Raw genomic sequence first — 72,089 nt, forward strand, 5'->3', positions numbered from 1 at the left:
AGAATGGAACTCGTTATGATACCACTCTGTAACACGCTCCTCCCACATTTACCCAAGTTCACCGGTCTATCGGGGTAAACATGTGACGAAGGGTTACTATGATATGATTTAACCTCCTATATCACCCTAAGGAAGTGAAATCGACAAAACCAATACCTTATTAACCTCCCTCAGGTGCTATAGGACCCCCAAGGGATAAACCACCCTTCTAGGTGCCCAAACCCTGTGTTAAACCTCTATTTTTGTGTCTTATACCCCCAAATGGTGGCACAACATTGGTGGAATTTGAATGTAACCCTCAAGTCACATTCACAAGCATGCAAGGGAGTGATTGCAATATTTTTCACTCAATTCTATGCCTACAACAATGAGATCTGAGGCACTTTTTTAGGGCTAGTCTCCACACCACTGTCAAGAACTTAATGAAACTCTTAGGAATGATAAATGACACAGGGACAAGGAATTCTATACAAAAATTAGACAAGAACCTCACCTAAAAAGGCCTAGCCATGAGGGTCGTAGCGTCAAACACATCATGAACATGTAATGTACAAGTCATAAATGAACATTTGAACATAGGGAGTTCATACTTATCTGAGAATCATCAAGAAGTTTGATGCCCTCTCATAATAGTTTCATTATCATCTATTAAGTCATTCATTCATTAACATTTCATTTACTAAGCAAAAAATGATGAGAGCCATAACTCAAGTTTGTCATAAACCATGTTTATAACCAGCATATAACTAGATATATATCAATGATAGAACAACCATTAAAGCTACATAATAACAAGTACATTTACTTATAAAATATAAGAGGAAAATATCTCTTATTAAAATATGAAAAATAGAACCAAGTCAGGGACTTCCATGTACCACCCGACCATAGATTCGGTTGAACCAAATATTTCTTTCAGCCAATCACCCCCGCACCATATTCCAAGCATGAATGTGGGATCTCATGGAATAAAACAAGAAAACCAAACCAGGTATTCCATAGGCCAAACCACCTCAACCCTCAATCAGTGATCGCAGCTCACGATCGAACATCACTAACCATCACTGGATCGATCTCTATCCAAGTTGTCCAAGGCTCCAAAGCGTTTTTTCTAATATGGCTTCCAAGACTAGTATCTCAACCTGGAGTTGTCGTTGGGATCCAAAGAATCTGTCCAACCAAGGCTTCTAGGACTATTAACTCAACCACCAAGGACTCTAGAGAATTTTTCCAACTAAAGCTTCGAGGACTAGTAACTCAACCCAAGCTGCTATAGGGCTTCCAGAGTGTTTGTCCAACCAAGGCTCCAGGAACTAATAACCCAACCCACAACGATAAGGAACATGAGCACCAACTAGAAACAAATGGTAAAACCCACAACACCATGGCTATGAAGGAAATTTCAAGGCTAGAAAAAACCACTATCAATCCAGGCAACCATGCCAATGATAGATCATAACCAAATAACCACATGCATATGCCATGCATGCCAAAAATAATAAGGAAAATCACACACGCAACTCGATACCTGCAAGCAAAAACCACTATAGTTGTTGATCCTGATGTTCCCTTGCACTTTCCTTCTCTTCCTTTGCCTTCTTTATCCAAACCTAAAGTATGCCATAATGCTCCAAGTGTGCTCCAAGAAAACTCTAAGTGTGCAAGAGTATGATGGAGAAAGAATAGAATGTGAAAGAGCTCTAAGCTAAAACTAAAAAAAGGTCTCACACATTGAAAAAAAAGCCATGAATTGATCCTCATAAGCCTTTTTATCATTGAGGCCTCTAATTTCTTCATTTTGATTTATTTTCCCTTTAATTTCCCTCTCATGCAAATTAATTACCTTTCACCTTCCTTTTTTCCTATTTTCCTTTATTTTCATAAATAATTGCCAACTAATGCCTCTTTGCCTTCGCCAATTCCTTTTCCAATTTCCATAGCCATTAATAAACCAAATTAACAACCCCACTAGGATGTTTTTCTCGCCATTCAACTTGAAATACATGTCCCATGACCTTGGTCTTATATTTTTTTTACATGGAAATTCAACCAGGGCTGTTACAAAATCCTCCCCCTTGGGGGAACATCGTCCTTGGTGTTCAATGAAACTTATAAACCAACAAGCCACTGAAAGAAAAACATACTTCCCATGGAGCCTTATAACACAACTCGTTGAGTAATTTATAATGACATTCTACTAAAAAAAATGACAACGCATCACTTACTAGAGCTTTATAACACAACTCATTATGGTAATTACAATAACAACCACATATATACTCATGCACATTTTCTTCAACCAACAAATAATCATATTGTCTATCGAGCTTTCTAAATCTAGCTCAATACATTATTTACAATAATAAACACATATAAACATATACATATTTTCCCAACCAACAAATAAAAGGGTACAATGCCTACATCAACAACAAGGGAATCCAAAGGCTTACACCTCCACCTTCAAAAGCAGTACCAGAATTCACCTAGGAAGTCCAGAATCCACTGTCAAAGTCAAATCTCCATCCAATGTCTGATGCTACAATCGTTGTGCCACTTGTTCTTTTAGAGAACAGTTATTGGCTCATTGCTCTAGAGAAAACTCCGAATGTGCTTCTGATTCCATTTGGAAATGCTAATGACCAAAACAAATGTATTCCACAGCCTTCCCTTCTCTGCTACACAATCACTCAGGAAATACGATCTGTTAGGCCCCTATACTACTAGTGTAACCCCTTATTGTTATTAGTATAACCCACTTATTATATTGATGTACCCATGTAGTGCCCATATTGTTACTATTGTGCCCCATAGAAGTCCACTATTGTCATTATTGTGCCCTTACATTATTATTGTTATGTCGGCTCTGATTATGTTATAACCCCTTAGACTCCTATATATAGAAAAGAGGTCTTTCCATTTGTATCATCCAAGAATTGTTCATTTATGTAATGTAAAGGAGGTTGCCCCCTCGAAGAGGCTGAATTCTAAGGCGTTGATCTATCTTTTCTATCTTTTCTTGAGCTGGTTTTATAACATTTGGTATCAGAGCTTTAGATTCTAGGGTTTCGCTGCTCCAAACAGGTCATCGTAGCATTTTCGCTATAACGTTTTTTATGTGACGTATCAGAAGTTGCAAAAAAAACCCATTTGAGAAGAAATCGCGCTGAACCTTGGGTCCAAATTTCAAAGCTTTTCGCGCGATATTTTCGGAGATATGATCTGAGGAAGTTGGTCTTTTTGCAGACTCCTGAATTACACTTAAAACAGGTGACCTGGGGAAAATCGGCATAACTTTCTTTCTGAGCATCGGATTGAAATTTCGTAAGAAGGTACAGAAAGAGGATAGACTGTAGTTTTCTTTTATATATTTTTCAGAGTCAAAGGTTGAAACAGTGACACGTGGAACTTCATACAAGTTCGCTCTACTGAACTAGTCTATAATCAGGTCACTGCGGGAGATTGTGCATAACTCTTTCTTGGAGAATCCAATTTGGATCAGAATAGTGGCATTGGAAAGAGGACACAGAGGGCTACTATAGTTCAAAATTTCATAACTTGAAGATCTGAAAGTACAAAGTTACAGTCGTTTCAAGGTCGAGCTCCTAAAATCAAGAAAAAGCAAGATGAGGAAGTTTGATGGCAAGGATCCGATAAATTGGATACTTCAGATGGAGCAATATTTTGATCTACATGGTGTACAACTATTACAAAATGTATCTATTGCATCTTCATATTTAGAAACAGATCAATTTTTATGGTATGAAGGGCTTTGTTCTCGTAAAAAACTTGTTACGTGGTCAATTTTCACGGAGGAAATGATAGCACATTATGAGGATACAAAGAGCAACACCTTCTTTAGAGCAACACCACAACAATTGGAAAGAGTAAAAGGGCTTTGTGACATAACAGAAAGAAAAATTATGGAAACCAGGAAGCATACCCCTCACAACTATAAAGATGGAAGTGTTGTTTCTCCCAGCCTTCCACAACCTACAAGGGTTACACCACAACAATTGGAAGAAAAAAGAGAAAAAGGGCTTTGTTACAATTGTGATAGCAAATGCACTAAAGGTCATAGGTGTGCTGAGAAGAAATTATTTTACATAGAATATGAAGAGGAGGAAGAAAAGGATCAAGAAACATCAAAAGAAGAGGATATACGCCAGGACACCACCCCAGAGAAAGAAGAAATGAATCCAACCATATCTTGTAAAGGACTGGAAGAAATTACCACTCCTCAAAAGATAGAAGGACATATCAAGAAGAAAAAGGTTCAAGAAGAGAAAGATCGCATCGAGCATCAACAGCAAGTTCTCCAACTTTTAAAGGATAACACCACTTCGGTGCAAAATCAAACGAAACAACAGGTAGATCAACATCGTAGTGAAAAATGTTTTGATGTAGGTGATTGGGTATTTTTACTGCTACATCTCAAGCAATCTATTTATGAGAAGGAAATGTTGGCAATACTACATGCACTTAAAAAATGGCGACCTTACAGAATGGGAAGACTCTTCAAGGATGAGGATGTGGAAGCATTGTTTTGTGCTATTTATATTATCCAACCAAATTGGATAAACAAAGCAAGGGATGAATGGAAGAAGGATGAAGAAGTATGGCCACTTATTCAAAAGTTGAAAAAGATCCCAATTCAAGCAATATTGCCAGAAATTGAAGAGGAAGGAAAAATCCTATTGGAACCTGGAGCAGTCACAGAAACAAAAACCCGACAACTACGAAATCAATCAATTTCAGAGTATCTCATCAAGTGGAAGAACTTACCTGCTGAATATTCCACATGGGAGGACAAGAATTTTATACAGAAGCATCAAGAACTACTCAAACGTTGAGGACAACGCTTTTTGAAGGAGAGGGGCATGTTAGGCCCCTATACTACTAGTGTAACCCCTTATTGTTATTAGTATAACCCACTTATTATATTGATGTACCCATGTAGTGCCCATATTGTTACTATTGTGCCCCATAGAAGCCTACTATTATCATTATTGTGCCCTTACATTATTATTGTTATGTCGGCTCTGATTATGTTATAACCCCTTAGACTCCTATATATAGAAAGGAGGTCTTTTCATTTGTATCATCCAAGAATTGTTCATTTATGTAATGTAAAGGAGGTTTCCCCCTCGAAGAGGCTGAATTCTAAGGCATTGATCTATCTTTTCTATCTTTTCTTGAGCTGGTTTTATAACACGATCACCCCCTTCCATGCATTCACAAACCTTCCAAGTTCCGCAAGCATCCCCCTCTCTGCTACATAGTCTCTTGGGCGACCGCTCCCTTGGCAAGGTTTCCTCGCATCAGAAGGTCCAAAAACCAAGGCATATCCCTTCCTCAAAACCATCATACCGATCATATCATGCTCATGGAAATCAATGGACTCTATTGGGTCCCAGTGTCCCACAATGGCCCTGCTCTTGAATTCTTTACCAACATACTGCTACCTGTTCCAATTCCTTTCACTATGGATGCTAATTCTTGCAGTCAATTTCAACCACCCAACTCGGGCATTTTCTATGCTTTCCCATACCAATCACATAATTTCCATTAGATTCAAAATGAATTGAAATAAATTCAAATCATACCTCATTGGTGGCTCATCAATAAGGTACACTTGCAATCCTGTATATTTCCTATCACAACAAGTCAAACTAGTGGTTTGATCATATAAGCATGTATAAATATATCACATCCTATTAGCTCAAAATGAAACCATCATAAATCAGAATCATATATCACATGCAACCATCATAAATCAAAGGCATAGATCACATGCATAATAAAACTAAAATAAAACATTAATACTTATCCTTCAATCAGTCCTTTGATTCTGTCTTTTTCTTTTCCATACACACATCAGATCAGTTTCCACACCCAGAAAGCACCCAGTGCCTTCTCTTCTCTTCAATCATGTATACATACACATAGTGTACACCCCACACATACAACTACACAAGACATAAAACACCACAAAATACATGCACCTATACCCATTGTACCCCACAACGCAATATATACACCTACACCCGGTGTACAGCACAATACATATACGTATACAAAGTACAACATACCGACTACACAATACACTTAACACAATACCACATGTGCAGAACACAACATGTATGATGTGTACACAATACCACATCTACACAATGCCACTTGTACAACCTATACACAAAACCACATGTACACAACACCACTTGCACAATGTATACACAACACCACATGCACAACGTGTACAAGACAACACCTGCACAACGTGTACACAACACCGCAAGTACAATACACCATTACATGCACAACATGTACACAACACCATCTGCAATCAATAGCCCATGTACAACATTTACACAACACCACATGTACAATCAAGAACATAACCCCATGTGATCATAACACCACATGTACAACATGCCCATAACACCACATGTACATAGCATCACATATACAAAATTTACATACCACCATATGTACACAACACTACATATCCAACATGCACACAACACCATATGTATACAACACAACATATACCATGTGTACACAACACCACCTATACAAAACACCACATATACCACATGTACATTGCCCCATATGTACATAGCACTGCTAAACAACATGTACAACATATATACAACAATAGTACTACACAACTAGAGACCACACTAACTCTACTAAGCAACCTTGCTTCTAGTGTCTTTCCACTATTCATGCTGGTCCCAACATGCCACAAACCGCACTTCTTTCACTCCACTAATGCATTCCTCAGCATTACCTATTCATAACATAAACCTAGCCATAGTATAAACACATAATATTAATTCATATCAACATGATACTAACCTCATATTTTTGTCAGGGCTACTCTTCCCACTTGATTCTTCATGAAACCAGGAACCTCTTCGTGCCATTCACCTACATAAGAAATCATTCCTCCACAAGAATAATCCTTGAAAACCATGTCAAACAATAACATACATACATACATATATAAATATAAACATCAGCATAAAACAATCATGATCCCCGACACCCTGTCAAACAATGAGATACATATATACATATATACATATAAACATCAACATAAAACAATCATGATCCTTGACACCATGTTAGACAATGACATGCATACATATATCAACATCAACATAAACATAATTGTAACATAATTACTAGATATCATGAAGTCAAGGTTAAGAGAGCTCCCTTTATCTATGCACAACATTGAGAACAACAATTCTAAACATAGGAAATGCATATGATGCCTCAAATCACTTACTTTTCCTTTCTTGTTACATTTCTTATGACCATCCTTCCACTGTCCATTTACGCCAACGGACCTAACAAATCCAACTACATATCATACCCTTTCCTTCTACTGACCTTTACTCATGCACCAAGCTTCATCCAGGTCTTATATTACCTGTTGGATTTCATTCAGCTCTCCCCAAGCTCCATTAACTTACTCTTTCCCAAACCAATTCCCAAGACCCTCAAAACATAAAAGGTAATAACAAGAAGGAAAAAAAGAAGAAAACCATGAAAAACCAATAGCAATATGACACCACAAACAAAGTGGCATCATCATGCACTAGGCATAAACAAAAATACAAATCAAGCACAACCAAATAGAAAAATACCGAAAGCATAAAACTCCCAACAAACACCATGACTCAATCCTCATGGGTTCCCAATGCCTCCTAGGGAAAGCTCAACCCGATCCTTCTTCAAGATTTCATGGCAGTCTCTTTTCCATGCAATTTAACTACATCATACTGCCATAAAAATGTAACTATCAATGCATAAATAAACATAACAATATACCTGTTAAATTACATTGTTGTGTCAAGCACGTTGCCTTGTAACTAAACTCATATGCATATCATTTCTTAAGGGACTCCCATTCCTTGACGAGTCCAACCATAACTGAAAACCAATTGTTATACTTGTCAAGTACATGTTCATGAATATATTACATATCCACATAGTGTTAGATAAAATCAAGGTTAAGAAATCATCTTGTATTCAAGCAAAGTGCCCATTCATTTGGAATTGTGGTTTCCAAGCATGGCCAAAGGAATTCTCACTCGATTCCTTTCTTTTAACTTTTACACTATTGCAATTGAGTCTTACTATCTATTGTCACATCACCCAACTATTAGTTATATAAACAAATCAACTATTACCTTGTCAAGCTAATGCCAAGCATGTTTCCCCACAACTATTCACACATGTAAATTACACGTTCCAAATATCAAGACATCATTTCTATTAATTTGAAATCAACCTTTACCAATACTAAGAACCATGTCATAATCAACTCACAATCATTAATCATAATACTACAACTAGCACCCACTAGATTTCAAGTACATGTCAAATTTCTCGGCACATATCATGTTGGTATAACCATCTTAAAACAAGATCATTTCTTAAATCAATCTTATAGACACACACACTCACATCATGCAATTAATCAAAAATTCATACAATCTATAATCATACCATGTTAGATAAACCAAATAGATGACATAACCAAACTCATACCAAAATGTATCTCAAGGGAGGCTATCACATTTTCACAAGTCAGTCCAGATTAGTACGACACAATATCATAAATATATCGACTCATACCTGAATATCATAACCATAACCATCATGCATATGAATGCAATGCATATGACAACAAGTTAAGTACCATGTATGAATATCTGATGAAGGTGCATATTACCACACTTATTCACTAGCATATATCATGCATGTAACCACAACAACAATATAATGACAAACATGTATATAACCCTAATTCATATAAAAATCATTAAATAACATACTTTCATGCACAACATACAAATGTGTATGACGATTTTATCTTACCTTGAGGTCTAGTTCTGGAACCTTGCTCTAATAATATTCTTCTCCTACTCTATTTCAGCCAACACATTAGCATCATGATGACACAAACTGCAACAATGACTATCATAATGCATGCATAAAAATCACATAAACAAATATCATGTATGCATGACAAACACATTATGCCCATCCAGTCCAAGTGTTGAACCATGCTCTAATACCACTCTGTGGCATCAAATATCACCGAAAGAGAATGGAAACCAGCAAGAGAACAAAACCCACTCTTATACCACCCTCCTCCCACATTTACCCAAGTTCATTGGTCTACCAAGGTAAACATGTGATGAAGGGTTACTATGATATGATTCAACCTCCTAGATCACCTTAAGGAAGTGGAATTGACAAAACCAAAACCTTACTAACCTCCCTTAGGTGCTACAAGACCCACAAGGGCTAAACCACCCTTCCAGTTGGTGAGACCCTGAGTTAAACCTATATTTTTATGTCCTAGACCCCTAAAAACTGGCACAACATTGCTAGAATTCTACTATAACCCTCTAGTTGCATGCACAAGCTTGCAAGGGAGCGACTATAGTCTTTTTCACTTAGTTCTATTCCCACAACAGGGAGATTTGAGGCATTTTTTCAGGAATAGTATCGAGACCACTTCCCAGAACTTAATAAAACTCTCAGGAATGATAAATTACACTATGACAAGGCCTTGCATACAAAACTTAGACAAGAAACTGACCTAACAAGGCCTAGCCATGACAATCATTCCATTAAACACATCATGAACATGTAATGTACAGGTCATAAATACACATATGAACATAGGGAGATCTTACTTATCTTAGAATTGTCAATAAGGTTTGATTCCCTCTCATAATATCAACATTATCATCTATTAGGTCATTCATTCATTAACATTTCATTTACTAACCAAAACATGATGAGATCCATAACTCAAGTATGTCACAAACCATGTTTATAACCAACATATAACGATAGAAATATCAATGATATAACAACCATTAAAGCCACATATTAACAAGTACATTTACTCATAAAATATAAGAGGCAAAGAGCTCTTATTAACATATGAAAAATCCAATCAAGTCAGGGACTTCCATGTACCACCCAACCATAGATTGGGATGAACCTAATATTTCTTTTAGCCAATCAACCCTGCACCATATTCCAAGCATGAATGTGGGATCTCATGGAATAAACCAAGAAAACCAAACTAGGGCTTCCATAGGCCATGTTAACCTTGTTGGCAAATGGCCCGAATATGGATCCATATATGCTCTTGAAGTTTTCAAAATATTCTTAAGGATCATTCAAAGTCAAAACCATTGCATGCCAAGAGCCCTTGGAAGGGCAGAAAAACACTATTGGGAGGTTAAAACACATTAAAACAGTAAAAAAAACCAAATATTGGAGGCTTGAACTGAGCAATGCACAACAGTTGTTAGATCTGGTTGATCAACGGCCTAGATCTAAGCGGAAAATCACAATCGGTGCTGCAGAGAGGATGACTTAAGGATGGGCGCAAGACACCCTCGGTCAACGAACTCCGGTGATCAGATCGGCGGGTTGCAATCGGCTGAGGCATGCCGACAGAATAAGCAAGGACCGAGTGGATATGTGATTGCGATCAACGATGAAACGTGGACTGTCGATCAAGCGACACAAATTTATGGCCCACATCACATCGCAAGATTGCTATCGGAAGTACAAGAAGAGCGCTAAGTAAGGGCCTTGGGCATGAGTGATAAGCAATTGCGATCAGATCACATCGCTATATCGCAGCGGAGCAGCACCAAGGGGTGGGGCCTTTACACCTTCATATGTGTGATGTGATGATGCGGACCCAATGTTATTCTAAATATTATTTTATAATATTTGAGGTCCGTAGAAAGTCCAGTTTCAATGCATTCTTGTGTATTTTCATTATATAATGAAATACAAAGGGAGCCTTGGGCAGAGACGATGCGATAAGTCCCGGACCCGAAAGTGTTCGGGAATGAAATATATTTTTTTTTATGTCTGTAAGGAAGCCGTTTTTTAATGCATTTTCAATGTATTTCGTTATTTAACAAAATACAAAGGGAACATGGGAGCAGCACCGATGCAACATTACGGACCCGAAAGGGTTTATTAAGGCGGTTGAACACCATTTCAAGTCCGATAAAGCGGGATTTTCACATTTTAATGTATTTTCCAATATAAAGGGAAAATCACAAAACCGGCAGGATTTCGGGAGAGCCAAAGGCGATAAGTGGTTTAGGCCAAGCTCCGCTCGATGCCATACAGCGGCTGCCACATGTCCAGGATGAGGAGAGAGAAAACCACCCTCATCAGGCGGTTAACTCCAATACAAAAGAGCTGCCCGAAATGGATCACAACCGTTGGATCTAGAACTCCCAGATCAATGGTGGAGATGTGATATCACTACAAAGGCAGACCCAATAGGAAGATAGGCCATGATTAAGGACTTTTGAAGTCCAGAAGAACAGAGCTTGGTGGGATTTTTACAGTGTTGTTGTATTTTCTGTATTAAACAGAAAACAATCATTATAAACGTTTAAAAGATAATAGAGGCTCGAAGACCCATTCTATAACATAACAGAGGCCGGAATAACTGCTGAGGGACAGAGGCTAAGAAGCAGTCATGGAGCAGCATAGTGCAACACAGCACGCACAGCACATCCAAACAAATAGAATGGTCATGGAGCAGATAGCGCAGCTTGCCCAAAACAAAAAAAAACATCATGGGGCATCGACAACGCTCAGCCCAAAAACAACAGAATCGATTATGGGGCATCTTTGGCACGAGAGAGCTCCCTGCTAGCACAGTAAACCACCTGAATGCAGTTACTCTTCTATCAGAAGAAGGAACCTCCGAAGCCCATGCTTTCCTAATCAGGGCATCAGTCAGTTAACAAGACAGATAGGATAGATTAAGACTACGAGCCTTTGAGAGCTCAGGAGCATTGTAAAAGGCCTATAAAAGGCTGAAAACTAAATGTAACAAAGGTTCAACTTTTTGAGATTGTGGAGACTCTACTCCTCTAGCTTCTCATCTTCATTCCAGAAATATAAGATTCTTTTGTTGTTACATGTTCAATTCCCATTTTCTCTGTTGTTCTATGCTTGCACTTGAATAGTTTATTCATGCTTTCTGTTGTGTCTAATGCCAGATAACTGTCATCTTATCTCTGCATTGATATATTAGATTTGCAAGCTTCATTTACTTCCTGTAGCTAGCCATTCATATGTGTTTATGTATGCATCTGCTGGTACAGTCAGTATTCTCCATCTATCCATTGAATTTATAAACTATTGAGCATTAGTGGTCTAAAGCCTTGTATTGTTGAGGGTGTTCATGCATGTCTTGAGTGAGAATAGAGCTGAAATGGTTATCTAACTTGATCCAAACCATCATCCATTCCAATAGTTTCGAGAATAATATTGAAGATTATATGTTACCAAGCATCTCCGAGCTGCAACCTAGGAGAGTTTCCAGGAGTGATAACATAATTGGCGTTGTTGCCGGAGAGAGGAAACTGAAGCTCAGCTTCCCTGGGAAACGACACAGATCCAGCTTTGATGATAGACAAATTCTGGGCACTTTTTTGGTTGTAATCATCTATTTGGTGACTCTATTGAAGGACGGAGCTCTTAGTGACTCCACTTCATAGTTCTGGCTCACTTTGTGAGGCATACTCGGAGAAATCCTCAGAAATCACAAGCTGACCCAGTATCTGACCCTGAAAAAATCATCAAAGAAAGAAAGGTATTGCAGAAAGGAGCATCAGGTTCAAGTAAACCTAAAAAATCTTCTATATCTCTTCAAGAAAATCCTGAAATAGAACAAATACATGTTGAGAGCATAGCATCTAATACTAGTAGTGAAGAAAAACTCTAAGAGATTCATAAAGCTCCTTATTCTTTAGGTTCTCCTTTTGTTGTAAGCCCAAAGGAAACCTCACCTCCTATCCATCATACTCCTTTAGTCTTGTCAGTCACTCCTTAGCCCTCTATCATTCAGACTGCCAGTACCCTTATAGCCACCATAGCTATGGCAGGTCCACAAGTACCCACCAAAATGGAAAGAATCATAGCTGCTACGTATGGACCTCTAATACTGCCCACTCCTTTGAATGCCATGCCTATTGGAGAATATCAAAAATATAGGCCTAAGTTCACTAGGACTGAAGGTGTCACAGCTGAGGAACATCTTGAGTCATTCTATAGCTATCCTGATAACCTGGACATCAGTGAAGATGATGTCTGGATGAGAGTCTTTGTCCAAAGCGTAGATGGAGAGGCTAGAAAATGGTTCAGAGAACTGACCCCAAGATCTATAGCAGATATTGAAGCTTTAGATGATGCATTCCTAAAGCATTGGGGGGATAAGAAGGATCTCTTCTACTACCACACTAAGTTTGGGAACTTAAAGAGGGAAAATGGTGAATTTCTATCTGATTTTAATAAGAGGTTTAACCGCATGTATAGCAAGATACCAGATGAAGTAAAACCCACCACTACCTCTGCTAAACTCACCTATGCCAGTGCTTTTGATTCTGAATTTTGCCTACTGTTGAGGGAGAGGCGATGTGCTACTTTGGTTGATATGCAGGATGCAGCCTTGGAAGTAGAATCAGACATCACAGATGCGGAGAAGCTCAAGGGAAATGTTGATAGAAGAAGATAGAGGGGCGAGTCCTCATCATCTTCAGATACCAAGATAGATAAAATGACCAAAATGATAAAGTCATTAGCCTATGAAATCTCCAAATTAAAGGTTGAGCGGAACCCTGGGAAAGGAAGAGTTCCTAATACCTTTGCTCCTAGAAATCCAAATCCAAATCCATATAGAAGAACTAATGAGCAGTTGCAGATTTTGCAAAGAAGAAAAGATGCCAATGAAGACCAAAGGGTGAAGACCCCTTTCCAAAATGTAGTCATGGAAGAAGAGCAGTTTGAAGAAGATGATGAGATCCATTGTCTGGAAGACAAAGGAAATGCCTCCTTTTTGACCTCAGCTGCCTATGAAAAGTCATTATTTAATGACCAGATTAACCAAGAATGGGATGGTGAAGCTATTCTAAAAACTAAAGATCAGCAAAGATATAATCTGAGGTCAGAGATGAATGATGCCAAGGAAACCCCTATTCAAAGAGTTGTTGTCCCTGCAATATAGCAAGCTAATAAGCAAAAGCAACCAGCAGTTGATCATATCATCCTCAAAGCTCCAACTCATGAGGTAAGAGGTCTTGACAAGTCTCCTTCTCCTTTCAATTTTCAATCAGAAATTCAGAAGCTAAGAATACCTATGCCTCTGATTGAACTAGTGAAGAATGAGTCCTTCAAAAGATCCATCCTCGAGGCCCTTGAGCCTAAAGCCATCCAAGCCTCCACTGACTATGTAAATCTGCAAGATGACAATCCAGCTGTTATTCTCAGTCTAATGATTGAAAATTGTGAAGACGGCTCCCCATAATTCTATGTCTCTCTGACTATTCATGATAAAATCCTTCACAACTGCCTTCTGGACACTAGAGCCAACCATAATCTAATGCCTAAGGCTGTCATGGATGAGTTGGGTCTTGACATTACCAAGCCTTATCATGACCTGTTTTCTTTTGACTCTAGAAAAGTGAAATGTCTGGCATTAATCAAGGACCTAGCCATCACTTTGTCTCAGTTGCCCATGAAAATCATGATGATGGATATTGTGGTAGTAGATGTATCCCCCAAGTTTGGCATGTTACTTTCTAGAGGTTGGATCAAGAGATTAGGTGGATCATTACAAAATGATCTGTCCTATGCTACTGTCCCAGTTTTCGGAGGTGAGAGCAAGAGATTATACAGAGAAGCTCAGTTGGCTTATATCATCAGCAATGAAAGGAATCCCACTAATCATCCCATCTATGCTGTTGACACTGATTTTGGAGCATGTATTCTTCATATTGAAGAATCCCAGTTGGCCTCCACGCAGCTTAAAAAACCAGTTTGCCAAATCGCTGAGGAAGAAGGCCCACAGATTTGGGACATGTTCTTTGATGGGGCTTGCTCTAAGGAAGCTGCAGGGGCAGGTGTAGTCCTTGTGTCCCCCACACAGGAATACATTCATTTATCTTTCAAATTAACCTTTCAGGTCACAAACAATATAGCAGAGTATGAAGCTTTGATTTTAGGCTTAAGCACTGCTAAAGAAATGGACATCAAAGGCATGAAAGTGTTTGGAGATACCGACCTCATCATTCAGCAGGTCAATAAAGCTTTCCAAGAAAAGCATCTAAGGCTGAAAGCATTACAGAGATGAGGTATGGAGGCTCAAGGATTCTTTTAATAATTTTAGCATTTCTTAAATTCCGAGAATGAAGAACCAACTTGTCGACTCCCTTGCTGTGTCTGCTAGCACGTTTATTCCTCCTTTGCCTCCTAAATTGACGTATGAAGTTTAGGTTAAATATAGACCGTCTCTACCTGACAATGTCAAATACTGGAAATTTTTTGAAGACGATGATGAAATTAACAAGTTTTTATAAGTCGTTGAGGAATTTTCTGAAGCGCACATTGACCAAGAAAATGAAACCATGGAATAATGCGTCCAATCCAAGCTAAAAAACGAGATCGACCAAGGAAGCATTGTCTAGCTGCCTAGTAAACATATACCAAAGGGATTGGTGCCTCTAGAGACATTTTTCGATTATAACGATGTACTTTATAAGCCTGCCAAAACAGAAAATGAGTCTGTTGTTCGTAGACACAATATAGGGAGCCCAACCCATCCGAAATACATAAATCTGACCGCTCATTTGTCTTCTACCCAAAATTCCAAGTATTGCACCCTCATGAAGCAATTCGCTAACATTTTTGCCTGGGAATACAGTGATCTTAAAACCTATGACACAAACATCATTTAGCATAAGATTCCACTGGAAAAGAACACCATCCCTTTTAAACAGAAATTAAGACCTATCAGCCCTCTCTTATTACCTTTGATTGAGAAAGAAATCAAGAAGCTGTTGGACGCCAAAATGATAGTTCCCCTAAGGTATTCAAAGTGGATAGATAACCTTGTGGTAGTAAGAAAGGAAAATGGAGAAATCAGGCTTTGTGTTGACTTCAGAAATCTGAACAAGTGCTCTAGAAAAGATAACTACCCCTGCCTAAGATGGAACACTTGTTGTAAAGAGTTTCAGGGGCCAGAGTCATGTCTTTCTTAGATGGATTTTTAGGTTACAATCAGGTTACTGTACATCGATAAGATCAGGAAAAGATCGCCTTCACTACTCCTTGGGGCACTTTCATGTACTCCAAGATGCCTTTCAGACTGATGAATGCTGGGGCTACTTTTCAAAGGGCCATGGACATAGCCTTTGTGGGAGAGAAGGACAAGTTTTTCCTTATTTATCTTGATGACATAATAGTCTTCTCCAGTAGTCACAAAGACCATTTGCAGCATTTGAGGAAGGTCTTCCTAAAGTGTAGACAATTTTGAATTTCGGTGAACCCAAAGAAGTCACTGTTTACTCTAGAAGAAGGCAAACTTCTAGGACATATTGTTTCTATTGAAGGTGTGAAGATTGATCCAGCGAGGGTTCAAGAAATTCAGACATTGTCCATCCCAAGGTCAAAAAGGGACATTCAATCCTTCCTGGGTAAGATTAACTTTGTAAGGAGGTTCATTCCAAACTTTGCAGATCTAGTAAATCACATCACTTCCATGCTAAAGAAAGGATCAAAAATAAAATGGACAGATGCTTCAAGAAGCTCTTTTGAAGCCATCAAGCAAGCTTTCATGGAAGCTCCCACTCTAATCAGCCTAGATTACACTAAGGAGTTTTGTATCTTCTCTTTTGCCTCTTATGATACACTTGTAGTAGTTCTGTTGTAGAAAAATGATGAAGGCATAGAGCACCCCATGGCCTTTTTCAGCAAAACTCTAAGGGATGTTGAACTAAGGTATGACCTTATTGAAAAACAAGCTTATGCTCTCATAAAATCTTTAAAGGCATTTAGAATTTATATTCTGCATTCCAAAGTGGTTGCATATGTACCTTCAGCCTCAGTAAAAGATGTCTTAACTCAGCCAGATATTGATGGAAAGAGAGCTAAATGGATTGCAAAATTCATAGAGTTTAACATGGAGGTGAAGCCCACTAAACTTGTCAAGGGCCAGGGCTTGGCTAAACTTATTGCTGAAGAAAATTACAACTTGTTAAACATAAATTGCATGGGTCTAAATTCAGATGATGAGCAGACAGAGGGAGCAGTAGAAGAGCAAAACCAGAATTAGTCTCTGGCTGAAAATCTAGCCACCTGTGAATGGTATTCCAGCATAGTTCATTTTTGCAGAAGCTAGAAGTCCCTCCAGGCTTAGCTCAAGTCAAGCCCGGGCCATTAAACTCAGATCAACCAAATTCTACATTAATAAAAATCTGCTTTATTGGAAAGACCCATCAAGAATCCTCTTTAGTTGTCTAGATAAAGCACAATCTGTGGAAGTCATAAACCAGTTCCATTCTAACATCTATGGAGGGAATCATTATTGGAAAACCACAACCCACAAAATCCTGAGGGATGGGTATTATTGGCATACTATGTTCTCTAATGTGTTTTCTTTTGTGAAATCTTGTGACAAGTGTCAAAGGTTTGTAGGAAGACAGCAGCTAAAATCTCTACCCTTGAAGCCAGTACATGTCAATGGTCCCTTCCAGCAGTGGGGCTTGGACTTTATAGGTGAGATCAACCCACATTCCAGTGGCCAACACAAATGGATCTTGGTAGCCACTGATTATTTCACCAAGTGGGTTGAGGCTATACCCACTAAGAATGCCAATCATCAAGTTGTCATAAAGTTCTTGAATGAGAATATTTTCACTATATTTGGTTGCCCAACCAAACTAGTCACTGATAATGCAACAGCTTTCAAGGAAAAATAATTGGTGGACATGACTGAATCCGTCGGCATTCGATTGGTGAATTCTACCTCCTATTATCCTCAAGGCAATGGCCTGGCAGAATCATCTAACAAGAGTCTGATAAGGGTAATCAAAAAATTGTTAGAGGACAAAAAAAAGAGCTGGGATTCCAAGTTGAAGTTTGTGCTATGGGCTGACAGAGTTACCATCAAAAAGTCCATAGGGAATTCTCCATTTAAGCTAGTTTATGGAGCTGATGTTGTTTTCCCTATCCAGCTGATTCTCCCTGTGGCTAAATTCTTGCAAGAAGAACAAGATGAAGAGAATGACATGGTAAGAAGAATGAATAACCTAGTTGAACTACAATAGATCATAGAGCAACTGGTTGAGAAGTCAGAGGCTCTTCAGAAGAAAATCAAAGAAACCTTTGATAGGAAGGCAAAAGTGGACAATTTCCAAGTTGGTGACTGGGTCCTTAAATGGGATGCATTTAAATAAAAGAAAGGTAATCATGGCAAGTTTGACTCCTTATGGACAGGTCTGTTTGTCATCTCTCAAATTCAACAGAACAATACATTTATTCTGCACAGCCTAGAAGGAGGAGATACTTTTGGTAGCCCAGTAAATGGGCGGTTCTTGAAACATTATTTCATTTAAGGCTTTAAAGCCTTGTTATTGTAAATATGTTTTTTCCAGTTTTTATTTTCATTACAAAATAGACTCCATGCCCAATGGAACACTAGGAGGAAGATTTGATTTTGTTTTTTCAGGAAAGGCATTGTTCTGTGATTCTTGAAACCTCATAGGGAGGATTTCATCCCCAGAAGGAGCTAGTGTTAACCTTGTTGGAAAATGGCCCAAAAATGGATCCATATATGCTCTTGAAGTCTTCAAAATCTTCTTAAGGATCATTCAAATTCAAAACCATCGCATGCCAAGAGCCCTTGGAAGGGCAGAAAAACACTATCGGGAGGTTAAAACACATTAAAACAGTCAAAAAACCAAGTATCGGAGGCTTGAACTGAGCAATGCACAGCAGCCGTTAGATCTGGCCGATCAACGGCCCAGATCTAAGAGGAAAATATCAATCGGCGCTACAGAGAGGACGACTTAAGGATGGGCGCAAGACACCCCCCATCAGCAATCTTCGATGATCGGATCGGTATGTCGCAATCGGCTGAGGCAGGCCAGCGAAGTAAGCAGGGATCGAGTGGATATGCAATTGCGATCAACGATGCAACGTGGACCATCGATCAAGAAATGCAGATCGACAGCCCACATCACGTCACAAGATCGCTATCGGAAGTACAAGGAGCACGCTAAGTAAGGGCCCTGGGCATGAGCGATAAGCGATTGCAATCAGATCGCATCGCTATATCGTAGCAGAGCAGCACCAAGGGGCGGAGCCTTTACACCTTCATATGTGCGATGCGATGATGTAGACCTGATGGTATTCTAAATATTATTTGATAATATTTGAGGTCCACAGAAAGTCTAGTTTCAATGCATTTTTGTGTATTTTCGTTATATAATGAAATACAAAGGGAGCCTTGGGCAGTGACGATGCGATAGGTCCCGAACCTGAAAGGGTTTGGGAATGAAATATATAATATTTCAGGTCCGTAAGGAAGTCGATTTTTAATGCATTTTCAATGTATTTCATTATTTAATGAAATACAAAGGGAACATGGGAGCAGCGCCGATGTGACATTACGGACCTGAAAGGGTTTATTAAGGTGGTTGAACACCATTTCAAGTCCGATAAAGCGGGATTTTCACATTTTAATGTATTTTCCAATATAAAGGGAAAATCACAAAACCAACAAGATTTCAGGAGAGCCAAAGGTGATAAGTGGTTTAGGCCGAGCTCCGCCCGATGCCATACAACGGTTGCCACATGTCTAGGATGAGGAGAGAGAAAACCACCCTCATCGGGCGGTTAACTCCAGTACAAAAGAGCCGCCCGAAATGGATCACAACTGTTGGATCTAGAACTCCCAGATCAACGGTGGAGATGTGATATCACTACAAAGGCGGACCCAATAGGAAGATAGGCCATGATTAAGGACTTTTGAAGTCTGGAAGAACAGAGCTTGGTGGGATTTTTACAGTGTTGCTATGTTTTCTGTATTAAACAGAAAACAGTCATTATAAATGTTTAAAAGATAACAGAGGCCCGAAGACCCATTCTATCACATAACAGAGGCCGGGAATAACTGCTAGGGGACAGAGGCCAAGAAGTGGTCATGGAGCAGCACAGTGCAACACAGCACACACAACACATCCAAACAAATAGAATGGTCATGGAGCAGACAGCGCAGCTTGCCCAAAACAAACAGAAACATCATGGGGCATCGACAGCGCTCAGCCCAAAAACAACAGAATTGATTATGGGGCATCTCTGGCACGAGAGAGCTCCCTGCCAGCACAGCAAACCACCTGAATGCGGTTACTCTTCTGTCAGAAGAAGGAACCTCCGAAGCCCATGCTTGCCTAGTCAGGGCATCAGTCAGTTAACAAGACAGATAGGATAGATTAAGACTCTGAGCCTTTGAGAGCTCAGGAGCATTGTAAAAGGCCTATAAAAGGCTGAAAACTAAATGTAACAAGGGTTCAACTTTTGGAGACTATGGAGACTCTACTCCTCTAGCTTCTCATCTTCATTCCAACAATATAAGCTTCTTTTGTTGTTACATGTTCAATTCCCATTTTCTCTGTTGTTCTATGCTTGCACTTGAATAGTTTATTCATGCTTTCTGCTGTGTCTAATGCCAGATAACTATCATCTTATCTCTACATTGATATATTAGATTTGCAAGCTTCATTTATTTCCTATAGCTAGCCATTCATACGTGTTTATGTATGCATCCGTTGGTACTGTTAGTATTCTCCATCTATCCATTGAATTTATAAACTATTGAGCATTAGTGGTCTAAAGCCTTGTATTGTTGAGGGTGTTCATGCATGTCTTGAGTGAGAATAGAGCTGAAATGGTTATCTGACTTGATCCAAACCATCATCCATTCTAATAGTTCCGAGAACAATATTGAACATGTAACAGCAAAAGAAGATTATATTGGATAGTCAAAGATTTTAACAAAATTTTAGAGAACGTCTTGACAAAGGTATGTAATGTGCAGCGGAATGACTGGGATGTGTGCATACGTGTTGTACTATGGGCCTATAGGACAACCTATAAGAAACTGACAAGACAAACACCATTTAGATTGGTCTATTGCGAAAAGGTGATGCCTATGAAGTACATTATACCTAGTCTGTGCATAGAAACTTCGACAAATATGGTGGATCGTGAGGCCTTGGAGGAGCGGCTCGGAAACTAATGGAGTTAGAGGAGGATCGATTTCTAGCAGGGGTCCACCAACAAGTACAGAAGGAACACAAAAAAGTATGTCATGATCGCCATATCAAGCTTCTCACTTTCAAGATAAATGATCTGGTGTTGTTATATGATAGCAAGTTCACCAAATTTCTGGGTAAATTTCAGATGCATTAGTTAGGACCGTATATTGTCAAGGAAATTATAGAGGGTGGCACAATTCAGCTCGCAAAGCTAAATGGTGAACCTTTTCCGGGAAAAGTGAATGGGAGTTGGCTGAAGCTGTATATAGGGGATCCTACCCCTATGCAATGACTATATGACTGCAGGACATTCTTAGTGCTCTAGGTAGTTGCGAGGGAGCGCGAGACTATAAAATACACTGCCTAACTGGGAGGACAAGGCAGTAAGCAGGTTGTGTGAAGATTGAAGAGGGTGCACCCGATGAAGCTATGCTCCAGACACTGCGCCATGGAGGAGGGTGTCATGCAACCTAGGAAAGAAATAGATGTTGGAGTCACTATAGATGATTGGACTGCAAAAATCCTATTAGGAGGAGCAAGTAAGCGGAAATTGAGGCGAAAATATTTGAAAATTTATCGCCAAAGGTGTGGTGCAAGCGAGCCTAACTCAAGCGAGTGTGAGTATTCCAGAAGTAGAACAGACAACCTATCTAAGGATCATTCCTTTACCAGAAGGATCCTTGTGCACAGATAACCAGGAAGACCACATCACATTAGAAAAGATGAAGGATATTGGGATCAATGTGGTTGCGCTTCCGCTCCAGGCCCTCCACGCTTTGCATAAGGGGGTCTCAGATGAGTTGCAAATCAAGGAGCAATGTGCCCTTGTGGTCCTCAGTGAATGTAAAGTAAACAATGTGCAGATGTATGAGGAGAAGACATGGGTGCTAAAGGAAAAAGAGGAAATGCAAGCGCGAAGCACAAACCTTGAATCAGTAATTGAACAAGCCTGTCAAACTGTTCCATAATTGCATATCCCAGATGATGCACAGGCCGAAATGAAAGTCCGAAAATTAGAAACTACGGTGTGTGACACCAAAGATGAGGTTGGGTGAGTCACCTTTGAGTTCCAAATGAATATAACTGAACTCCAACTCAAGCTTCAACCAACTACACCATGAGAAGTTCATGAACAAAGAGGTGCAACTATAAAAGAGTCCATGGGTCAACTATATGTCATAGTTCAGGGTTGCGACCAATTATTCAATCAGGCAATGGGCCTATGGGATATATTGAAGGAGGACCCTAAGCTGCAAAAATTGAACATAGATATTAGGGAAGCGCAACAACAATATGATGAAATCAATACGACGACGCAGATGTTGGCACCAGTCCAGTGATTCGCGCGCTTGCAGGAAGGCAAGGTGATTCAGAAGAAGATCCAGGAATTGCAGAAAAAGAAGTTCTTGCTAAGCGACTGCCTTTAGCATTGGACAAAGAAATCCAACCAACTGTCGTAGAATATTCATGAAAAGTTTAAGGCCATGCAGCTGACCCAACGGACTACCCAACTTGTAGTAGAGGGGCCAACCACAGAGAAATTGGTCTAGGAAGTACAACAAGCAGGAGAACAGAGTACCATGGAGCTTCAAACATTGACTAAGGTATTCAGTGAACTCTGCCAGAAAGTGGAACAACCAACTGAGTGACTCAAGGGCGAGTCACGATCTCTATGTTGGGGCCCTGTTGGGATGGGGTCCCCAGGGGTAGAATTGAGTTAAATTAGTCATTTTTTGTAAAGAATTTTGTGAAGAATGTAAAGTCTCCGCAAAATGTGGATGTGAAGTGCACAGATAGAGAGGAGTAAAAGGGGTCTTAACCCCTTGTTTTGGTCAGTTTTGAAGACTCACCCATGAGCCAGGGGCCATGGTATTGTATTAGAAAAGCTATAAATAGTTGCTTCCTAACAAGTCTTAGAAATAACTTGGGATAGATAAGATAGAAAGATGAATGGATGAATGGTGTTGTAAGGTTTTGATAGATAGGAAGGTATGTTCTTGTCAGTAGCAAAGGAAAGGCTCTGCATCTGAGTGCGCGGAGGCCTAGAGAGTCCACAGTTGAGTGCGCGGACCCTTGCAGCTAAGTGCGTAGGGTAGTTGAAGTCTGTAATGAATTGATTCTGATTAATAAAGATTGATTTTGGGTTGGAAATACTTGCATCTGTGATTTATCTGTTTGTCCATTTATCTCGCTCTGAATATTGTTTCTGTGAATTAATGTGTCTTACCTACGCGAATTGAGTTAATTGAATATGTTTATGCTTAATAAGATGATTGAATGATGTACGTGAAGTTATAGATATAAACTGGGGATAAGAAATATAGCTCTGTGTGACGGTAGGCCTAGATCCCAGAAACCATAGAAGACTTGTCTATGTGCGTGAAAGTAGCAGATCTATGCTCTCAGGACCTGAATAAGGAAATTGATTGGCTTCACAAAGGATTGAAGGTACTTAGGGTTAAGTTCATGGTTTAAGCTTTGTCAGAAGGTTAGATTGTGCTGAAGCGGATCTATGGCTTTGGAAAACATCACACTAGTCTCTAGATGTAGAAACTTGGTTCTAGCATCACCCAATACTGCTTCAGCTGGGACTGCAACCCGCGCTACGCAAGTTGTTTCCAAAAGGACCAACAGTGTAGGGTTTTGTTGGTTAGCACAACTAACTATGAACCTGGGTCAGGACCCCCTAAGCCAACACCAAATGAACACCCCCACCAGGATTTTTTTCCCACCATTCAACTTGGAATACATGTCCCATGACCTTGGAATTATATTTTTTTTTACATGGAAATTCAACCAGGGCTGTTATAGAACCCTCCCCCTTGGGGAAACCCCATCCTCAGTGTTCAATGACACTAATAAACTAGCAAGCCACTGAAAAAAAAATATACTACCCATGGAGCTTTATAACATAGCCCGTTCCAATATTTACAATGACATTCTACTGAAAAAATGACAACATACCACTTACTGGAGCTTTATAAAGCAACTCATTATTGTGTTTACAATAACAACTACATATATACTCATGCAAATTTTCTTCAACCAACAAATAATCATGCTGTCTATGGAGCTTTATAAATCTAGCTCGATAAAATATTTATAATAATATACACATATACAATATGCACATTTTATCAACCAAAAAATAAAATGATATGATGTCTACATCAACCATAGGGAATCCAGAGGCTCACATCTCCACCCTAAAAAGTAGTACTAGGATTGGCCTCCTTCCGAGGAATTCCAGAATCCATTTCCAAAGTCAAATATGCATCCAATTTCCAGTGCTAAAATCCTTGAGCCATTTATTCTTTCAATGAATAGTTACTGGTTCATTGTTCAAGGGAACACACCCAATGTGCTTCTAATTCCATATGGAAATGCTAATGTCCAAAAAAATTGTATTCCTCGACATTCCCTTCTCTTCTACACAATCCCTCAGGAAATCCGGTCACCTATTTCCATGCAGTCACACATCTTGCATGTTCCATGGTCATCCCCTTCTCTGCTACATAGTCCCTCAGGTGATCCCTTCCTTGGAAAGTTTTACTCGCATTGGAAGGTCCAAAAACCAAGGAATACCCCTGCCTTACAACCATCATATTGGTCATAACATGTTCATGGAAATCAATGGACACTATTAGGTAATAGTGTCCCACAATGGACCTACTCTTGGATGCTTTACCAACATACTACTGCCTATTCCGATCCCTTTCAATGCTGCTGCTAATTATTACACTCAGTTTCAACCACCCAACTCGAGCATTTTCCATGATTTCCTGTACCAAGCACATAATTTCCATTAGATTCAAAAATAATTGAAATAAATTCAAATCATACCTCATTAGTGGCATGTCAATAAGGTGCACTTGCAACCCTATTTACTTCTTGTCAGAACAAGTCAAACTAGTTATTTGATCATATCATCATGCATAAATATATCACATCTGGTTAGCTCAAAAACCAGTCATCATAAATCAGGATCATAGATCACATGTAACCATCATAAATCAAAGTCATAGATGACATGCATAATAAAACTAAAATAAAATACTTATACTTATCCTTTAATCTATCCTTTTCTTTAATACTGATACACAACACTACATGTACAATCAAGCACACAACACTATAGAAACATAGCACCACATGTAAACCATGCACACAACACCATATGTTCATAACACCGCATATACAACATGTACATAGAACCATATGTGCACAACACCGCATATCCAACATGCACATAACGCCATTTGTACACAACACCACATATACCACGTGTACACCACACCATATGTACAGAGCACCGTTATACAACATGAACAACATATATACAACAATAGCACTGCACATCTAGAGACTACACTGATCTACAAAGAAACCTTGCTTTTAGTGTCTTTCCAATATTCATGTTGGTCCCAACATGCCACATATCGCACTACTTTCACTCTGCTAATGTATCCCTCAGCATTACCTATCCATAATATAAACATAGACATAGTATAAACACATAATATAAATTCATATCAAAATGATACTAACCTCATATTTCTATCAGGGATACTCTTCCCACTTGATTCCCCATGAAGCGAGGAACCTCTTCATGCCATTCACCCGCATAAGAAATCATTCCTCCACAAGAATGATCCTTGAAAACCCTGTCAGACAATAACATACATACATACATACATATACACATATAGACATCAACATAAAACAATCATGATCCCTCACACCTTGTCAGTAAATGACATGCATACATACATGTATACATATATAGACATCAACATAATCATAATCACAACATAATTACCAGATATCATAAGATCAAGGTTAAGATAACTCCCTTTATCCATGCATAGAATGTACAACATCGAAGACAAAAGTTCCCAACATAGGCAAGGCATATTATGCCTCAAATCCACTTTCTTTACCTTTTCAGTTTTCGGTTACCTTTGTCATGACTATCATGCCATAGTCCATTTACAGCATCAGACCCAAACAATCCAACTATTTGGCATACCCTTGCCTTCAACTGCCCTTTCCTCATGCACCACTCTTCATCTAGGTCTTACATTACTTATTGTATTTCATTCATCTCTCCCTGAGCTCCATTAACTTCCTCTTTCACAAACCAATTGCCAAGGCCCTCAAAACATAAAAGGCAAGAAAAAGAAGGAAAACAAGAAGAAAACCATGAAAAACCATGAGAAATATGACACCACAAAAAAAGTGGCATGGTCATGCACTAGAGATAAACAAAACTACAAAATGAGTGCAAACAAATCACAAAAGACCGAAAGCATAAGACTACTAACAAACACCATGACTCAATCCCCGTGGGTCCCATATGCCTCCAAGGGAAATCTCAACCTGAGCCTTCTTCAATATTTCATTACGGTCTCTTTTCCATGCAATTCCCCTACATCATACTGCCATAAACACACAAATATTAGTGAATAAATAAACATAACAATATATCGTTGTATAACCTTTTTGTGTCAAGAACACTACCTTGTAACTGAACTCATACGTATATCATTTCTCAAGGGAATCCAATTCCTTGACGAGTCCAGCCATAACCGAAAACCAGTTGTTATACCTGTCAAGTACATGTTCATGAATATAGTATATATCCACATAGTGTCCAATAAAATCAAGTTTAAGAAGACTTTTTGTATTAATGCAAAGCACCCATTCATTTGGAATTGGGGTTTCCAAACATTGCCAAAGGAATTCTCACCCAATTCCTTTCTTTTAATATTTTCCTTGCTACAATCGAGTCTTACTACGTATTATCACATCACCCAACTGTTATTTATATAAACAAATCAACTATTACACTGTCACGCTAATTCAAAGCATGTTTCGCTACAACTGTTCACACATGTGAGTCACACGTTCCAAAGATCAAGACATCATGTCTATTAATTTGAAATCAACCTTTACCAAGACTAACAACCATGTCATAATCAACTCACAATCATTAATCATAATACTACAACTAGCACCCACTAGAATTCAAGTACATTTCAACTGTCTCAGCACATATCATGTTAGTATAACCATCTTAAAAGAATATCATTCCTTCATGCAATCTTATAGACACACATACTCATATCATGAAATTAATCAAGCATTCAAACAATATATAAAACTACAATGTTAGATAAACCAAATATATGACATAACCAAAATCATACCTCAATGTATCTCAGGGGAGGCTATCACATTTGCACAAGTCAATCCATATTAGTACGAAAGAATATCACAAATATATCAACTCATACCTTAATATCATAACCATAACCATAATGCATATGACCGCAATGCATATAAAAAGAAGTTAGCCACCATGCATGATTATCCGATGAACGTGCATGTGACCATAATGACTCACTAGCATCTATCATGCATGTAACCACACCAAGAATAGAATGACAAACATGTATATAACCCTAATTCATATAAAAATCATTAACCAACATACATGCATGCCCAACATACAAACTTGTTTGACGATCTACTCTTACCCTAAGGTCTAGTGTTGCAACCTCAGTCTAATAATCTTGTTCTCCTCCTCTGTCTCAACCAACACATTAGCATCATGATGACACAAACTGCAATAATGATTATCATAATGAATGCATAACCATAACATAGAAAACTATCATGTTGTGTGTGGAGCATGATTGTTCAGAGGTCTTTGTTTCAGTCGGATGTATACCCTAGGAAGTTTGTACACCCCTCCACGCGGGGGGGACTTCTCCCGTCCCCCCCCAGCTGGGGGGTCCGGGGGCTAGCGGTCCCCTGGCTGGGGCTCGGGGGCAGCACCCCCGAAGCTAAAAACAAATGTAAAATTGCCTTGTAAAAGTATAGTAATTTCTAGTCAATCTGGGCCGTTCATTAGGCGGATGATCTGACGGTAGAACTTATGTTTAGTTTAGGGTTTTTTGCCCTAGAAGGTAACCCCTCTCTTTGTATGAGGCATTGTATTTGAGGCTGTGTAATAGATGTGTATTTCATTATCAAGAAACAAAGAGGTGAGACTGTGAGAGAAAACAGAGGATATTACAGTGGATCTGTTGTAGGTTTTCTCTCTTCATTTTGCTGGATAATAGAAAGGAAGGACTAGTTGTTCGGGGTGGACGTAGCCCAAACTGGGTGAACCACGTATATCTGTGTTTCTCTTGTTTTATGTGTTTTCTGTGTTTATATCTCTGCAATATTTTATGCGTTCCATTGCTCCGTAATATATATTTTTCTAACAACTGGTATCAGAGCCGAAGGTCTATTTGGCTGATAAACTCGCAGGAAACAAGGGTTCCTCGTTCGTGTGCGAACAATGGCAGAAGATGGTAAGTTTAGGGCCGAGAAATTTAACGGCCAAAACTTCTCACTGTGGAAGATTCAGATGGAATATTATCTGTATCAAAAAGATCTATACCTACCATTGGGCGGAAAAGCAAAGATGCCAACGGGTATGAAAGATGAAGAATGGAACCTTCTCGATAGAAAGGCACTCGGAACAATACGGTTGTGCCTTGCAGCGTCGGTCGCCTTCAACATTTTGAAGGAAACAACGACAGAGGGTTTGATTAAGGCATTGGAGAAACTATATGAAAAACCCTCGGCCTCAAACAAGGTATTTCTTATGAAACGGTTATTTAATATGAAGATGTCGGAAGGTGGATCTGTTGCAGATCATTTAAATGATTTTAATACTGTTACAAGTCAGTTATGTTTTGTAGGAGTAAACTTTGATGATGAAGTTAGAGCTCTGTTATTCTTGTGCTCATTACCAGAAAGTTGGAATGGAGAAGTAATGGCCATTAGTAACTCTGTGTCTGGATCTAGTACTTTAAAGTTTGATGATGTTGTCAGTGCTATCTTTAGCGAGGAAATGCGACGGAAAAGCTCCGGTGAGACATCAGGAAATGCTTTGAGTGCAGAGTCTAGGGGAAGAAAAATGGAAAGAGGAAAGAGCTCATGATATCACAGTAAATCAAGGAAAGGCAGATCCAAGTCCAGATCGGGGATAGTGTGCTGGAAATGCGGAAAGAAAGGACACCTAAAGAAAGACTGTAGATCTCGGAAGGGAAAAGAAGGAGATTCACAGCAAGAAACAATCATGAAGCAAATGTGACAGGTGAGGTGTTACACGATGCTTTGATTCTTTCTTTCGAAAATATTACTGATTCGTGGGTGGTAGATTCAGGGGCCTCATTCCATGCCACACCTGATAAGAAATACTTTCATGACTATGTTCAAGGAGATTTTGGACAAGTTCGCTTGGGTGATGATAAACCCTATAAAATTGTTGGAATGGGTAAGGTTCTTGTAAAATAGCAGAATGGAAACCAATGGCTTCTAAAGGAGGTAAGGCATGTTCCATATCTAAAGAAAAATCTGATTTCAACAGGGCAATTAGGCGGTGAAGGTTGTGTGACAACTTTCACAGATAAATCTTGGAAGGTCACGAAAGGAGCCCTGGTAATAGCAAAAGGCGAAAAGGTTGGTACATTGTATTTATGCAATGGTATTTCTAACTTTGTTAATGCTTTAACTTCCAAAGGAGCAGATGCAGCATTATGGCATCATAGGCTCGGACACATGAGTGAAAAGGGGATGAAGATTCTTCACTCAAGGAATTTGTTGCCGGGTTTGAAGAATGTTGATTTGGACTTCTGTGAGAATTGCATCTATGGAAAACAAAAGAGATTCAGATTTCTCAGAGTTAGGAAAGAAAAGAAGAATGAAAAATTAGAGCTTGTGCATACAGATGTATGGGGACCTGCTCAGGTATCATCTCTCGGTGGCTCTCGTTATTATGTTATTTTTATTGATGACACAACTAGAAAAACTTGGATTTATTGTATTAAGAATAAATCTGATGTATTTGATACTTCCAAGAAATGGAAAGCTTTGGTTGAGATTGAGACAGGAAAGAAATTGAAGTGTCTTAGATCAGACAATGGAAGTAAATATTGCAGCAAAGAGTTTGATAGGTACTATTCAGAGCATGGAATTCGCAGAGAAAAGACAGTTCCAAGAACACCACAAGAAAATGGTGTGTCAGAAAGGATGAACAGAACAATCATGGAGCGTGCAAGGTGCATGAGATTGCATGCGGGATTGCCTTTACAGTTTTGAGCAGATGCTGTAGATACTGTTGTTTATCTAATAAACAGAGGGCCTTCAATTTCCTTGGATGGTGATGTTCCGGAGGAAGCATGGATAGGTAAAAAGGTAAACTACTCTTTTTTAAAGCCTTTTGGTTGTGAGGCCTTTGTCCATATTGATAAAGAAAATAGAACAAAGCTTGAGGCAAAGTCAAAGATATGTACCTTTATTGGATATGGTGTTAATGATTTTGGTTATCGCTTATATGATTATGAAAATCACAAAATCATTAGGAGCAGAGATGTAATATTCAATGAAAAGGTCTTGTATAAGAATCAGTTGCAGGAAAAGAAACAGGAAAAAGAAAACAAGGAATATGCAGTTCTTGATGAAATCACTGAAAAAGTAAAGGTGCCTAAAAATAATAATAATTAACAACCACAATAGCAGCAACCACCACAACAACAATAGGCACCCCAAACAGCTGAAAGTGGTGTTATAAGATCTACCAGGATAAGTAGACCCCCTGAACGATACTCTCCTTCATTATATTATTTATTGTTGACTGATTCCGGTGAACCTGAATGTTCTGAAGAAGCAATGCAGGTTGAAAGCAGGAAGAAGTGGGAGGTAGCCATGGAAGAAGAGATGGGCTCCTTAATGCATAACCAGACTTGGGACTTAGTCAGGTTGCCTGCAGGTAAAACTACATTGCAAAATAAATGGGTTTACAGGCTGAAGGAAGAAGATGAAGGAAAACCGAGGTACAAAGCTAGACTTGTGGTGAAGGGGTTTGCACAGAAGAAAGGTATTGATTTTGATGAAATATTTCTCCTGTTGTTAAAATGACTTCAATCAAAACTATTTTAAGTCTAGTGGCAGTTGAAGATTTTCATCTTGAGCAGTTAGATGTAAAGACAACCTTTCTCCATGGGGATTTGGAGGAAGAGATATATATGCAGCAGCCACAAGGATATGAAGTGAAAGGGAAGGAGAAACTAGTGTGCAGGTTGAAGAAGAGCTTGTATGGCTTAAAACAGGCTCCAAGGCAGTGGTATCTAAAATTTGACAAGTTTATGTCTGAACAAGGTTATACTAGATATCACTCTGATCATTGTGTTTATCTGAAAAAGCAAAATGATGGAAGCTATATTATATTGTTATTGTATGTAGATGACATGCTTGTTGCAGGATCTAACATGCAGGAAATAAATGTGCTCAAAAGAAAATTGGCAAATTCATTTGCAATGAAGGATTTGGGATATGCAAAACAAATCCTTGGTATGAGAATAACTAGAGACAGGAAAAATCGCAAATTAACATTGTCTCAGAATGAGTACATACAAAAGGTGTTGAAAAGATTTAACATGCACAATGCAAAACCAGTTAGTACACCTTTTGCTAGCCATTTCAAACTTAGTAAGGAAATGTGCCCAAAGACCCAAGAAGACATGGATTATATGTCTAAAGTTCCATATGCATCAACAGTTGGAAGCTTAATGTATGCAATGGTCTGCACAAGGCCTGATATTGCACATGCAGTGGGAGTTGTAATCAAGTACATGAACAATCCAGGAAAGGAACATTGGATGGCAGTGAAATGGATTCTCAGATATTTGAAAGGTACCACAAATCAAGCATTATGCTTTAGTGGTTCAAACATTTCCCTACAGGGATATGTTGATGTAGATATGGTAGGTGACAGAGATAACAGGAGGAGCACTACAGGATATGTATTTACTATTGGTGGAATAGCTGTCAGTTGGGTTTCAAAAATCCAAAGTGTTGTTGCACTTTCAACAACAGAAGCAGAGTATGTTGCTACTACAGAGACTAGTAAAGAAATGATTTGGTTACAAAGGTTTATGGGTGAATTGGGTAAGGAGCATGATATGGGAACGTTATCTAGTGATAGCCAAAGTGCCATTCATCTTGCAAAGAACTCAGCATTTCATTCCAGGACTAAACACATACAACTCAAGTACCATTTCATACGATCAGTGTTGGAAGATGGAGAGTTGAAGCTGGAAAAGATACACACTAGCTAGAATCATGTAGATATGCTAACAAAAGTTGTAACCAGGGAGAAACTGAGAACATGCTCAGTTTCAATTGGTGTTCAAGGATGACGATGAAGATGAGAAATAGCCAGGTCTAAAGAGGAGTCATTGTCCAACAAATGAAGCAGCGGTGGAGTTTCTACAATCATTATCCAAGTGGGATATTGTTGTGTGTGGAGCATGATTGTTCAGAGGTCTTTGTTTCAGCCGGATGTATACCCCAGGAAGTTTGTACACCCCTCCACGTGGGGGGGTGCGGGGGGGACTTTCCCCCCTGCAGGGGTCTGGGGGGGCTGATCCCCCCCAGCTGGGGGATCCGGGGGCCAGCAGTCCCCCGCCGAGGGCTCGGGGGCAGTGCCCCCGAAGCTAAAAACAAATGTAAAACTGCCTTGTAAAAGTATAGTAATTTCTAGTCAATCTGGGCCATTCATTAGGCAGATGATCTGACGGTAGAACTTATGTTTAGTTTAGGGTTTTTTTCCCTAGAAGACAACCCCTCTCTTTGTATGAGGGCATTGTATTTGAGGCTCTGTAATAGATGTGTATTTCGTGAGCGAGAAATAGAGAGGTGAGACTGTGAGAGAAAACAGAGGATATTACAGCGGATCTGTTGCAGGTTGTGTCTCTTCATTTTGTTGGATAATAGAAAGGAAGGACTGGCTGTTCAGGGTGGACGTAGCCCAAACTAGGTGAACCACGTATATCTGTGTCTCTCTTGTTTTATGCTTTTTTTGTGTTTATATCTCTGCAATATTTTATGTGTTCCATTGCTCTGTAATATATAATTTTCTAACATATCATGCATGCATGACAAACAAATTCCGCCCTTCTAGTCCAAGTGTTGAATCATGCTCTGATACCACTCTATGGTATCAAATATCACCCGAAGAGAATGGAAATCGACAAGAGAATGGAACCCGCTTTGATACCACTCTGTAACCCCCTCCTCCCATATTTACCCAAGTTCATTGGTCTATTAGGGTAATAATGTGATAGATATTTACTATGATATGTTTCGACCTCCTAGATCACCTTAAGGAAGTGGAATCGACAAAACCAAAAAATCATTGACCTCCCTCAAGTGCTACAAGACCCCTAAGGGATAAACCACACTTCCAGGTGCCCAAACCCTTAGTTAAATCTATGTTTTTGTGTCCTAGACCCCTAGAATCTACAACAAGATTTCAGGAATTCGAATATAACCCTCCAGTAGCATGCAGAAGCCTACGAGGGAGTGACTGTAGTGTTTTTCACTCAGTTCTATGCCTGTGACTACAAGATCTGAGGCAATTTTTCAGGTCTAATCTCCCTACCACTGCCCAGAACTTAATGAAACTCTTAGGATGATAAATGATATAGGTATAAGGCCTTCCATGCAAATCTTAGACAAAAACCTCACCTAACAAGTCCTAGCCATGACAGTCATTCCGTCAAACACATCATGAACATGTAATGTACAGGTCATTTATATACACATATCAACATAGGGAGCTCACACTTATCTAAGAACCTTCAATAAGGTTTGATGCCCTCTCATAATAGTTGCATTATCATCTATTAGGTCATGCATTAATTAACATTTCATTTACTAATGAAAACATGATGAGAGCCATAACTCAAGTTTCTCATAAACCATGTTTATAACCAGCATATAATGAGAGAAATATCAATGATAGAAAAACCATTAATTCCACAAAATAACAAGTACATTTACTCATAAAATATAAGAGAAAAAGAGTTCTTATTAATATTTTCAAAATCCAACCTAGTCAGGTACTTCCACGTACCATCCAACCATAGATTGGGCTGAACCAAATCATTCTTTCAAACAATCACCCCCCCACCATATTCTAAGAAAGAATGTTGGATCTCATGGAATAAAACAAGAAAACCAAAACAATACTTCCATAGGCTAAACCACCTCAATCCTCAACCAGTGATTCCACCTCATCATCATACATCACTAACCATCACTAGATCGGTCTCTATCCAAGTTGTCTAGGGCTCCAGAGCATTTGTTCTAACCCAGTTGCCAGGACTAGTAGCTTAACGCACAATTATCCTCGGGATCCAAAGAGTTTGTCCAACGAAGTCTTCCAGGATTAGTAATTCAACCCACCAAGGGCTCCAGAACATTTCTCCAACCAAGGCTTCTAGGACTCGTAACTTAACCAAGATGTTACAGGGCTTCTAGACCGTTTATCCAACCAAGGCTCCAAAAACTAATAACTCAACCGATAGCCATGAGGAACATGAGCATCAACCATAAAAAAAAGGTAAAACCCACAAAACCATGGCTATCAAGGAAATGGAAAGGCTAGGCAAAACCACTATCAATCTAGGAAATATTCCATGTCAATGATAGATCATAATGAACTAACCACATGCATATGTCATGTATGCCAAAACTAGCAAGGAAATCATTCATGCAATTCGGTACCTACAATAAAAACTAGTTATAGTTGTTGATATCAATGTTCCCTTATGCTTTCCTACTCTTCATTTTCCTTCTTTCTCCAAATCCAAAGTATGCCATAATGCTCCAAGAGTGCTCCAAGAAAACTCTAAGTGTGCAAGAGGATGAGAGAGAGAGAGAATAGAATGAGAGAGAGCTCCAAGCTAAAACTGAAAAAAGTCTCACACACTAACCAAAAAGCCATAAGTTGATCCTCATAAGCCTTTTTATCATTGAGGCCTCTAATTTCTTCCTTTTCCTTCAATTTCTCTCTCATGCATATCTGTGACCTTTCACCTTTCTTTTCTCCTATTTTCCTTTATTTTCATAAATAATTGGCAAATAATGCCTCTTTTCCTTTGCCAATTTCCATAGCCATTAATAAACAAAATGAACACCCCCACTAGGATGTTTTCCCCACCATTCAACTTGAAGTATGTCTCTCATGACCTTGGTCTTATATTATTTTTTACATGGAAATTCAACCAAGGTTGTTACAGAACCCTCCCACTTGGTGGAACATTGTCCTCAGTGTTCAATGACACTTATAAACCAACAATCCACTGAAAACCAAACATACTTCCCATGGAGCTTTATAACAAAGCTCATTACAGTATTTACAAGGACATTCAACTGAAAACATGAAAACATACCGCTTACTGGAGCTTTATAACACAACTCATTACAGTATTTACAATAACAACCATATATATACTCATGCATATTTTTTTTACTAACAAATAATCATACTATCTATGGAGATTTATAAATACAACTCGATACAATATTTATAATAATATACACATATGTACATTTTCCAAACCAAAAAATAAAAGGATATGATGTTTGCATCAACAACAAGGGAATCCATAGGCTCACACCTCCACCCTCAAAATTAGTACAAAGATTCACCTCCTTCCCAGGAAGTCCAGAATCCATTGCCAAATTCAAATCTTCATCCAATGTCTAGTGCTACAATCCTTGCGCCAATTTTTCTTTCAATGAACAGTTACCAACTCATTGTTTGAGGGCACACTCACAATGTGATTTTGATTCCATTTGTAAATTTTAATGACCAAAACAAATTTATTCCCTGACCTTCCCTTCTCTACAACACAATCCCTTGCGAAATCTGGTCACCCCCTTCTGTGTAGTCACACACCTTCCAAGTTCCATGGGAATCTCCTTCTCTGCTACACAGTGCCTCAGGCGATCCCTCCCGTGGTAAGGTTTCCTCACATTAGAAGGTCCAAAAACCAAGGAATATCCCTGTCTCAAAACCATCATACCATTCATAGCATGCTCATGGAAATCAATGGACATTATTGGGTACCAGCATCCCACAATGGCCCTGCTCCTAAATTCTTTACCAGTGTACTGTTGCTTGTTCTAATTCCTTTCACTATTGCTAGTAATTCTTGTAGTTAGTTTCAACCACCCAACCCAGGAATTTTCCATGCTTTTGTGTACCAAGCACAAAATTTTCATTAGATTCGAAATGAATTGAAATAAATTCAAATCATACCTCATTGGTGGCCCATCAATAAGGTACACTTGCAATCCTGTTTACTTCCTGTCACAACAAGTAAAACTAGTTGTTTGATTACATCATCATGTATAAATATATCACATCCGGTTAGCTCAAAACACAACCATCATAAATCAGAATGATCGATCACATGTAACCATCATAAATCAAAGTCATAGATCACATGCATAATAAAACTAAAATAAAATATTGATACTTATCCTTCAATCGGTCCTTTTCTTCTACCTTTGTCTCTTCCATACACACATCGGATCAGTTGCCACACCCTATAAGCACGCAGTGCCTTCGATTCTCTTCAATCATGTACACAAACACATAATGTACACCCCATGCATACAACCTCACACGACATACAACACCACACAATATAAGCACCTATACCCGGTGTACCCCACAATACAATACATACACCTACACCTAGTGTACAACACAATACATATACGTACACAGAGTACAACACAACGAATACACATGTCACGAAACAACGACTACAAAATACACATAACATGGTACCACATGTGCACAACACAACATGTACGACGTGTAAACAATACCACATGTACATGGTGCCATGTGCACAACTTATACACAACCCACTTGTCCAATGTGTACACAACACTGCATATACCACAGGTACGCCGCACTCTATGTACATAGCACATCTATACAAGATTTACACCATATATACAACAATAGTACTGCACATCTAGAGACCACACTAACTCTACCAAGAAACCTTGCTTCTAGTGTCTTTCCACTATTCATGCTAGTCCCAACATGCCACAGATCGCACTATTTTCACTCCACTGATGTATCCCTCAATATTACTTGTCCATAACAAAAACATAGACATAGCATAAACACATAATATCAATTCATATCAACATGATACTAACCTCATATTTCTGTCAGGGCTACTCTTCCCACTTGATTCCTTATGAAACCAGGAACCTCTTCATGCCATTCACATGCATAAGAAATCATTGCTCCACAAGAATGATCCCTCAAAACCCAGTTATAAAATAACGTACATACATACATATAAACATTAGCGTAAAACAATCATGATCCCTAACACCCTATCAGAAATTGAGATACCTACATATATATATACATATAAACACCAAAATAAAACAATCATGATCCCTGAAACCTTGTCAGAAAATGACATGCATACATACATGTATACATATATAGACATCAACATAATCATAATTGCAACATAATTACTAGATATCATAAGGTCAAGGTTAAGAGAACTCCCTTTATCCATGCACAACATGCACAACGATGAAAACAAGAATTCCCAACATAGGTAAGGAACTTGATACCTTAAATCCACTTACTTTACCTTTCCTGTTACCCTTTCTCATGACTATCCTACCACCATCCTTTTACACCAATGGACCCAACCAATTCAACTAGTTTTCATATCCTTGCCTTCAATTGCCCTTTACTCATGCACCAAGCTTCATCCGTGTCTTAAATTACCTATTGGATTTCATTCAACTCTCCCTGAGCTCCATTAACTTCCTCTTTCGCAAACCAATTCCAAAGACCCTAAAAAACATAAAAGGAAAAGGAAAGAACAAGAAGGAAAACAAGACAAAAACCATGAAAAACCAATAGTAATATGAAACCACACACAAAGTGGTGTGATCATGCACTAGACATAAACAAAACTACAAATCAAACACAAACATATCACAAATGAATGAAAACATAAAACTCTTAACAAACACCATGACTCAATCGCCATGGGTTCCCAATTCCTCCAAAGGAAATCTCAACCCAAGCCTTCTTCAATATTTCATGGAAGTTTCTTTGCCATGCAATTCCCTTGCATCATACTGCCATAAAGACACAACTATCAATGCATAAATAAAAATAACAATATATGAGTTACATTACCTTCTTATGTCGAGCACGTTGCCTTGTAACGAAACTTGTACGCATATCGTATCTCAAGGGACTCCCATTCCTTGATGAGTCTAGCCATAACCAAAAACCAACTGTTATACCTAGAAAGTACATGTTCATGAATATAGTACATATCCACATAGTTTTAGATAAAATCAAGGTTAAGAAGACTTCTTGTATTCATGCAAAGCACCCATTCATTTGGAATTGCAGTTTCCAAACATGGCCAAAGGAATTCTCACCCAATTCCTTTCTTTTAACTTTTACCTTGTTGTAATTGAGTCTTACTACATATTGTCACATCACCCAACTATGAGTTATATGAACAAATCAACTATTACCTTGTCATGCTAATGTCAAGCATGTTTCCCTACAATTGTTCACACATGTCAGTCACATGTTCCAAATATAAAAACATCATGTCTATTAATTTGAAATCAACCTTTACCAATACTAACAACCATGTCATAATCAACTCACAATCATTAATCATAATACTACAACTAGAACCCACTAGCATTCAAGTACATGTCAACTATCTAAGCACATATCATGTTAGTATAACCATCTTAAAACAAGATCACTCCTTCATGCAATATTATAGACACACATACTCACATCATGCAATTAATCAAACATTTAGACAATCTATAAACATACCATGTTAGATAAACCAAATAGACGACATAACCAAACTCATACCTTAATGTATCTCAGAGGAGGTTATCACATTTGCACAAGTCAGTCCAGATTAGTACGACATAATATCAAAAATATATTGACTCATACCTAAATATAATAACCATAACCATCATGCATATATTCACAATGCATATAACAACAAGTTAACTACCATGCGTGATTATCCGACGAACATGCATATGACCACACTGCCACTAGCATCTATCATGCATGTAACCACAACAACAATAGAATGAAAAACATGAATATAACCCTAATTCATATGAAAATTATTAACCATCATACCTACATGCCCAACATATAAACATGTATGACGATCTTCTCTTACCCTAAGGTCTAGTGTTGCAACCTCACTCTAATAATCTTATTCTCATGCTTTATCTCGGCCAACACATTAGCATCATGATGACACAAACTGCAATAGTGACTATTATAATGCATGCATAACAATCACATAGAAAACTATCATGCATACATGACAAACACATTCCGCCCATCTAGTTCAAGTGTTGAACCATTCTCTGATACGTAACCACTCTGTGGTATCATATATCACTGAAAGAGAATGGAACCCACTCTGATACCACTTTGTAACACCCTCCTCTCACATTTACCCAAGTTCACTAGTCTAGTAGGGTAAACATGTGACGAAGAGTTACTATGATATGATTCAACCTCCTAGATCACCTTAAGGAAGTAGAATTGACAAAACCAAAAGCTTACTAATCTCCTTTAGGTGTTGTAACATCCCCAAGGGCTAAACTAGCCTTCTAGGTGCCCAAACCCTAAGTTAAACCTTTGTTTTTGTGTCCTATATCCCGAGACGCTAGCACAACATTGTTGAAATTTGACAGTAACCCTCCAGTCGCATGCCAAATCTTGCAAGGGATCAACTGAAGTCTTTTTTCACTCGGTTCTATGCATGCAACCACAAGATATGAGGCACTTTTTTAGGGCTAGTCTCCAAACCCCTACTCAGAACTTAATGAAACTCGCAGGAATGATAAATGACATAGGAAGAAGGCCCTACATACAAAACCTAGACAAGAAATTGACCTAACAAGGCCTAGCTGTGACAATCATTCCATCAAACGCATCTTGAACATGTAATGTGCAGGTCATAAATAGACATCTAAACATAGGGAGGTCGTACTTATCTTAGAATCATCAAGAAGGTTTGTTGCCCTCTCATAATAGTTGCATTATCATCTATTATGTCATACATTCATTAATAGTTCATCTACTAACCAAAACATGATGAGAGCCAGAATTCAAGTATGTCATAAACCATGTTTATAACTAGCATAGAACCAGAGAAATATCAATGATAGAACAATCATTAAAGCCACATAATAACAAGTACATTTACTCATAAAACGTAAGAGAAAAATACCTTTTATTAACATTTGAAAAATACATATGTTCCCTTGTGCTTTCCTACTCTTCCTTTTCCTTCTTGCTCCAAATCCAAAGTATGCCACAATGCTCCAAGAGTGCTCCAATAAAGCTCTAAGTGTGCAAGAGTATGAGAGAGAGAGAACAAAATGTGAGAGAGATCCAAGATAAACCCGACAAAAGTCTCACATACTGACCAAAAAGCCATGAAATGATCCTTAGAAGCCTTTTTATCACTGAGGCCTCCAATTTCTTCATTTCCCTTCATTTTCCCTTCAATTGCCCTCTCATGCAAATATGTGACCTTTCACCTTCCTTTTCTCCTATTTTCCTATATTTTCATAAATAATTTCCAAATAATGTCTCTTTCCTTTTTCCAATTTCCATAGCCATTAATAAACCAAATGAGAACCCCCACTAGTATGTTTTTCCCACCATTTAGGTTGGAATATGTGTCCCATGACCTTGGTCTTATATTTTTTTACATGCAAATTGAACGAGGGTTGTTACAAATAACCTCAAGAGAAAACCTCCTTTGAGGCACTTGAGGAAGACTCATTGGCTGAAAACCTTTATGAGGCATCCTGTAAGTCTGAAAAAAAAGGAAAATAATAATAAATCTAGGTGAAAACCTCCTCAAAGGAAGTTGAGGTAGACCCACTAGTTGAAAACCTCCATGAGGCAGTTAGTTGGCCTTAAAAAAAAAGAAGAAATGATTTTGTCTCACCTTAACTCGTGTGCAAGTACCATAGGAAAAATTCAACCTACACATTATGCCCAAGATATCAACTTGAGCACTTCAAGTAGGCCCAAATAATATCTCTATAGTATTATCGACCTATTTTCATCGTTCACCATATCAAACCTCCATCACTAGCTCTTCCCCATACATTTTCTCCAACTTCCCGGAACTACTACAGGAAAGTACTATAATACTACAAGATCACCCAAGTTGAGAAAAGACTATAGGTCAAGGAATTTTTTGGCACCTGAGCTAGAAAGAAGCACTAGAATCATCCTAACATCTAACTCTTCCATCACCATGCATCATATACTAGATCCTCCTTCATTGTTTTCCATTTTTAACCCTACAACAACTTAGTTTCTTGTATTTTTCCACCACAACCACAACTAAGGCCCTCTCCATCAACAACATTTGTTCCTCCACGAATTATTAGGTCTCCTCACTACTTCATAATGGTGTTTTAATGAGCATGAGGGACCTCTATGATTGCTAAGAGACAACACAATCCTATAGCATCCTGCATAAATCCTACAGGATCAAATTTATAGAATAGTAAAAGAATTCCTAAAGAAGACCATAACCTCTAGAAAAGGTTAGTAACTCCATATTTATAGCATTAACAAGACACTCATTCTAGCTTTACAAAACATGGTGTGATCAGCGATAGGATTTCCTGTAAGTTACTACATGATTTTCTGTTCACTAGTAGCACCTTGACAAAACATACAAGCAACCTCCAACCTCATTAAAACATAAGAACTAGGTATGAAACTCTCTTACACTCACCCTATGAATTCATTCAAATCATAAGGAAAATTATATTTGTGCAAAAATGGAACAATTTAGTAGCCAAATGAACTAGCAAAAGTATCAAAAAGTTTGGTAGACAACTCCACTTTGTATAAAAGTTATTCCCATGTGTGGGAGGATGAATAAGAAAAAATCATTTATCTTTTGAAAAGGTGGTTAGTGTTGCCTACTACTGATGAGGTAAAGTGGGAGTAAAAGTTACATAAATACTGATAGGTATAGGTGGGGCCAACTGGAATACTACTCGAGCTTTCCTCATCCACCACTTGAAATAATCTCCACTTAAGCAAGGAATCAACTTGAGTTCATCATTTATTCCCATTTAACATTATGCATGAAAACAAGTGTTAAAAATCCCATGAAAAAATTGTCATCGCTACAGGAGGGAGCTACAAGGTATCGAGTCCATAATTTTAGAGCTACAAGAACAGACTGCAAGCAGCTACAGAAGTACAAATCATTGTTGAAACTACTCACAGAGACCCTCAAACAACTTAAAAGAGGTTGGTTTCCTTAAGAAATTGTAAGTCTAAATTCTTTCCATCATTTTACTCACATTTGGCACTAGGTCTATTGCTAAATTGTTGGAATTTATCAGTTCTCATATTTCTTGTGTCAAGGGTGTGAATTAACAAAATAATAATAAGTCAATTTTTTTCCTTTATAAATCTTGAATGGTCTAATTATGGAGAGATAATTTTCTTTTACAATTTCAGTTGAAGACTATTCATTCATTTTCCAAAATGCAGAGGAAAGAACAATATTTTTGTAACATCCCCTAGTTGATTTTTCCATTTAAATAAAATAAGACCAAGGTCATGGGACATGTATTCAGATATGAATGGTGGGAAAACATTATAGAGGGCATCACTTGTGGTTAATTAATGTCTATGGAAATTGACAAAGGAATTCACATAGGAAAAGAGACAATAAATGGAATTTAATTATGAAAATAAAGGAAAATAGGAGAAAAGGAAGGTGAAGAGACACAAATTTGTATGTAAGGGAAATTAGAGGAAAAATGAAGGAAAATGAAAGAAAAAGGAGACATCAATAATAAGAAGACATAAGAGAATTAATTTTTATCTTTTTTTAATAGTTTGGAGTTGAGCTCTTGTTCATTCTCTCATACTCTTGCACACTTAGAGCATTCTTGGAGCATTCTAGCATTCACTTGAATTGGAGAAAAAAATAAAAGGAAAGTAAGGAAGCACAAGGAGGCAGTAGGATCAACAACTACAATAGGCTTACTTTGTAGGTAACAGGTTGCATGTTTGATCTCCTTGCTGGTTTTTGGATGCATGGTATATGCATGTGATTTCTTGGTTATGTGTTGTCATTGGCATGGATATTTGCCTAGATTGACAGTGGTTTCAACCTTGCCTTGCCATTTCCTAGATATCCATGGTGTAGTGAGTTCCCCATTTAGTTTTCTGATTGGTTCTCAAGTTTCCTATGGTTGTGGGTTGGAACAAATGCTTTGGATCTCTCAAACAAATTGGGTCCCCTAGAGGCTATGGGCTGAGTTACTAGTCCTTGAACCCTTCAGTTTGGGACAAATGCTCTAGAGCCCTAAAATAACATGGGTTCCCTCGAGGCTATGGGTTGAGATACTAGTTCCTAGAACCCTAGATAGCTTGGGTAAAAACCAATATGGTTAATGTTAGTGATTTCTAGACCATATAGGTGAAATCACTGTGCTTGAAGGTTGATGTGGTTTTGATTCTTGAAGCCCTAGTTGGTTTATTTTGGTTTAACCCTTATGATCCCACATTTATGCTTGGAATATGGTGTGGGGGTGACTGGTTGGAAGAGAAATTTGGCTTAGCCAAATCTATGGTCGGGTGGTACGTGGAAGTCCCTAACTTGGTTGGCACTTTCATATGTTAATATGATTTATTTTCCTATTGCAATCTATAAGCACTTATATTGGATTATTATGGTGATCTTATGACTAATTTTTCATAGTTTATATTATGGTTATATGGTGGTTATATGCATGGTTTTATGATGTTCTCTAGCTATGTCTCTGGTTCATGCTTTGATAAGTTATTGGTTGGTTGTTGAATGCAAGGGCTAACAAGTGTTATTGGAGCTACCTTGAGAGGGAATTAGGCCTGCTTGGTGATTCTCAAATGAGGTTAGAATTTTATGATCAGATACGCACACATGACCTGTCTCTTATACGTTTATCATGTGTTTGACGAAATGTATATCGTGTACTAGGCATGTTATCATCAAGATATTGTTCAATTTTTGAATGGTTATCATTGTTATCATCTTATTTATGTTTTTGGAAAGTTACAAGCAGTCCTGGGTAGTGGTGTGGAGGATTTCCTGAAAAAGTGGCATAGATATGATGATTTCATGCACTAAATTAAGGGATTTGGGTCATAACCACATGCAAGCAGGCATATGGTTGTGGTTATAGGCTCTCGATAATATGCATAGTGTCAAGGGTGTGGTTGGGGAGTTTCTCTTGTGAAGAAGAGTTCCAGCTTAGGGATTGATCACCTAGGGTGGTTTGCAAGCTCCTAAGTGGTATGTAGTCCCTGAGGGATGGTTGTAATTTGTCGGTTGTTTGGCCCCACTTCCATAACCAGAACTTGGAGTTCGGATCATATCATAGTGAAACACAAATCATGCTTACATTGGAAAGCTTGTCAAAGTTGATAAATGTGGGAGGAGGCATTACAGGGTGGTATCAAAGTTTCCAGGTTCAAACACTTGGACTAGAAGGGATAAATGTGTTTTTTATATGTGCATTGTGATAGTTATGGTTATCATGCATGTGTTCATTATTCTAGTTTTGTGTTATCATGCATGATGTTGATATGATGTGGATATGATGTTGACATGTTGTTGTCATTATGTATTTATATTGTGCTAATCAGATTGACTTGTACAGATGAGATAACCTCCCCTAAAATATATTGAGGTATGATTTTGATTATGTCTCTATTTGGTTTATCTAACATGACATTCTTGCAGGAGATAGAAGATTAGAGATGAAGAGAAGAATGGTGGACTACAGTTCACATGAATCCCCTTACGGGCCTGATGTGAATTCAATGAAATGGGATAGTTCAGTTGAGCAGTAAAGAGAAGAGTACTTTCCTGATATAGAATATATGATGAGAAGTTTGAAGGTAGAAATAAAAAGTTGTGAGGTAGATAATAGCAGGTTTCTTGAGGCACAAGAAAGGATTTCTAGGGCTTAGGAAAATAAAGAAGAGGTTAATGTAGTCATCCTTTAGAGCCTTTCAGAATTGTAGAAGTAGGGACACCTGAGGATTAGTCATGGACAAGTGGAAAAGACTAATGGGGCACATGGCAGAAAGTCTCATAGAGGATACAAGTTAGAAAATGATGATACAGTCAAAGATGGGAGATATTTTGATACACTTGACATGTGGGCTAACACTTATGGATTTATTCTAGCTCTAGTTTTGAGAGACATCATAGTCATTACTGATAGCATCCTTATAGCAAGAGTGAGAAGAAATATTTTCCAGACTAGTTCAAGAAATCCAAGCCTCCTACTTTTGATGGGGATGTGAAGAAACTAGAAACTGCAGAAGCATGGCTACTTGGGATGAAGAAGTTCTTTAGATTGCATGACTATTCAAAGAATATGAAAGCCAAGATAGTGATATTCAGTCTCAAGGGAAAAGCAAATATCTAGTGGGAATATGTGAAGCATGCTAGAGGAATCAATGTAGAGGAGATTAGTTGGCATGAGTTTAAAAAACTCTTTAAGAAGAATTACTTGCCTAAGAGATATTATGATTGCAAGGCCAAGGAGTTTTATGAGTTGAATATGGGTTCCATGACAGATGAAGAGTACATGACCAATTTTCTATAGTTGTTAAGATATGTGCCCTACCTCAAGGATGAGAAGACAAAGGTCCAAAGGTTCATCCATGGATTTCCTTTAGCATTTAAAGATAGGATTGAGTATGATGAGCCTAGGTCATTAGAGGAAGTCATCAGGAAGCTGAAGCATTGTTATGAGCAGTCTAAGCACAAGTCTGAGCCTAAGTAGGACTGGAAAAGTAATGAGAAGAATAAACAAAAGTGGCCTTAGAAGTGGGGAAGACCTCAGGATATAGGTGAGAAGAAGAACATAACACCTTATAATAAGTTTAATGTAGTTGAGAAGGGACATGGATCTCAGCCTGAGGAGAAGAATAAGGGTGGTGGAAGAAAGCCTTTAAGTGTTGGAATTGTGGTGGAGAGAATCGTAGGAGTAAGTGCCCAATGAACTAGGGTGGTAGGATTCAAATTTAGAGTGCTCAAGAGGCACAAACAGTTGGAGATGTTAGTCAGAGTATTCCTTGAATTTATGCCACAGTGGATAACTTGCACGAAGATCATCAAGCATCCATTATTGAGATGGAAGGTAAGATTTGCGATTAAGTTGTTTCAATTTTGATTTATATTGGATATAATTACAACTATATCAATCCTGACCTAGTGGATGAGTGTTTCTTGAATAAAGAAGCGCATGCAGAATCTTGGTTGGTGTAGTTGGTGACATGGACCAAGATAAGAGTTCATCATTGGGTGAGGTCTTATGCATTTGAGCTGAATGGTATGCCTAAATCATCACATCTAAATGTGCTTCTTTTGGGATCATATAATATGCTTTTTGGCATAGATTGGTTTTTCATTCACAGGACCAAGGTAGATTGTTATGACATGGCTATTTAGTGCCTGGATGATGATGGGGAAAGGAGAATCTTGCAGGGAAAGAAGAAGCGTATATCAATGAGAATGGTTACAACTATGAAGGCAACACACAATTGTAGGAACAGATGTGTGTTATTTTCAATTCATATTTCCAGTGACAAAGGGAATGTTGTTGAGGATGATGAAGTCCTAAAGATGTATCTTGTTTTGTAGCAATGTCAGGATGTGTTTCTAGTAGAGATTCTAGAGTTTCCTCCTCATAGAGGGCTGGAAGTTTCTATTGAGTTGATGTCAGGAGCATCACCAATGTCTAAAGCACCATACAGAATCAGTGCTTCGGAGTTGGTGGAATTGAAGTGCAACTTAAGGAGATGCTTGATAAAGGATACATAGGGCTAAGTGTGTCACCATGGGGTGAACCAATTTTGTTTGTAAAGATGAAGGATAGTACTCCTAGATTATGTATTGATTAATGACATTTGAATAAGGTGACTATTAAGAACAAGTATCCATTTCCACAAATTGATGACTTGTTTGATCAATTGAAGGGAGCATTAGTGTTTTCAAAGATTGATTTAAGATCAGCATATCATCAGGTGTGAATCAAAGAATCAGATATCTACAAGACTAGATTCCATACAAGGTATGGGAATTATGAATTTGTGGTGGTTCATTTTGGTCTTACCAATGCTACAACCACCTTCATGTGATTGATGAACAATGTGTTGTTTCCTTACTCGGACAAGTTTGTGATAATGTTTATTGATGATATATTGATATACTCCAAGAATTAGGAAGAGCATGTAGAGCACCTCGCAGCCATGTTGAGATTGTTGAGAGAGCATCAGTTGTATGTCAAGCTTAGCAAGTGCAGTTTCTTTTAGTCTTAGATTCACTATTTGGGACATGTTGTTTCCAAGGAGGGGATAGCCGTGGACCTAGGAAATATTAAAATTATCATGGGGTCACCAACTCCTAGGAATGTGGATGAGGTCAGGTCATTCATGGGAATAGTAGGTGATTACAGGAGGTTCATCAGGAACTTCTCAAGGATTGGCTATCTTATCACATATTTGCAGAGGAAAGGGAAGAATTTTGAATGAACTGAAGAGTGTGCAACTAGTTTGGAGTAGTTGGAGCATTTTATTACAAATGCTCTAGTTTTGAATATTACAAATTCAAATAAGGAGTTTGTGTTTTGCATAGATGCTTGCAAGGAATGACCTAGTGGAGTCCTAATGCAGAGTGGGAAGGTGGTTTGCTATGAGTCAAGAAAGTTGAATGAGCATAAGTGAAACTATGTGACTCATTATATTGATTTGGAAGCTACCGTTCATGCATTGAAGATCTGGAGACATTATCTTCTTGGAAGGAGGTTCTCCTTGACGAGTGACCATAGTAAGCTGAGGTACTTATTTTACCAACCTAATTTGAATGTCAAGAAAGCTAGATGGTTGGCTACCCTCAATGAGTTTGACTTTGAGATTAGTTACATAAAGGGCAAGGAGAACAGGGTTGCAAATTCTCTCAGTAGGAGGGTGTAGGTGAATCATATTTTAGCTATGAGCTCTTATGGGACAGATTTACAAGAGTGGATCTTGCATGAAGGGCAACATAATGAGAGGTATCAGTATCTAAAGTAGATATTGCAGCAGTAGTGTGAAGGTGATAGAGATGAGGCCCTATCACCTCACGACAAATGGCTTAGTGAGATTCAAGAACAAGATTTATGTGTGAGATAGCTTTTAGATTAAGAAGCTTATCTCAAAGGAGTTTCGTTTCAAGCCATATTCAGTCCACCCAGGATACCAGAAGACTTTGACAACTATTAAGAAGTTCTATTATTGGTTGAATCTTAAGAAATAGGTGGTTGAGTTTGTTGTGAGATGTTTGGATTGTCAGCAGGTGAAACCAGATCATATGAATCCAACTTGTTTGTTACAGCCTATTCCAATTTGAGAATGGAAATGGGAGGTAATTTCCATGGAATTCATTATAAGTTTTCCAAGGACATCGAAGAAGCATGATTAATGGTTGTGGTTGACATGTTGAGCAAGGTAGCTCACTTCATGACAGTGAAGTATACTAATTCAAATAGTGAGGTAGCATAGATCTTCATCGAGGAGATGGTGAGGTTGCATGGTGTTCCTAAGAAGACCATATCAAATAGAGATGCCAAGTTCACTTCTAGGGTTTTGAAGGCATTTTTTGGAGGCTTGGGGATAAAGTTAGTCTTTAGTACAACTTATCATTCATAGACATATGGACATATAGAGAAGGTTAACAAGATTCTTTAGGATGCTAAGGATGTATGTCATACATCAACAATGAAAGTGGGAGGATTATCTTCCACTGGTGGAGTTTTCATATAACAATGGGTATCAAGAGTCCTTGAAGATGATTCCATTTGAGTCTCTCTATGGGAAGAGTTGTAATGCTCCTATCAACTATAGTGATCTAGTGAATAGATTGATAATTGGAATAGATTTGTTGGCTGAGATGGAGCAGAATATGAAGGTTATTACGAAGAATTTAAAGGTAGCACAAGACAATTAGAAGATTTATGCAAATTACCATAGTGCATTCAAGGAGTTTAAGGTTGGGGAGCATGTGTACTTTCGTATCAATCCCAAGAGGAGATCCTTGAGGATTGGGTCATGTGCCAAGATAGCACCTTGGTATTTTGGGGCTTTTGAGATCGTTTATAGGATTGGACCAATGGCCTATCGAATTGCACTTACGCCAACAGTGGAAGTCCATGATGCTTTCCATGTTTCATTGCTTAAGAGATATGTGTAGGATGTTGATAATGTGATTGATTGGTTTGTATTGCAGGTGGAACCATAGGGTGAGTTCTAGCCAAAATATTAGTGAATTTTGTAGCAGAAACAACTCATGCTATGGAATAGAGAAATAAAGAAACTTAAAGTGCAGTGGAAGCAATTTCAGCCAAATGAAGCTACATGGGAGATGGTTGATTAGATGTGGTCTTTGTATCCTTCCTTATTTTCTAGTTGAGAAGATTTGTTTGATATGTGTGTGTGTGTGTGTGTGTGTTGTAAATACTACAATGAGCTGTGTTATAAAGCTCCAATAAGTAGTATATTGTAAATACTACATCGAGTTGTGTTATAAAACTCGAATAAGTAGTATGGTGTTCATGGTTTCAACAATTTGGTATGATGTAAATGTTTCATCAAGCTATGTTATAAATCTCCATAAGAAGCATGTTTTGTTGGTCATAAGTGTCATATAACACCGATGACAGTGTTCTCCCAAGGGGGAGGGGTTTGTAACAACCCCTAGTTGATTTTTCCATGTAAATAAAATACGATCAAGGTCATGGGACATGTATTCCAAATTGAATAGTGGGAAAACATTATAGTGGGAATCACTTGTGGTTAATTAATGGGTATGGAAATTGGCAAAGGCAAAGAGATAATAAATGACATTTAATTATGAAAATAAAGGAAAATAGGAGAAAAGGAAGGTGAAGAGACACAAATTTGCATGCAAGGGAAATTAGAGGAAAAATAGGAGAAAAGAAAAGGGAAGAGACACAAATTTGCATGCAAGGGAAATTAGAGGAAAAAACAAGGAAAATGAAAGAAAAAGGAGACATCAATAATAAAAAGACATAAGAGAATAAATTTCTAGCTTTTCTTGACAGTTTTGAGTTGAGCTCTTGTTCATTCTCTCATACTCTTACACACTTATAGAATTCTTGGAGCATCCTTGTGTTAAATTGTAGCAAGAAAATGATTCATTTGAATTGTGCATTAGTCATATGGAGAAATTCAAATTTCCACATCAGCAGGATGACTTGAGTTGCAGTTAGCTAGAGTGACATGGCCAAGTCACTTAGTTCAGTTAATCAATTTGAGTTTTTTGGAAAGAAGTAGAGTTGTGCATGATTTGATTGATAAGATATAGCAATCTAGTGTAGTTATAGTTAGTGAAACTCAATTATCTAAGCTCGAGTAATGAAAAGAGTTAGTATGAGTTCATTTGATCAGTTGTAACTATTGTTAATTCATTGATCTCTCAATTAACTAGTCAATTTACTAAAAATAGCCCTAGTCATACATGCAATCAGAATTTCCTAGTTGAGTGGAGGGAAAATGCACAATTGTATTTATTGTTGTATATTTAAGTGAGTGTACAAAGTTTGCATGTAGCAGGTGAGGAATTCTCTTGGGATTGCCCAAGAAAATAATAGTTCTTCCCTTTCTTTAGAAGTAGTAATTATGTAAGGAAATAGGAGGAAGAAGAAGGCCTATTTTGGCTATGTATTGGCCATAGTAGACTAAGGAGGAGATCAATATTGGAGTGCAAATTAAGCTTCAGGGTTTGAATCTATCATTATAATAGACCTATATTCTCATATGATATAATACAAACATATGAGTGGTTTTTCCTAGTTGGGTTGCCTAGTAAAAATTTGTGTTCCTTGTAATTGAATGATTGCATGTGTTTCTATTGTATGTTTTCTCTTCTGCAGATTGAGTAGAAGAAATTGTGTCTATTGTTTTTAGTTTGAATTCATTAGTAGCTACAAATTTCGAGTTGTTTCTACACAGTATCAGAGCTATTGAAAAATATAGAGAAACCAACTTCCTAATCATCTCTCAGAGAAATACAAATAACAGATTTGTGGTGCAAGAATTTTCTTCAGTCCAGCAAGAATGTCCTTCTATGGATTGAGGCTTGACTATGCATTAGAGGGCACTTAAAATTTCATAGCTTGGAAAGAGAAAATGCAAGTTGTGCTAGATGGTAAAGGAGTATTTGAGTACACACAAACTGATATTTCAAAACCAATAGCATCCACACTAGCTGGCTCAGTGGAAGAAAGATACAAAAAAATCCAAGAGGATTATCCTAGAGGGAGTCATAGACAATGTCGTTTCGAGTTGTCATGGAAAGAAAACTTGTTATTCAATGTGGAAAACCCTCATATTTATTCAAAAGCAGTAGTGATGCCAAGAAATTGACATTGAAAGATAAGCTCAGGAGCATTTAAATGCAGAAAAATGAAACCATTGTTCAATACCTATCCAGATTCACTGAGGTCAGAGATGAACTTGGAGGAGTAGGAGAAAATGTTACACCATATGAGCTTGTGAGGTTAACACTCCTTGGTCTTCTGAAGTCCTAGAAAAACTATAAGGATTCAGTTAATGGAAGAGACAACCTCCCAAATTGGGAGAAACTTTTGTTTGACTTGGTGTAATAGAAGATTAGAAGAAGCACTAGAGATGGAGCCTCATCTAGATCTGACAAGGAAGAACACTATTATCTAATTGGAAAAGGAAAGAGGCCCAAAGTGAGGCAGAATCTAACTAGAACTATGGTAATAAGAAATACCTCAGTAAAATTAAATGCTTTCACTGCCACGAGTATGGACACTACACAACCACTTGTCCGCATAAGAAATCAAATAAAGATCCTACAGCAACAGTAGCAAGAGATTCTCTTACATCACAATTTGAGTTGGATTTCACCCTCGTTGCTTGCATGGAAAGCATAGTAAGAGGGAGTGAGTGGTATCTACAATCTGGTCCTTCATATAATATGATAGGAAATAAGAAGTTCTTTAACAATGTAGAGGAGAAGGACTTAGAATTACCAATAGATCTTGGGTATTATGGGAGATATAGTACCAAAGGGATTGACACTATCACCTTTAAGAGGGAGTTATACTCTCATATTTACCTAAAGAATGTAATGTATGTGTCTGGCCTAAAGAAAAATCTATTTTCTATCGTTGTACTTGATGACAAAAGATATGATGTGGTGTTCAGTAAGGGGAAAGCTTATCTAAATCATCTTACTACTATAAAAGTAAAACAAATTCATGTTCAAGTTAAAAATCTCTACAAGGCAGAGGTATATTTTACCGTGCATGAAGTTATACCTCCAGAAGTGAGGTGGGACGATGTAGAGCCTTAGTCCTTGAGTTGCAAAGATTTGGGCAGGGTCCATAGGAGAGCAACAACAGTTGTAGGATACTCTTCTAATGGATAATTACCCTTGCTATATGGGCCCATGATATTTATTAGAATAAGTGTCAATGTCAGTTGGTGCAGTCAAATCTTGAGTGACAATTGTAGAGACTAGTAGCAAGCAGATGCCCAAGATATAGTTGCAACTTAGAGACAAAATTGACTCAGTATTTTGGACGCTTCTTAGTTTTAGTTGTTGCAGTAGCAACAAAAACAATGAAAGTTACTATTAATTGTGTTACGGTACATTCCTACATAGGAGCAAGATAGGGTTTTTTCAGAACCCTTTTCTTGCTAAGAGTGAGTGTTAAATTGTAGCAAGAAAATGTTTCATTTTACTTGTGCCTTAGTCAAGTGGAGAAATTAAAATTTCCACATCAACAAGATGACTTGAGTTGCAGTTAGTTGGAGTGACATGGCCAAGTCACTTAGTTAAGTCAGTCAATTCAGGTTTTTGGGAAAGAAGTAGAGTTGTGCATGAGTTGATTGCTAAGATCTAGCAATTTAGTGGAGTTATAGTTAGTGAAACTTAGTTATCTAAGATCTAGTCATGAATAAAGCCATTATGAGTTTATTTGAGTAGTTGTAACTAATGTTAACTCACTGACCTCTTTGTTAACTAGTCAATTTACTAAAAATAGCCCTAGTCATGCATGCAATTCAAATTGCCTAGTTGAGTGGAGGAAAAATGAATAATTGTATTTATTGTTGTATACTAGTGAGTGCACAAAGTTTGCATGTAGCAGGTAAGGAATTCTCTTGGGATTGCACAAGTAAATAGGATATATTCCTATTCTTTAGGAGCAGGAATTTTGCAAGGAAATGGGAGGAAGAAGGAGGCCTATTTTGGCTAATTATTAGCTAGAGAAGTCTCAGGAGGAGAACAATATTACAGTGCAAATTGAGCTTCAAGGATTAAAGCAATCATTATAATAAATCTATATTCTCTTATGATATAATACAAACAAAGGAGGGGTTTTTGTCAATTGGGTTCCCCAATAAAAATTGTGTTCCTTGTGATTGAATGATTGCACATGTTTCTATTGTATGCTTTCTCTTCTACAGATTGAGTAGAAGAAATTCTTTTCTATTGTTTTTAGTCTAAATTCATTAGCAGCTACAAATTTCAAGTTATTTATACACCTTGGAGCATTCTAGCATTCACTTGGTTTGGAGAAAGAAATAAAAGGAAAGCAAGGAAGCGCAAGGATACAATTCGATCAACAACTACAACAAGCTTACTTTGTAGGTAACATGTTGCATATGTGATCTCCTTGCTAGTTTTTGGATGCATGTTATATGCATGTGATTTATTAGTTATATCTTGTCATTGGCATGGATATTTTCTTATATTGCTAGTGGTTTCATCCTAGCCTTACCATTTATTGGATAACCATGGTGTAGTGAGTTCCCTATTTGGTTTTTTGATTGATTCTCAGATTTCTTATTGCTATGGGTTGGAACAAACGCTCTGTAGCCCTGAAACAACTTAGGTTCCCTAGAGGCAGTGGGTTGAGTTACTACTCGTTGGAACCCACAAGTTGGGACAAATTCTCTGGAGCCCTAAAACAACTTGGGTTCCCTAGAGGCTGTGGGTTGAACTACTAGTTCCTGGAGGCCTAGATCGCTTGGGTAGAGACTGATCTGGTTGATGTTACTGATTTTGGACCATATAGGTGAGATCACTATGCTTGAGGGTTAAGGTGGTTTGGCTTCTTGAAGCCCTGGTTGGTTTATTTTGGTTTAACCCTTATGATCCCACATTCATGCTTGGAATATGGTGTGGGGGTGATTGGCTGAAATAGAGATTTTGTTTAGCCAAATCTATTGTCAGGTGGTACGTGGAAGTCCTTGACTTGGTTGGCACTTTCATATGTTAATATGAGTTATTTTCCTATTGCGATTTATGAGAACTTGTACTAGATTATTATTGCGGTCGTATGGCTCATTTTTCATAGTTTCTATTATGGTTATATACTGGTTATATGCCTGGTTTTATGATGTGATCTAGATATGTCTCTTGTTCATGATTTAATAAGTTACTAGTTGGTTGATGAATGCATGGGCTAACAAGTGTTATTGGATCTAGCTTGAGAGGGCATTGAGCCTTCTTGGTGATTCTTAGATGAGGTTCGTAATTTTATGATCAGATATGCACTCATGACTTGTAGCTTATATTTTTATCATGTGTTTGACGAAATGTCTATCATGTACTAGGCATGTTATCATCAATAAATTCTTCACATTTTGAATGGTTATCCTTGTTATCATATTATTTATGTTTCTAGAAAGTTACAAATAGTTCTGGGCAATGGTATGGAGGCTTGTTTGGAAAAGTGGCATAGATCTCACAACTGCATCCGTTGAATTAAGGAATTTGGGTGATAACTGCATGCAGGAAGGCCTATGGGTGTGGTTATAACTTCCCAACCACATGCACAGGGTTTCAAGGGTGTGGGTTGGGAGTTTTTCTTGTGAAAAGGAGTTCCAACTTAGGGAATGATCATCCACGGTGGTTTGCAGGCTACTGAGTGGTTTGTAGTCCCTAAGGGATGGATGTAAGTTATTGGTTAGTCGACACACCTTCCATAACATGAACTTGAAGGTCAGGTCATATCATATTTACATTAATCTCATGTTTATCCTAGAGAGCTTCTCAAAGTGGGTAAATGTGGGAGGATGCGTTACAATTTCCCTTGCATAAAAGCTTGTCCAAAATTGTGTAATCAAATACCATACCTCCAAAGATCTTGTCAAACACCATGGGCAAGGGGCGAGGATTGAATAGAAGAGAACCAATTGATAACACTAGGATTCATCAAAATATTAAAGTCTTGGCCACCTAGAAAACTTTCACTAGTTATGCTTCTTTGAAAAGGTCACTAGATTTGATGATGAAGTTGCTTTAGAATTTTCCATGAACTTACAAAACCTTGGAGGCTAAGAATTAATCAATTTAGTCAAAGGACTGATGATATATAATGATGAAGACTCCTTCAGTAGGGTTACAACTTTCACAAAGGAATTAAATTGGAGTAGAGAAGAGAGATTGGAGATTATCAATGCCAAGAGAGGATTTTCCCTCCCTAATGAACAACCAAATGAGGATAAGAATGGGATAAAAATGAAAAGACTACATTACACTTAGGATGAGATAGCCTAACATATTATTAAATACATTTCTTGTGACAGTGAGCCAAGAACAATGTATTCTTACCAATTTAGACTCCTCTACTAGCTGAGATTTCAAGTTCGCCTACCAACTAACAAGTTGTTAAGTATCCCATACTTCCTCTTCCAATACCCTAAGGAGATGAGCACCAAGGTTGAGGGTAAGAAGAATTACCCAACCCATCATAGCATAATTAGATTGCTACTCACATATGAATTAGAAAATCTTCAACATCCCATCCCTCTAATGGAATTTTTGGATATGGACAGATAGGCCTTCCTAGAGGCCTAGGAAGAGTTTGAAAAACTCCAGGAGAGTTCAACTAAGAAGAGGAAAGGGAAGGCAATGGCCAGCCCTACAAAACAAAAAGAATAAGAAGAACTCCTAGATAAATATTAGACAGAAATTGCAACCACATTAGCATGACTCATCTCTCCCACAAAGCCAATAACATGTAGACATTCTCAACAAACAATTTACACCAGACTGAAAAGAACCAAGATAAGATATAATGGCAAGAAAAAACCTCCTTCTTTTACCCCTATCACTATAGAGGCCACTCATTATGGGAATTTTGAGGTCTACACAGTTGGAAAGGAGAAAAAGGTTACACAAACCAAAGTAACAGGTGGAAGAAATGCAAGCACTCCTTGAAGAAATAGAGAAACAAGTATCATCACAAGGGCAGGGTGCCCATCTATAAGAACAAACTACCCTGCTATATTTTGTTGCATGTTATCTTAGCATTAAGTGATGATATTTGTGATGGTTACATTGTTCAAATAAAATTCATATTTCTTCATTTGGTTCACTTTCTTTGTTGCGTTTATTTTTTGTCCATCATTCATTGTTTGTTGTTTTTACACAGTCCCCTATTTTACTGTTATGGGAAACCCTATAGCCTTGGACCTTGCTAGATTAACCCTACCATAAGCTGATGCGATGCCTTGATGTGCATCCTTTATAATTTTACAGTTTTTCCTTAGATTCTTTACCTTCAAACCTTTCATTTGTTGTATTCCCCTACATGTTGGACTATCTCGTGTAGCAAAACATGTACTCTTGTAGCAGTTTGCAATTGGCCTCTGAAACTCACTCAGATTTACATCCAACTCATTTTTTTCCTTCTTTGATGTATTTCAATTCCTTTGGAACCTAAGAATGGAATTTGGAAGTAGAGAGACCATCTAGATGCCTTTATTTGAATTATTGTAGTAATTGCTCCTTTCTTATAGAATTAGGGTTTACTGCTTACAAGCTTTTATTTTAGTAGTGTGTTTTATTTCCTCGCAAGATATAATAGGTTTTCTTTCACTTCATTAAATATATAATCTTTTTCCTTCCTTTATTGTAAATATCCTAAGTTTGCATGTTGTCCTTCTTTCTGCTAGTCATTTCCTTCAATTTCAGTTTTCTTATAGCATAAAATAGTAGTTGGTCTTTGTATAACTATATTTCATCGCAATACTTCCATCTATATAAAATTTAGCAAAGGGAAGAGATAGAGCTTGTTGCACATATAGTGCTAGCCTCTCTTAATTTTGTATGAATACCAGGTTGGCAATTAAAGCTAGGACCTTAAAGAGTCACAACATTGTTGCTACAATACTAAGGGCCATAACAATGTATCATAAATACATTGTTACATTAATGGTGGACCATGGTCAATCGTGGTCAACCTTGTCAACCCTCTTCAAATATTAATGTAACATTAATCTAAACAATAATTCAACATCGACCATGCTCAACCATGGTTGACAAACATTAATAAAACATTGCTCAACATTAATGCAACATAAATAAATTGTTACACTATTGATCAACCAATGTCAACCATGCTCAAACCTACTCAATGATGGCCAAACTTGTCAATGAAGGTCAACCATGGTCAACCTTATCAACCCTCTTTAACCATTGTTAATCATCATCAACCATCAACAACCTTTTGCAAACATGGTTAACCATTGTCCACCATGGCGAATGTTTGTCAAGAATCTTAACCATAATTAGACAATGTCAACCACTGCCAACCATTGTCAACCATGGTATGCTAATATTCACCATGTACACTGTAGTTTTTAACTCTGTACAAAATTTATCTGCAAACAAATTCTTAAAACATAAAAATATACAATGGCGAGAACATAAAACAAAGATACACAAAGATTTTCCCCTAGATCCCAAAACTAGGAATACCAAATTGATTTTTCATTATATTCCTTTCAATGTTACTACATACATATACATGTCAAAAAATTCATAAACCCTAATCCAATAACGCTAGATTAAAACATAATCATATTTCCCTTGACTGGATCTACAAAATACCACAAGAAAAAAACCATCATGCCGAAAACCATGTGCAAAACCCATGCACAAAACCATGAATAGGTTTTCCCACCATCTTTGGGTCCGCCCACCTATTATTGGGTTCGCATAAAAGAATAATTCTTGGGGAGCTGCCCCGAAACCTATGTAGGGGGGCTACTGCACCGCTGTAAACCCCCCTATCACATCCCCAAAATAGTTTTCATGTTTGGAGTGTCGTGTGGCATTAACTAAACATTCATACTTAGTTTTTTTCTTCATTTTTTCCGGGCTACGCCTACAAACATCATTTCCTTTACTTTTCTCCATTATTAGTTATGTGCGAAATAATCATAACATTACAACATTACCAACAATGCTTAGCAAGACCAACACGATATGAAAAATTTTATAATTTCATTTATAAAATTCCAATGTACAAGTGTTACATAATTTTTATAGGGTGGTCAGTCTACCGAACTTGGCCTCTACCTATTTCATACAACTCAGCATTTTTCCCACTGTGTCTTGGCCTGCACGTTTGCCATGCCCATAATGCCCACTAGTCACACCTCTGCCTTATCACAATACCAATGTGTAGTGCGACGTCATCGTGTCTACCTGTCGTGGCACACCGTCATGCCAACACTGCTACAACCCGACCACTACACCACCATACCCACTACCAAAGACACGGGTCTATGGTTCACATGCCTTGCGGTCACCACCCGACCCGAATGTGTTAACTCCAAACTACTGTGACTGTTACTTGGTCTGCCCACCCTGCCGGCCCATGTTGACTCCCTCTCAACTGTTCACCTAAAATTCTATTTTGCCAAACTGTCCAACCTTCTTCACACTGCAAACTTGGTTGTCAAGTTTGATGCCTTCCTCCATGCTCAGTCATCCAACATATATATGTTTTCCATCATGTTGGTCAAGTGTTGGGTCATGTTGCTTGGGGCGTCTGCCGACTAAGCTGACCCACCCTCCAATCTTGACACACCCACACATGGTATGTTGGCCTCATCACAAAGTTGCCTACCACACCATATAACTTCTCTTTCGTTGCACTTCAACACTTAAATGAATTTCTCTTGCTCATCTGCACTCAATTATGTGCGTTCTAGATGTGCACCCTCATCGCACTTCTCCAACTGCTTCGTCGAGGTGCCTTTCTCATGTTGACTTGCCCGGGCGCCTGCCCACCTTAACACCTATGTTGGTCACCCTGTCACGCTCGCTTGTCACATGACTTCCCGTCGCACCCGGGTTCTGATTGCCCATCGCACAACCACCTGTCACACATGGGTCACCCGGTCGAGCCCATGTTACATTTTTCCTATGTGCGCCTGTGAGGGATGCTAGACTCACCCGAGGGCGATGATGCCGACTCGGGGTCCTGACATCCTCCCCCACCATGAGTCATTGTTATCCTCGACAATCATATCAACTGCATAAAACCATCATTAAACTCATCAATCTCCTTCTTCCATCTCCACAACGAATCCTTCGTTTCCCAACCACTCTCCTTCGGTGCATCCTTCCATCGAATGAATAACTCCCTCCGTGCAACACTCCCAACACCTGTAGTCCTAATATCCAAGATCTTTTCCAAAATCAAGTGTGGCATGTCCACAATCATGGTTGGTCCACTCAGTTGTGCTGTCCTCTCAGGATGATGTGCATCAAGTATACATCTCTTGAGCTGACTCATATGGAACACAAGGTGTTTTGAACACATGTGATTCATAAACTCCAACTCATAAGCAACCTCCCCAACTTGCTTCTTCACCTGGGACAACCCTTCATAATTCCTCGTCAAAGATCTCACAGTCCCTTTCGATGGCTGAAACTGATCTCTGGTGATCCTAAGAAAAACCATATCCCCAACATCAAATTGTTCATCCCATCTATCCTTATCTACCTATTTCTTCATTCTCCCTGCAACATAATGCAGGTGCACCCATGCTAACTCCAAAGACTCCCCCCATGCTATCAAGAATCTCCTCGCTTGTGGAATCCCAAAAAGTCCTCTCGGAATCACAGTGTGTGGAGAAACTAGTACCTATCCATTCACCAACTCAATTGGACTATACTCAGTTGTAGAACTCTTCTGCATATTGTATCTAAACCGAGCCACATCCAAGATTTTGAGCCAATTCTTCTTATCAAACTTCACATAATGTCTCAATTATTCCTCCAGCAGTGCATTTATTCATTCAGTCTGCCCATCTGTCTATGGATGGTAACTCAAACTCTGCGGCAACTCTATCCCAAACAACTCGAACAAGTGGTCCAAAATCTGCCTGTAAATCGCGGATCTCGGTCGGACTCAATAATTAATGGAATTCCCCAATACTTCATAACATTCTTGAAGAATAGCTCAGCAGTATTCTCAGCCCCAGATAGTATCTTCGTCAAAATGAAGATGACATACTTGGAAAAACAATCAACAACGACCATAATCCCATTATACCCCCACACTTGTGGTAACTGAGTGATGAATTCCATTGAAATGCTCATCCATGGTCTCTGTGGAATCGGTAAAGGCTGCAACAATCCTCCCTGTCTCTGGTTATCCAATTTTTCCTATGAAAAATGATGCATGTATGTACATACTTGAGTCTACATCCTCCCTTATCTTCTCCCAAAAGTACCCCCTCTCCAACAATGCCAAAGAATGATGCTACCTTGGGTGGCCATCCCATGGAGAATTGTGACACTCGTTCAAGGTGCCTCCTAAGTCCAGATGACTTCGGAATGTAAATTTGGTTCCCATAGAAAAAGAGTCCATATCATAGGAAAAATTTATGAGTCTTCCCCTCCTTCACCTACTTCGGAATACTCTTTGCTTGAATATCTGTCTCCACACTAGCTCGAAGTTTACTCTACATCTCATTAGGAATCTGAACCAGACTCCTACTGCACTCATCCTGGTCCTCTGCCTCCTCAAGTGCAACTAACTATCCCTTGCTACTGAGGGCATCTGCAATTGCATGGAGTCTCCCTAACCTATACTCAATAGTCATGTCGAATTCTGCCAAGAAGTCTTGCCAAAGAGCGTACTTCGCTGACAACTTCAATTGGGATGCAAAGTAACTCGCTACAACATTGTCAGTCTTGAAAAAAAAGGCTTCCCAATCAAATAATGCCTCTATATCTGTAAATAGTGGATGATCACAGACATCTCCTTCTCATGAACTAGATACCGTCACTCTCTTTCCTACCACTTCCGACTCTCATATGCCACTAGATGCCCATCTTGCAAGAGTACTCCCCCTATCGCAAAATCTGAAGCATCAGTGTGCACTTCAAATGGTCTCTCAAAATCAGGTAGCCTCAGTATCAGTGTTGTACCCATCCTCTTCTTCAAATCTTGAAATGATTCTTGGCACTTCTCCATCCAATTCCATCACTTATCTTTCTTTAGAAGGTTTGTCAGTGGTGCTGTCATCTTGGAGTACCCCTCTACAAACTTTTGCTAGTAGTTGGTCATCCCCAAGAAAACTCTCATATCGTGGACATTCTTCGGTTGCGCTCAATCCTCAATCACCTTTATCCTACTCAGCTCCATCCATATGTGACCTTGACCCACTATGTGTCCAAGGAACAAAATCTTGGTCTAGGAAAACATACACTTCAACTTCTTCAAGTACAACTAATTCTTCTTTAGTGCCTCAAATACCAAAGCCAAGTGCTTCTTATGGTCCTCCATGTTATCACTAAATATCACGATGTTGTCCAAGTACACTACCATGGACAAATCCAAATATGGACACAAAACATCATTCATCAAAGTGAAAAACGTAGAAGGAGAATTGCACAACCCGAATTACATGACAAGGAACTCAAAACTCCCATACCTCGTCACAATCATGGTATGTTTCTCATCCCCTTATGATATCCACACTTGACAGTACCCATGCCTCAAGTCCAGCTTGGAAAACAATCGGGCTTTCGCAATCTTGTCGAAGCAATCTGCAACAAGTGGCAAATGATACACATTCTGTATCATCTGCTTGTTAAGAACACGATAATCACAACACATCCTCAACTCATTCATATCTTTCTTCCTATGGAACAATACTAGAGCATCATATGGGGATCTTGAAGGTCGTATAAAACCCGCATTAGCCAAATCCTTCAACTGTAGTTTCAAATCCTCTAACTCTGGTCCTGACAAATGATAAGGAGATTTTTCTGGAGGTTGCTTCCCTGGCTCTAGCTCAATGTTATGGTCCGATGCACATCTTGGTGGAAGTACATTCGACAACTCATTGGGCATCAAATCTACATATTTGTCCTATAAATCAGAAATCTCAACTAAAATAGGCGTCCGCACTCCATCACCCTCCTCACCCTCCCTGATGGCTATTGCATATGTCTCAAAATTTGAATCCCACGTTACCTTACTCATACTTAGTGCAGACACATGTTGCACTTTCACTTCCCTTCTCTGCTGGTGAGTAGGTAAAGCCCACACCCATGTATCTCCAATCAACATAATCTCATCACAAAAGGGGACAACAATTGCCTTGTTACCCTTTATAAAATCCTGCCCCAATATCATGTCAAAGTCATTCATCTCCATCACTGTGAATTCCAAACAACCTTGCCAATCTGCAATTCGAATTGGCACTTCATCTTCCAATCCCGACACTTTAGCCTTCGAGCTCACTACCTTGACCTCCACATTAGTTGGAACAATTTGTAACCCGACTTCCTTCACTGGCCCTGTCATCATAAAGTTATGTGTGGCACCCATGTCCACCAAGGCTTGGATGGTTCTTCCATGAATCTCCAAGTCAAGAAACCCCAAACAATGCAGCAAATGTTTCTTTTACTCAGAAACTTGAACCTGCATACATATATGGTCTCTGCTACATTCTATTGTACTGGATCTGATACCAATGGTCACGGCACCAAATCGGTTTTCCCGTTTGGAGTGTCGTGCAACATCAATTGAACATTCATACTTAGTTTTTTCTTCATTTTTTCCTAACTACGCCTACGAAAATCATTACCTTTACTTTTCTCCATTATTACTTATGTGCAGAATAATCCTTACATTACAACAGTACCAATAATTCTCAGCAAAACCAACACGATATGAACAATTTTATAATTTCATTTATAAAATTCCAATGTACAAATTTTACATAATTTTCACAGGGAAGTCGGTTCACTGAACTCACCCTCTACCCATTTCATACAACTCGTCGTTCTGCTCACTATGTATTGGCCTGCACGTTTCATCGTGCCCATACCGCCCACTGATCACACCTCCACCTTATCACAATACCAACGGGCAGCGCGACGCTGTCATGTCTACCCGTCGTGCCAACATTGCTGCAACCTGACCACTACACCGACATGCCCACTGCCAAAGGCGCGGCTCTGTGGTCCGTACGCCTTGCGGCCACCACCCGACCCAATTGCATTAAATCCAAATTGCTGCGAATGTTACCCAGTCCACTTGCCTTGTGAGCCCATCTCGACTCCCTCGCGATTGTTCACTCAAACTTATGTTTTTCTGAAATATCCAACCTTCTTCTCACTACGAACTTGGTTGTCAAGTTTGATTCCTTCCTCCATGCTCGGCCATCCAACATATATATGTTGTCCATTGTGTCGGTTAAGTGTTGGGTCGTGTCGCTTGGGGCGTCGACCCACCAAGCCGACCTGCCCTCCGAACTCGACACACCCACACATGGTATGTCAGCCTCATCACAAAGTCACCCATTGCACCGTATAACTTCTCCTCCATCACACGTCAACACTTAATCACATTTCTCTTGCTCACCCGCGCTCAGTTATGCACGTTTTAAATGTGCACCCCCGTCACACTTCTCCAACTGCGTCGCCAAGCCACCTTGCTCGTGTTGACTCACCCAGGCGTGCACCTGCTCATTGCCCAACCGCCTATCGCACATTTGTCATCCGGTCATGCCTTGCTGCATTTTGCCTATGTGCAACCATGAGGAGTACCCAACTCACCCGAGGGTGGTGATGCTGACTCGGGGTCTTGACACCCCCTGTGACCCCCGCCTGCATGTGGGGGTAGTCGTGGAAAGAATATAACACACGCACAACACACAATGGTCATCAACTAGCACAACCACACTAATAAAGTGATTGACATACATCATTCGACGTCATTTTCCACCTTTCATACACTAATATACACCCTTATCAATGGAATTTCATGCCTATCAACATATATCAACCACTTTAATGATATGGTTATGCTAGCTATAAAATAAAAATATATATGAGTTAGACATATATACATAAAAAAAAACATTTAACAAGATTTTTAACCAAAGAGATTCACTCCCACTTTACCATGGAAATTCTTAATATTTTAATGACGTTTATCACAATACCATGGCTTAGTAATACCACATGCCCAAAAAACCATAATTCATGTTCATATGTCATTTCTTTTTAATTAATAAATTTAATTAAAAGGATAGAAGATACAACTACTTTTGAGATAAATTTCAACCTTTGATCTATGACTACTACTAAAAAATATTCTAAAATATATTGTGTAATTTACATCACTACCATTCACTCAATAATTATATCTAAATTAAAATTCTAGAAGCCATATTCCAAGATAGACACACTTATTGACATAATCATATAAAGATTATATATATAATCTCGGCTATATATATCACATAAAAAAATTAAATTTAAAAAAATTATAAAACATGTAAAAAAAATATTATATTATGTATTATGAAAATTTTAATAGAATTAAAAATTATAAATATATATATGAAATATAAATGAATCATTAAGAGGGTGTATATATATATATGATTGATCAATTTTAATTCTAGATCGAGGAGGAAACAAATTTTAGATTGTCTAGATCAAAATAATTAGTGACATTTTTTAAAATAGGAAATCAACTACTTTAGAAAAAATAAAATGAGTAGGAAATCTATCAAAGTTGGGTTGACTTTGTTTAATAGATTTGTTTGATAGCATTCTACTAAAAGAAACAAGTAGAGCAAACATAATATATGATAATTTAACAATCAAGAAGAAGGCATTATGCTTATTTGTTTGAAAGGAGCCATTTGAGGAGATCTTGGTGACTGTCACATTATGTTTGTAATGCTAATAACATTATAATTCCAATACTAATAACATTATAATTCCAATACTAATAAAAAATTAGAGTAAAATTAGACTCTAGATATTGATTTTAAGCCTGATCTTTTCAAGCAGTAAAAAAGTTAAATTTTGATTTTTTGGAATTTTTGTAAATATTGTATATTGATTAAAAGTAATCCAAACTAATATAAATCCATCATTTTGATTATTTTAATAACAAAAATCCATCTTCATATCATACTTATTTGGAAAATAGATACTTTATATCTATTAAATACAAAGAGATAAAAAAAACTAAGTTTGTTTTTGGGTTTATTTTCCCTCTTTAATCTATTACATACAATAAATACAAAATAAACAAGGTTTGTTTTTTCTCTTTCTTTTTCCTTATTTATTTTAAATTGGACTTCAAACATCAACTTATTTTCTATTAAACACCTACATCCATACAGGGAAATCTCTCCTGACATTTTCAACTAAATGAAACTTCTTTACCAAAGTTGAAACAAACTCTTTACTCATAGAAAAACTAATGCCTTAGCTCTGTTTGCTAAATAGTAAATCTGAAGAGCCTAAAAGAACATAATATCAAATAATGGTGGAACAAGATTTTTGAATCAATTATAAGAGTAATAAAAGACAGTAAAATTGGTAATATGAATTCCACTCGCATCTTAGTTGCTCTGATGGACGAATATTCATAGTGGAGAATAATGACCATAGATTTTCTATTTTGGATGTTCCTTCCCAAAAAAAATTCCATGTCTTCTAGGTCGCTGATATTTATTGCTCCCTGAAAAAAATAATAGTAATAACTAAAGGGGAAAATTGAAATAACTGACTCATAAAAATATAAGTGAAAAATGAATAATTCCCTCAAACTTGCATGTATATTACCACCTCTATACTTGTAGTTATAAGGGCAATCAATAATAGTATAACCCTAGATATCATATTCTAACTCGTCCTTGATAATTTTACTAAACTGCAGCCACAATACAATTAAAAAAAAGCAAGAACAAATTCTTATAGTAAAATCCGTTGTTGGGAACATTAAATTGGAAAGACAAGCATCTGAAATGAAACAAATTGCTCTCAATTAGGGGGCAGGATTTATGGTTTCGAGTGTTGTGTTGCAGCATTCGAAATATTCAATAATAGGGAAAATAGGTTTCAGCTCAATGAGGAGATTGAAGCTTTCCATGGTGATAAAATAGAACTTTATGTAATTTTTGGTCCTTTGAAGCTCTGAAACATTGGCGAACCAAATTTACCCTTCAAACAACAATTACCTTGAATCTCAAATGTTTGTTCCACCACGAAATAATTCATGATAAGTAAATAAAACTAAAATGACCAAGAAACCCAATTTTTTTAACCTTTAGGGGTAGGGCAGAATGTACCACATGCTTTAGAACATAGATAAATCAAAGATATAATGGTAGATTTCTCTGAAATCCCTACCTCCGTGTTCTATAAATCATTCTAGCGCTGCATCTTTTCAGGGACGAGAGAAACAAGTTCAGTTATTAGTCATATTGTTACAAAAATTTCCATAGGACTTTATCACTATCATTTATTTTTTCTAAGTAAGGTTAATCTATTAATATGATACAAAAAAAAAGTAATTATAGTGATTCTTGGCCACAAAGGAACCCAACCTCAATCAACACGCATCCATGATATTTGTCTGAGACTACCCCAACAAAGGGGAAACCAGTCCAAAGATATGTCCAGAATATATCCAAAATTTAACCCACAATTTATCCTGATCAGACCAACCGACCAACAGATTATCCTGAGGACACATGATACTGGACAAAACTAAACCAAGAACTAGAAGAAATTTCATCTGGCAGACTTGACACGCGACGCTAAGTCTTCCGGAGCAGGCTCCTCCACAATTGGACACGCCCAGTCATCCAGGTTGTCTGACTCACCACGTCCCAACACCTAATGGCCATCCTCCATGCTGTCGCCTCAACCTGCGGGCCCGACGTGTCATCCAAATGGCTCTCCAAGGCCTGCGTGTCACTGTGAACGCCCATCTCAACATGCTAACTGCCAACAATGGCTTTACCGTGCCTTCTGTTTCAACATCAAAGTGTTCATCCCATCTATCCTTATCTACCTATTTCTTCATTCTCTCTGCAACATAATGCAGGTGCACCCATGCTAACTCCAAAGACTCCTCCCATGCTATCAAGAATCTCCTTGCATGTGGACTCCTAAAAAATCCTCTCGGTATCACAGTGTGTGGAGCAACTAGCACCTATCCATTTACCAACTCAATTGGACTATACTCAGTTGTAGAACTCTTCTGCATATTGTAGCTAAACCGAGCCACATCCAAGATTTCGGGCCAATTCTTCTGATCAAACTTCACATAATGTCTCAATTATTCCTCTAGCAGTGCATTTATTCATTCAGTCTACCCATCTGTCTATGGATGGTAACTCAAACTCTGCAGCAACTCTATCCCAACCAACTCAAGCAAGGTGGTCCAAAATCTGCCTGTAAATTGTGGATCTTCGTCGGACTCAATAATTAATGGAATTCCCCAATACTTCATAACATTCTTGAAGAATAGCTCAACAATATTCTCAGCCCCAGATGGTATCTTCGTCAAAATGAAGATGACATACTTGGAAAAACAATCAACAACGACCATAATCCCATTATACCCCTACACCTGCGGTAACTGAGTGATGAATTCCATTAAAACGCTCATCCATGGTCTCTCTAGAATTGATAAAGGCTGCAACAATCCTCCCTGTCTCTGGTTATCCAATTTGTCATGTAACAAATGATGCATGTATGTACATACTCGAGTCTACATCCTCCCTCATCTTCTCCCAAAAGTGCCCCCTCTCCAACAATGCCAAAGAATGACGCTACCTTGGGTGGCCATCCCATGGAGAATCGTGACACTCGTTCAAGAGGTGCCTCCTAAGTCCAGATGACTTCGGAATGTAAATTTGGTTCCCATAGAAAAAGAGTCCATATCATAGGAAAAATTTATGAGTCTTCCCCTCCTTCACCTACTTCAGAATACTCTTTGCTTGAATATATGTCTCCACACTAGCTTGAAGTTTACTCTACATCTCATTAGGCATTTGATCCAGACTCCTACTGCACTCATCCTGGTTCTCTACCTCCTCAAGTGCAACTAACTATCCCTTCCTACTGAGAGCATCTGTAATTGCATGGAGTCTCCCTGACCTATACTCAATAGTCATGTTGAATTCTGCCAAGAAGTCTTGCGAAAGAGCCTGCTTCGCTGACAACTTTAGTTGGGATGCAAAGTAACTCACTACAACATTGTCAGTCTTGAAGAAAAAGGCTTCCAAATCAAATAATGCCTCTATATCTATAAATAGTGGATGATCACAGACATCTCCTTCTCATGAACTAGATACCGTCACTCTCTTTCCTACCACTTTCGACTCCCATTTGCCACTAGATGCCCATCCTGCAAGAGTACTCCCCCTATCGCAAAATATAAAGCATTAGTGTGCACCTCAAATGGTCTCTCAAAGTCAGGTAGCCTTAGTATCGATGTTGTACCCATCCTCTTCTTCAAATCTTGAAATGATTCTTGGCACTTCTTTGTCCAATTCCATCACTTATCTTTCTTTAGAAGGTTTGTCAGTGGTGCAGTCATCTTGGAGTACCCCTCTACAAACTTTTGCTGGTAGTTGGTCATCCCCAAGAACATTCTCATATCCGGACATTCTTCTGTTGTGCTCAATCCTCAATCGCCTTTATCCTACTCAGCTCCATCCATATGTGACCTTTACCCACTATGTGTCCAAGGAATAAAATCTTGGTCTGGGAAAACATACACTTCAACTTCTTCAAGTACAACTGATTCTTCTTCAATGCCTCAAATACCAAAGCCAAGTGCTTCTTATGGTCCTCCATGTTATCATTGAATCTCATGATGTCATCCAAATATACTACCATGGACAAATCCAAATATGGACACAAAACATCATTCATCAAAGTGAAAAACGTGGAAGGAGAATTGCACAACCCGAATCGCATGACAAGGAACTCAAAACTCCCATACCTTGTCACAATCATGGTATTTTTCTCATCCCCTTCTGATATTCGCACTTAACAGTACCCATGCCTCAAGTCCAGCTTGGAAAACAATCGGGTTTTTGCAATTTTGTCGAAGCAATCTGCAACAAGTGGCAAATGATACGTGTTCTTTATCATCTGCTTGTTAAGAACACGATAATCACAACACATCCTCAACTCATTCATATCTTTCTTCGTATGGAACAATACTAGAGCACCATATGGGGATCTTGAAGGTCGTATGAAACCCGCATTAGCCAAATCCTTCAACTATAGTTTCAACTCCTCTAACTCTGGTCCTGACAAATGATAAGGAGATTTTTTTGGAGGTTGCTTCCTTGGCTCTAGCTCAATGTTATGGTCCAATGCACATCTTGGTGGAAGTAATTTTGACAACCCATTGGGCATCAAATCTGCATATTTATCCTATACATCGAAAATCTCGGCTGAAATAAGCGTCCGCACTCCATCACCCTCCTCACCATCCCTGATGGCTGTCGCATATGTCTCAAAATTTGAATCCCACATTACCTTACTCATACTTAGTGCAGACACATGTTGCACTTTCACTTCCCTTCTCTGCTGGTGAGTAGGTAAAGCCCACGCCCGTGTATCTCCCATCAACATAATATCATCACAAAAGGGGACAACAATTGCCTTGTTACCCTTTAGAAAATCCTGCCCCAATATCATGTCAAAGTCATTCATATCCATCACTGTGAATTTGAAACAACCCTGCCAATCTACAATTCGAACTGACACTTCATCTGCCAATCCCGACACTTTAGCCTTCGAGCTCACTACCTTGACCTCCACATTAGTTGGAACAATCTGTAACCCGACTTCCTTCACTAGCCCTGTCATCATAAAGTTATGTGTGGCACCCATGTCCACCAAGGCTTGAATGGTTCTTCCATGAATCTCCAAGTCAAGAAACCCCAAACAATGCAGCCAATTTTTCTTTTACTTAGAAACTTGAACCTGTTACACTAAAAAATGTCACCATGACCACTTACAGTTAGTATGGCTCAAATCAACAGTCATGCTACCCTCTTAGGCAAGTCTTATGCCTCTGTTATCCATCTCAAACTCAAAGAAGAGAGAAAGTCTTGTAAAAAATATGTTTATCTCTGGGGTCGCAGGTTCTCTCTAGCCTTACCTGCGGGGACGCTGACCATGTTCACAAAGTCTGCGTCTTTGGACGCTCTGTAAGTTAAAGGACAGGTGCGTCCTTCTGTAAAAGGCAAAATGCGCGAGTTTCATCTTAAAAAAGTTACTTGTGGTTACTTCTAGAACTTTCTAGAGGTCGGTTTGATGATTTGGATGCGCCTCCAGTTGGTTCATGTATCTCTATTAAGGGGGAACTTATCCCATCAATAAGGGAGCTATCCCACCCAAAGAGGGGGATTATCCCATTGATGGTGGACCTGAATAACCTCTTTACAACACTATAAATAAAGGCATTGAGCCAGAAGGAGGAGAGGTTGAAGCTATACATTTTCTTTGGGTAAATGCTGCAGGAATTAGGACTCCCATTTAGAACCTTGTGAGGAGAGATTGTCTTTGCTTGATTCTACTTGGAAGTGGGTGAGCTTTGTCAAAGTAGAGGAAAACCCTTGATGGACCCTGGGAGGAACTTGCACAACACCAAGGCCAGGTTGTAAGAGTTTCTTTGTTTCGTTATTAATACAAACTGGTTTATTTTTCTCAATAGCTTGTGTTAATGAGTTATTTCATGTGTTCCTTGGTCTGCATGTTGAATATATGTTTTATTATATGAAATGCAAGTGCTTGGTAATTGTTTGATTGTTTGTGGTTGCAGGAATTGATGTGAAGGAGGAGCTCATCCGGATCGGCAAGGACGGACTACAACAACAGCGTTTTGGAATAAGGTAAGCCTAAACACTTGTAGTTTTCATGTTTTAAAAGGTATATTTAGAGAAAGATCACTCCATTTTGTCTTGTTTGTCGCTAGAGAGTTTAGACTCCTAGGGAGGTCAGTTGTGCCCGCACAAACGACTTTTTCCGCCACGACAAATTGGCGACTCCACTGGGGAGTGACCTCCCTAGGAGTCTAAACTCTCTAGCGACAAACAAGACAAAATGGAGTGATCTTTCTCTAAATATACCTTTTAAAACATGAAAACTACAAGTGTTTAGGCTTACCTTATTCCAAAACGCTGTTGTTGTAGTCCGTCCTTGCCGATCCGGATGAGCTCCTCCTTCACATCAATTCCTGCAACCACAAACAATCAAACAATTACCAAGCACTTGCATTTCATATAATAAAACATATATTCAACATGCAGACCAAGGAACACATGAAATAACTCATTAACACAAGCTATTGAGAAAAATAAACCAGTTTGTATTAATAACGAAACAAAGAAACTCTTACAACCTGGCCTTGGTGTTGTGCAAGTTCCTCCCAGGGTCCATCAAGGGTTTTCCTCTACTTTGACAAAGCTCACCCACTTCCAAGTAGAATCAAGTAAAGACAATCTCTCCTCACAAGGTTCTAAATGGGAGTCCTAATTCCTGCAGCATTTACCCAAAGAAAATGTATAGCTTCAACCTCTCCTCCTTCTGGCTCAATGCCTTTATTTATAGTGCTGTAAAGAGGTTATTCAGGTCCACCATCAATGGGATAATCCCCCTCTTTGGGTGGGATAGCTCCCTTATTGATGGGATAAGTTCCCCCTTAATAGAGATACATGAACCAACTGGAGGCGCATCCAAATCATCAAACCAA

This window comes from Pinus tabuliformis, chromosome 3_2, assembly GCF_031772625.1.
Source record: "Pinus tabuliformis cultivar Carrire ecotype Pingquan chromosome 3_2, CPIR1, whole genome shotgun sequence".
Lineage (NCBI taxonomy): Eukaryota > Viridiplantae > Streptophyta > Pinopsida > Pinales > Pinaceae > Pinus > Pinus tabuliformis.